Source organism: Protobothrops mucrosquamatus, unplaced genomic scaffold (genome assembly GCF_001527695.2).
Source record: "Protobothrops mucrosquamatus isolate PMUCROS unplaced genomic scaffold, P.Mucros_1.0 scaffold960, whole genome shotgun sequence".
Taxonomy (NCBI): domain Eukaryota; kingdom Metazoa; phylum Chordata; class Lepidosauria; order Squamata; family Viperidae; genus Protobothrops; species Protobothrops mucrosquamatus.
This window is the reverse complement of record NW_015387204.1, coordinates 688,419-751,251: the sequence shown is the minus strand read 5'-3', so window position 1 is coordinate 751,251 and position 62,833 is coordinate 688,419. Positions and strand designations below refer to the sequence as shown.

Below are 62,833 nucleotides of genomic sequence, written 5' to 3'. Positions count from 1 at the left end.
AACTTTACGTGATCTTGATAATAAATAATCTTGAAAATAAGGGAGCAAAATCCATTATTGTGTTATCCATTAACTTTACTCCTAAATGTAATTAAGATATGAAATATCCCATAACTCCAGCAGCCAAAGTTCTTCCTGGAAAAAAAATAATGCCTGAGAGCAGAGAGTGATCTAGTCTGATTACCCTTTGGAATGCTTACATTCCAAAGAATTGGAGCAACTGGAAACAAGATACTGTCCGGCATTTTTACCAGATACATCTACTAAAGATTTCAATACCTAGATAATAAAGATATATTGAATATATCCATGACCACCTTCACTCTATCAATCTGTATTATCATGTAAGAATGCCATGCTTTTGAAATGCAAAGAAGCATGCAAATATTGGGTACTCTGGGCTGAGTTCCTTGCCTTCGCTTAATTATATTCCCTACTCCCTCCCATTCCTACATTCGACAAAGTCAACTCACGTTCCATGAACTCTCAAAAAAGTGGAAAATTTATTTATTTATAACATAGGCAATTGCAGTCCCAAGAAGAACACGGTTCTTATCTGATGCTGCCCCTTTTTCTGATTTCCTGACTGATAGCTTTGGACGCCAGCACAACTACTTGAGAATCTCCCTAACTGAGAAATGCAACCTCAGATGTAAGTCTTTCTATTTTGAATATAAACTAAGTTATAAAATGCAAAGTTTTGTTCTCATAACACAGTGATGGCAAACCTTTTAGAGACCGAGTGCCCAAATTGCAACCCAAAAACCAATTATTTATCGCCGGGTGCCAGGTGGGTGTGGCGCACTGGGTGGGCGTGGCTGTGGTGGTCATGGCAGACTGGGTGGGTGTGGCCAAGGTGGGTGTAATCACCTCAATGTTGCTCCTGGGGAGGGACGCCTGTGGGGGGCCGGGCAGGGTTGGGGGAGATCCAGGGGGTCTCTGGCAGGTGTGGCGGTGGATAGGAGGCTCGTCCTGCTGGGTGAGGCGAGGCAAGGCGAGGCAGGCTGGGGGTGCCATTGTCACAGGGCAAGGTGAGGCAGGTGCCGGGGTGGCTGCTGCCTGACACCATCAGCCGCTGCACACAGAGGCCAGTGAGTGCATGGGTACTGGGCTGCATCTGGCCATGTGGGATCTCGGCGAGTTAGCGGGCAGCTGGTTGAAGAGGGACAGTTGCCATCTCCGTGCGTGCCCACAGAGAGGGCTCTGAGTGCCGCCTCTGGCACGCGTGCCATAGGTTCGCCACCACTGTCATAACATCTTATTAGTGGAGCTATGTTTAGCAAGCGTCTTAATGACTTAATTGCAGAATGCCACACACTGCAATCCCAAAATTGTATTTGTTTCATTGATGCTGTTTCTCGTGCTGAGGGAAGCTGTTCGGGCCAATAGCTTATAGAACGTTCTTTTCCTGCAGATTTAATTAGATTGTGAAATTAAAAGCAAAACTGTTGGATGAAGCAAAAGAGCAGATGTGTTAAAACATATTCTAGTCCAACTTGTTTGGATAACATATCTTCTTTCCCCTGGAGCAGTTGGGAACCTGAAATAGTAAACCCTTATCACTTTCATTACTAAAGCAAAATACAACAAGTTGGATTTGAATAAGTGTTGGCACTTTTTGGATTTGTCTCCTGTTCATCTGTTTTGGTTATGGAACACAGAAAAATATATAGATAACAAAAACAAGAGTATTTTTAATGACAAACATCTTGGAACTGTAGTCTAATTTGTCAGATGTATGTAATGAAGTGAATTGCTAATTCACAAAAATTACTGCAGTGTTTTCTACCTGGGAGCCCTACAAAAGTGCTAAATTTAAGGTGCCAGAATTCTCAGCAATGGCTGTGCTTCCTGTAGAATTCCCATATAGCTGAAGTTTTCACATCTCAAGATCCCCAGGAGCCAGTTTCTTCCTGGGATTATAGCATATAAGATGGCTATCTATAGGATAGTGTGATGTGTAGGTATTTTTTTTTCATTCATTCACTCTTTGTGGGTTTTTTTACAGATCATGGGAGAAAAGGGGAAAGCAAAATATTGTAACCTTATTTGGAAATAGTTTGCTTCTTATATTGGGAAACAAGCATGTCTTAAAACTCTTGACTGCATGTTTCAGGTCAGTATTGTATGCCAGAGGAAGGAGTTCAGCTAACTCCCAAATCCGAATTGTTGAGCACCCAGGAAATCATCTCTCTTGCCAAGCTCTTTGTGAAGGAAGGTGTGGACAAGATCCGTTTGACCGGAGGAGAGCCTCTTATCCGGCCTGATGTGGTGGACATCATAGGTATACTTGTTATAGATACTGTATGTCACAATGCTGGCCTGTACTTTGAAAATTCAAGCAGATCTGTAAGTTTACTCTGCTGTACAAAAATACTAGAGAGCCAATATCAATGTGTATCTTGTGATCCATATATATACCTGTGGGTAAGACAAGACTTTTAGGTGACAAAATACACCTAAAAAAATCAGATTCTGATTATCCATGGATGGGCTTATCCGTCAATAGCAGTAGCACTTAGACTTATATACCACTCCATAATGCTTTATTTGCACTCTCTGAATGTTTTACTATGTCAGCATTTTGCCCCCAACAATCTTGGTACTCATTTTATCGACCTCAGAAAGATGGAAGGCTGAGACAAGCTTGAGCTGGTCAGAATCAAACTCCTGGCTGTGGGCACATTAGCCTGCATATCGCATTCTAACCAATGCACCCTCACAACTATTATATACCATAAAGAGTTCTGGTATATACTGCAGATAGGCAGACCCTCTCATTTTTAACCAAAACACCATTAAAAATGCAAGTCATATGATGGACTACAGCAGGGGTGTCAACCTCAATTTCATTGAGGGCCGCATCAGCATTGCAATTGCCCTCGGGGGGCCTGGAGGGTGTGGCCAGGGTGGGTGTGGCCTACTGGGTGGGAGTGGATGGAGTGGGTGTGGCCTACTGGGTGGGCATGGTTTCGGCATGCAGCGGGGCGCTCTCCTCACAGCGCCAAGAGGTTGAGCCGAGCAATGCAAAGATCGCTAACTTTGCACCTTGCTGCTAGCTGAAACTGGGCAGGCTGGGGACTAGGCAGTATTGCACTTCTCATCAGATTCGCGCCACCAGCTCAGCTCTTGGCGCTGTGAGGAGAGCGCCCGGCTGCCTGCTGAAACCGGGCAGGATGGGAGCTGGGCAGCATGCACCCAGGGGGTGGGGCCGACGCGGCAGGGGCTGGTTCCTCACTGTTTCCAGATGGCCTTGTGGAGCTAAGACTGAATGCATTTCAGCATAGATGGCCACCACAAAATTATACTTCGCAGGCCGCATCCAGCCCCCGGGCTTTGTGTTTGACATGTGTGGACTACAGTGAAAAGGTAATTTCCTGGAAAGGAGGAAGCACATTCCAAATACAAGAGATAATACAGCCAGGAGCTGGATGGAAGGAAGAAGAGATTTAAGATAGACATTCCCTGGAATCTTCCATGATATTTCTGTAACTTTCTACTTCAGTATAGTGGTATAGCTGTAAACAGGCAAGATTCTGTCAATCTAGTGTAAATAAATAAATAAATCAACTGTGGCTGGATTGTTCTATGTTGTTCTTGGTCTGGGTCCGATAGGGTTGGGTGCCACATTTTTCATGGTGTTTTGATAAAAAAAATTTGAGGGTTGGCTTATCCTCAGATGGGTTTATATGTGAATATGTACAGTATATTGATATTTTTATCTTGATTAAGAGTGATGGTGCCAACTAAGGAGTTTTTTAACTAAAAATTTGCAGATCACCAAATTTAGAGAAATAGATATAGATTTCCATAAACAAATTTAGGAAGCCCCAAATGTGATGCTCAAAATCCTATATTATTATATATAAATTACAGGATGAAAGTGTCATCATGTTATTTTTTTTTCTCTTCCTGTTGTTCAGTTTAATATAGTTGCTAATCTTTTGTCACCCCTGTATTTTCTCAGCTCAGCTACGCAAATTAGAAGGGTTGAAAACCATCTCTGTCACAACCAATGGGATCAATTTAGCCAGACTGTTACCCCGGCTAAAAGAGGCTGGCCTAGATGCTATTAATATCAGCTTGGACACCCTGGTGCCAGCTAAATTCGAATTCATTGTCCGTCGAAAAGGTATTTTGAAATCTTCTACAATAATATGTTTAATATTTTTATTATTCTGCCCTGTATGGAACTTACCATATGATAGGGAATAAAGAGCTCAGAACTAATCAGAGAGCATGTATTCTCAATACTTAAGTGATCATTTGATCTCAAATTTCAAGATTTTTTTTAATTACTGCTCAGCATGTTGAGATGAATATATATCACTCTTTACTGTATGGCATCATCTGTAATTATTTAATATATTGGTATGTAAAAAAATTAATAAGCAATGCAAGACTTTTGATTTGTTTCTGAAAAGATATTTCAAGAAAAGGTATACAAGAGCATGACCACAGAATCTACCTGCAAGTATATACCAGAACCTATCTGCAGAACTTATCTGTAACAACTACATTTTTTCCCATTTTCAGCTGCTTGTGGAATATACACATTTACAGTAGTGGCCAAAATTGTGGAAACCTTTTGGGAAAAGTGTACAGTAGAAATGCCACCTTTGGTTAAGTTTTCACCAATTTTTCTTCTAATTTCTTTATAACTGTAGCCTTGTTCACTTAATAATACTATTTTACATCACTTTCTGGGCAACCAGTCAACTCTTTGCACTATTACTTTAATTTTATTACGTTTTACAAGCTCACTAAATGAAAGGAAAAAAAAACACCCAACCAACTTGATAGTGATCACATAACACACTGACAAATGTCCTCCTCTCAGCTTCAATACATGACATCAATAACTGAATCCTACTGTGATCTGATTGGCTCATTGCCAAAACAAGATGACACCTGATTGGCTCTCTAAACACTCATGCTCATTGGCTACAATCAGATGAAGGAAAGCTACCTGATATCAACCTAAGCAAGTTGTGCTTCCTTTTTTCTGGTTATTTGGCTATATCTTTTCATAGGATACAGTACAGATAATTGAACAAACTATGTTGCATTACCTTCTTGATTAAAATATCTTTCCATTGATATATAATTTTATGGTACTACTCCAAAACAAAGTGGTGTTATTAGCCATCAAACCTCAAAAAATACACTTTCCCCAAAAGGTTTCCACAGTTATGTCCCCTACTGTATTTCTGAGCAGCACTGTATAGAACACAGCTTCTCAAAGGCCCTGGTTTCCTGATCGCCTAAAAAATAAATGAATTTGCAAAATATCCTCCATGAATAATTTTGGGGGGATTAGATTGGACAAAAATGTAAGTGACATTTTTAATATGTACATTTTAATCTATATAAAAAAATAAAACAGCAATAGAACCTTAAAACATTTTAAAATAAAACAATTTCATTGGATATACACTCAAAATATAAAACATTTAATGGGAAGAAAGAGTTTACTTTTGCATAATTCCTGAAATCTGAATTTTATCTTCAAGTCAGGACTCTTGTATTTTGTTCTGTATTTATTTTTGGTCATTATTTGTTCTTTATAGCAACAACTGCAGAAAGCCATAACTTAACATGAACGGGATGTTTCAAATTGAACCACTGTTTTCAAAACCTTCTTGGTTAAGTCATAGTAATACATTTTGCACACTAATCCAAATTTCAGAAAGTCATTGTGAGGAATCTTTTTTTTTCAAAGAAGCATCAGAAGAAGTATCAGCAAATGTATTCCTAGCTATATTGGTTTAGCACTCATTAAAATAACAAGTATTAATACTGAACTGCATTAACATATATGCTTCTATAGACATCCCAAGAAGCACAGATATACCACTACAGTGCTATGTTGGTAGAGAGCCAGAAATATTTCTGAGAGAAATTTAACCCAACTATTCTGTTATATGATCAAAAAAGTGTCAAAAAAGTATCTTTATGAACAAAAGTTAATCACAAAGTTTAACTTTTGTTAAACCGCTCTCCATTACAATGGAGAGTCAGTTTGGTGTAACGGTTGAGGCATCAGGAGACCATGAATTCTAGTTCCATTTTAGGCATGAAGTCAGCTGGGTGATCTTGGGCCAGTCATTCACTCTCAACCCTAGGAAGCAGGCAATGTCAAACAAATTCTGAAAATCTTGCCCTGAAAACTACAGGAACCTTTCCAGTCAGTTGTTAGGAGCCAAAATTCACTCAGAGGGGCATACACTGAAGTAGTAGACATAATTCAGGTGAATTATTAGAAAACAAATTAATACAAATTATATCAACTATTAATGATTATGACCAATGTTGAACTGTAACCTTCTTTAAAAGGCAAATGAGTTTACTTTTTGTTGTGTAATAATAGTGCTGAAAGTTTTGGCTTAGCGTAGTAAACTATAATTAAAAATTTGGCAGTGCTGTCTAAAACAGATTAGAAATCTAGAGCTCCTCAGAAAATAGAGGATTCACACTTCCATAATTTCTGACGGTTGGTCATGCTAGATAAGATTAATAAGGAACATCAAGAACTGTTTCAAAGTTTAGGCCAGATTCAGCAATAACCCATTACTGTTACTGGCTATTCTTTTCCCGGGCTCTTGCCCTTTTTTTACAGTAGTTCTGTCTGGTCTAAACAGTGTGCTTGAATTTTCCATTTCAACCCTTACAGTCTACAGGTGTGACTCCACTGCACCAGTGAAAGTATTTAAATTTAAAACGTTATTATATGATATCTCAATAGTGCAGTGAGCTCTTGCTGAAATTGCAGTAGCTTGAGAATTGTTCTCAACTTGGAACTAAATTTTCATAATTGAGTATCAGGTAGGGTTTTATTATTACATTAAGATTAAATCATATGTCTCAGTTGGTTTTAAATTCTAATTTAGAAATAGTTATTGTAGATACTACTTAAAAATGCGTGCGGAAAAGCCATATATTTAGATATTAAGACCATTTACTTGGGCCAATGAGTTATTTAAGGCAGTTACATTATTCTTGAAAATACATTATACCATTTTGAAATCTTTCCTCAGCCACATAAATGAATTTCAGCTGGCAGTGAAATAAATTCAGGTAGATTCTGATTTTGTGGAACTTTGTGTTTCACTTCTTGTTAATGTAGGTGTACATTTTAGGAACACAAATTGCTTTGTTTTGGGGATGATGCTAGGTCAGTAAACCATAAAAAACCTCTCCTACAAATACACAGTTACAGTTTCACTTCTTTAATTTTAAGAATGAGCAAATTTGATCAACTCCATAAGATCATCAGAATTTCAATGCATTGGAATAATCTATACTGATACAGTTTTATAGAAAAAGAGTCCCAAAATAGCTTTACTATCACCACTGTTCCCAGAAAATGGGTATTTTCCTTCAGAATATCAAGGAACACTTATATTTAATTAATGTTTAAATATATTATTTGTGGCAACATCTACTCCAACAGAACCAGGTTTATAATGAAGAGTTTCAATATTTCTGTTATGCTTGTTAATCTAGCAGCCAGAGCTACAACTCATCTGAATGATGCTTGCTTGTGGCAGCTGGATCAAATCTTGACTTTGAGATCTCCTCTCTGTTGGAACTCTTCTTCCTGGAAATACTAACTACTGTTCCATGTAGATAATTTATGAGAAACTTGGCTGGCATATTTGGCATATTTCAAGGGGCCCTGGAGTATTTATTCCAAAGAAAGTATATTTTATACTTTCTTTGGAATAATATGATTGGTTGCTTCACTTTCCCTTTACGGCTAATCACATATGTTACAGCAGCCATTCTGCCAGGTGAAGAACAGAACTGACATGGGTAAGGAACAGTTCAGATTTTCAAAACAGGTATTAGTGCATCTAGTAAAATAAAGATATCCATACATAAGGCATTTAAAGATTAAACTGAACTGTTGGTGGTGGTTGTGATTACAGGGTGGGATAACTTCATAATTTGTAAATGTTTCCATTAAAAGCAACCGAGAAATTGATATGTAAAATGCAACACTATATGTAAATTGGTATCTTAAGACACAAATTGCCTTGGGAGATTGATCAGAAACTAGAGATTTCAGCAGCTTCAATGTGCCATGAGATCATGCACAGAGATTTCTCATGGTAAATAAGAAAAAAAAATGAAAAGAATTGCTACTCTTAGGAAAGAAACATGGTTTTCTCATTTATACATTCCTAATTTCTTACATCCCATATCATTATGAGACACTGATGTTACAAATATACAGGTCCCTCTCCCCTCCACGCCTTTACATTTATTTTTTAATGTAAAACTGATAAAAGTAAAAGAAAAAAGTTAAATTCTTTCAGTTCCCAATGACTTCACCCATAGCATTTTCTCAGCACCATTAAGGAACCTTTTGATATTGCCTGCTAGTTTGTTTGTTTGTACTGGTGTTGTGTTGTATGGTATTGTATGGTATGGTAAAATTTTCACTTTCCAAGTTATTTCCCATCAAATCATGGTTCAGGGCCTTGAAGAAATTTAAACAGTGGGAAAGGTCACCAGCTACTTCACTTTAGAAGTTGTGTCCAGTGAGAAAGAACCCAGAGCTGTGGACTGCAATATTTTCACAGCATGTAGTGACAGGGAAAGCTCCTCCTCCTCCTCCTCCTCCTTCTATGGAAGAAAGCATGCTGTCCCTACTAACAACAACGGCAAACCATCTGTCTCACTGAACAGTAATCAGATTCAGTTACGCTTATATAACATGCTGGAAAATGCCTCCGCTCCCACTTTTGTAAGAGTACAAATGGTGCTGCCGAAGTGTGGGAATGGAGATGAGTCTGGAATAATTAGTTGTGAATTAATATGCATAATGTGTACAGCGTATGTGAAAGATAATTAACTGAGAGTTATGTTCCGTTTCCAAGTACAAGTTTCAAATGTTTTCAAGTGTTGCGTGTTTCTCTTTGTGAAAGCATCCTCTTTGCTTTTTACTAACAAACTTAGTGGTGATGATAGGAGACAGCATAGAGACAAGATAAATATTGCTTAACAGAATCAATTAAATGGACTCCAAAATTGAAAGCACACATTTGAAACCATGTTAATTTGTTTGGAATGGCTGTAATCTGTTCATTGCAGGGGAAATGCCCATATGGAACCACTAGATGGTGATACAGTGTCAGTTAAAACTAATGGAGGCATAGTAGGGAAAAACAGCCAATAAAAGTGACTTTAATCAGCTCAAGATGTTTGCACATTTCCCTCTGTGTTACATTTAATTGTTTCTAAATATGGATTGTGCTACATAGAGGAATCTCTGAATACACAGAGAAATCTTACCCTTGTGTGCTTGCACATTTAAATATTAAAATATTTTTGATCATATATCAAATTTTAGAAAACTTTATTGCAGAGAGATAAAGTTTGAATGAATCCAGCAGGATCATCTCCAATTCCACCACAGTGCAGTCAGTTCGTAGTGATGCCTGGGGATGTGTAACTAATGTTTCAGACTATTCATTGTTGCTAGTCAAGGAATTAGATCTGCTCCTATAAAATGAGAAGGTATTAAGTAGGTTGACTCCAAACTATTAATATTGTTTTAGCAGGCCCAGTGCTCACCCAACAAAGTAATGATCATGATCTTAAAAATAGAATTAAATAAATTAATTAAAACAAAAACAAATCCATTAGCGGTGACTTCCAGAATGGTATAGCTCTAAAATTTATGTATCCCATCCTTATTTATTTACTTCTCAAATTTGTATGCCACCGAAGACCCAAAGACACAAGGAAAGTTTATTTATTGCCAAGGCTTCTGGACCACTTCGGTCATAACCAACTTGTAAGTAGCAAATACTCCACTTTTGTAACAAAGCTTAACACAACATACAAAAGCATTAATAACCAACTTCCTAATGCATGACTGAAATGTTCACCTGTATGTGCAGGTGTCATTTCCATCTGAATCCCTATAGGCTTTCTGGATAACATTCCTGAATTCCAAAAAAAATTGCAGCCACTCTGCCCTTAAGGTGAATTCTGTTCCATAGGAAAAGGGAGGACCAGAGAGGGCCTGGGTTCAAGCCTGCTGAGGGTGACTTTTTCTCAGGGTAGGCAGTTAGATCAGTGGTTCTCAACCTGTGGGTCGGGACTCCATTTGGGGTCGATCGACCATTTCACGGGGGTCACCAAGCAAGGCTGTCCGCCATTTTTTTTGTCCGCCATTTTTTTCCCCTTTTCCGGCGGGTGCCTTACCTCCCTTGGGCTGGGCCAGCTGGTGGTCGGCCTGCTCCGTCTCTGCCGCTTGCCAGCTACGCCTCGGCCAGTGCAGGGGGCGGAACCGCGCATGCGCGGCGCTCCCGGGCAGGGAAAGTCCTCGACTTACGACCGGTTTAGTCCTCGACTTACGACCGGTTGGGGTCGCGGCATTAAAATGGTTGAGAACCACTGAGTTAGATGGACAGATACCGCTTGGGGCAGGAAAACCTAAAACAGGCAGGTTTAATGTTTCCTGTGTGTTGCTGCTATAGAAACATCACATTGGGTTTCTTATCTCAGCAATTTTTTTATAGCTACTCAGTCCTTTATAGGTGCTTGATGCATTTATCCTTAAAAAAAAATATTGATGCTTCTTTTGGGCCAGTGTTTCCTTAATTGCTTGATATTCCTAAAGTTGCATGGAAGTTCTTTTCTTTTTGATTTCCTTCCATGCCTTTCTGCAAGCAGGACTGATTCCTGAATATAGTAACTCTAGTGTTTTCATTGTATGCTGTGTTCCCCGAAGTCATGTTTAGTCTGCAAGCTTATTTTATTAGAGTAAACCTTTGCAACTGAAGTCAGAGGTTTTCAGAGTAGCAGAGTAAAGAAATAACAAACACGTTTTGACATCAAACAATTATGGTAGTCCATGTTATTTAATTCTCATGACTGCCCATCCCACTCCTCTTCTTTCGTGGAATAACAATGTATTTTTCTTTTCCAAATATTTGGGATTACATAAAGTACTTTATATTCCTTTTGAATAAACATCTCTTATGTCAACACGATTGGAGAGATGGTGAAAATTTGTGAAAAGTCTTGATTTCTCTCTACATTTGAAAACACACTCAACATAATGTTACGTATGTCTAAAGCCCATTGTGACTACTCCATATAAAAATATTTAGACTTGTTACTTAAACAAATCTGTTACTATATTTCATTTGTTCTATATAGCAAGGTAAGCTCTTACTTAAATGTGTCTGATAGAGTCATGAATAAATCTTTAAAAGAATGCAAGAATAAATGTATACATTTATTATAAATTTTATAAATTTATACATTAATATTGCATTCAGTTTATGTGTTTTATAAAAAGTTTTGCTCAACTTTTTCTAAATAATTACATTTTGGTATTTTAGGATTCCACAAGGTAATGGAAGGAATACACAAAGCTCTTGATCTTGGCTATAATCCTGTTAAGGTGAGAATATTCTCTATTAATAATCTTGAACTACATAGTATTCATCCTGTTACACAAAAATATAAACTCCAGGCTGTGGATAGAGTTTGCCTGCAATACTGCATTCTAATCACTCCGCCACCACTGTGCAAATGTAGTTTTGGCATACTCATGTCACATCTCATATGTTATTTTTAAGTATTTATTATTTAAATAAATGCAGTGCTATTGCTTATTTGTTTCTTATCCCAGACTAAAAATGGTAAAGACTAGAAGCCTAAAGGTTCTGCTGATTAGGAGTTATGGGAAATGACCTGCTGCCCAAGGCAATTGGAGATCCTCAAGTTGGGAAGGCTGGTGTAGTGTCTTAATCCTAATAATTAGTTTTGGTAATAATTTCCCAATACACTTTTTTTTAAAAAAAATATCCTATAAAGGAAACATAGGGAATAATTGTTCAGTAATAGAAAGCGCATTATCTAGATTGTGCCAATTATCTATTGTGCCTATGAACTGACTTTGGATCATTTCTTGGGACCATTCACTCACTTTTTCTTTTAGGTGAACTGTGTGGTTATGAGAGGACTCAACGAAGATGAGCTGCTGGATTTTGTTTCTTTTACAGAAAAGCAGCCCCTGGATGTCCGCTTTATAGAATACATGCCTTTTGATGGTGAGTTCTTGAGATTACACTTGGCTTCAAAGTCTAAAGTAAATGGAGTGGGCAGATTCCTATTCCTGCAAAAGATGGTGATGGAATGTCAGCTTAGAAGTGCCTTCAGCCTCCATGGCCTATAGAGGAATCTCTTTGGAAAGGGACAATGCCAAAGTATTGGCATTACTGGTATTTTTTATTATTGATGTTGAATGTCTCTGACCTTACAGTTTCATGGCAGCAAAACACAACTAATGTATTCCAGATATTCCTACATTTATACCTTAGGTTTTACTAATTTACTATTATTATTACACTAGGAATTGCACTGGGATGGGTTTTTCAGAGACTTCTGCTCCACCCACTTCAGCCACTGTTTTTTTATTACCTACCAATGCATCTCAACCATTGTCTGGTCACATAGTATCCCGGATGACAACGTGCTATAGTTAAAAACATGTCTTTTGTATTATAAACTCCCACAGTCAATATCAGCCTTATTTGATCAGTAACGTTTCTTTCCTTCTTACTCTAGGCAACAAGTGGAACTTCAAGAAAATGGTGAGCTACAAGGAAATGCTGGATACAATTAAACAAAAATGGCCGGACTTGAAAAAGTTGCCCTGTGAAGCTTCTAGCACTGCCAAGGTGAATATTAGTATAATCAAAGGGTCAGTAATTAGAGTTTTTTGGTCCACTACTTCAGTGCTAGTTGATTAGCTATCAGGGAAGGAGAGAGATGATGCAGATTCTATTGTCCTGCTAGAGCTTTCTTAGGTATTTTGACAATTATGCTATTGGTGATATTGGCTCAAAACTGTGCCTATTTATTATTAATTTTTTAAACTTATATGCCACCCATCTCACCTAAATGTGACTCTAGAGTGCTTACCACAAAATAAAAACAATATAAAACATTAAAATATTAAGATAATAATAAATATTTACATTAATATTAAAAAAGATAGCTAAGGGAGGGAGCAAGTTAAAACAAGGTGGTGGCATTATCATCTGGCAGTCCATTAACCACCTCCACCAGTATGACATGCCCCCATTGGGGTCCCAGGTGAATTGGCAAAGCCAGGTTTTAAGAACCTGCAGAAAACCAAGAGGGTTGGTACAGATCTTACCTTGAGGCGAGATGGCCAGAGCCACAGCAGAAAAGGCTCTTCTCCTAGGCCCCACCAGGCAGAATTCCTTGACCAACAGGGTCCACAGCATGCACACACACACACGGGTCCTCAGCATGCACCTTGAATTGGACTCTAGGGTGGCAACCAGTGCAACTTGCCTAACAGCAGTGTTATATGGGTCACCCTAGGGGCCCCAAGAATTATCTGTGTGGCTGCATTCCTTGACAGCGCAGCTTCCAAATATTCTTCAAGAGTAGCCCCATGTAGAGAGTGTTGCAGTAGTTCAGAGATGAGATGTGTGTGTGTGTGTGTGTGTGTGTGTGTGTGTGTGTGTGTGAGAGAGAGAGAGAGAGAGAGAGAGAGAGAGAGAGAGAGAGAGAGAGAGGGAACCAAACTTATTCTGACTAGAAAAAATGCTTTGTAAGCTGTAGTTATTTAAGTATTGCCTCAGTTTTCAGAGTAAATTTATTACCATTACCTTCATAATTGTCCCATGATAAGTTTCTGGTATTACCTACTACACATAAAGTATTCTGTGTTTGCTTTTATGTAAACTATACATGAGGTATTATGTCTGGGAATTTTGGTCATTTTACAGTTATATCCATGACAACTGCTGTTGTGTTTATAATATAAATGTGCTCCATAATATATGTGATTTGTACATGATTTGCATAATGTTTCTAACAGAGAAGTATGCACCACATAAGAATTTTAAAATAGCCTTCATCTAAACACATATCATTAAAATGTTGTCATGGATTTTTCCATCTAGCATGTAAGATCTTTTTAGAAATAAGTTTAACAGGAAATTGGTAAGAAGATAACACTCCTTATAACGCTAGTGTCTGCTCTTTATCATAAAGATAATATATATCCCTACATATTGAAGGAATAATATAATCCCAGATTCAGTAATTGATTTCCAGTATAGTATTGCTACATGAATACTTCTGGTGATTTTTAACCTCATGGTAACATTTCATTCTGTAAAAGCATTTACAGAATTTCTTGTCAGTGTCCTACACTTTCCCCATAATCTATCTACTTCACAGTTATTAGGAGTGTACAAAATTAGTTGAATTTGTACTGTACTTAATTAGAAAGGTGCCGCTTTCAAGGGTAACACAGCTATTTTGAGTGTAAAATGGGTTGAGCTAAGATACTTCTATAAAACTCAGAATTAGCCCATGTCATTAATCTCTGATTGACTTAGGCATGCTGGGATTACCCTTGGATGCCACAGGTGAATACAGCAATTTGATTAGTCCACCCTATAAGGTTTCAGGGGGAGATTGAGGTCTTTCTTGAGTATCTGATGAGTGGCTTGATAGAGCCATTGGTCACTTCCTGAAACGGATAACCGTGAAAGGAGTTGGATTGGATTGCTCACGTGTGGCTTCTTACTGTGAGTCAATCCCAGGGAATTCTTTGGTTCTCTGAGAAGACGAAATGCCAGAAGAGATACTAAAAATGCCATTAGAAAGGAGACAAAGAATGAATCCAACTGAACATGAATAAAAATATATATTAGAGATTGCATCGTGGTGATAAAGTTGGCACTTGTATTTCAACTGTAGACAACTGTTCAGAGAATTTCTTTTAAGGTGACTTGTTTCTAGCTAGGTAGAGAGGAAGCTACAGGGTAATCTGGAGAGCTGCATCTGGTGGATAAAGCTGCACAGAATTGCTTGGGACTGTCCTAGAGGTGTTCAGTTCCTATTGAATTGACAAAAGCAAGGTCTTGTAGAGTTACCTGGAATGCTTTTGAGCCAGTAACTGCTGAGGATCCTCAAATCCACTAAACCAATTGCCTATTCATTGGGGGTCACTCCTGGCTGGTTAAAATCACTTGGTGGATACTGTATAGTTGGATCTACGCAATAATATTTGTTTTGCTGAAGAGGGGGTGGTACAGCTTGCCTTGAAGGAAGTGATGCTTCACCCCCTCCTTAAGAAGCCTTTGCTGAAGTGGATAGGCTTGGACAATTTTCATCTACTCTCTAACTTTCACTTCTTGGGGAAGATTATTGAAAAAGTGGTCATGTTGTAGCTTTCGAGAGCAAGCTGGAAATGGATAATCTGGAAAATAGAAGTTATCTAGAACCTTTTATGCTTGGTTTTATAATATTGAGATAGTATGATTCATACTTCTCTCTAATTTCTGACAGAGCTGGGACATGAATAGTGCAGCTATCATGATTCTCTTTGATATCTCAGCATTTTCAAAAGTACTGTCAACCATGATATTCTTTAGGGCCATCTATAGGGATTTGGAGTGGTAGATACAGTGTTCTAGTAGGTTATCCTTCTTTTTTGTGTGTAGTTGAATCCAGTCTGCCTATCCTATATATTCCAGCATATTTGGTGTGTTCTGGGTCCCACTGACTAAATAGTGTCATCTGATGGGATTTGAAAGTGGGCCTTTTTAAATCTAGCACCGCCTTCTAGAATTATATCCCCTGAGAAATTTGCTTATTTGACCTTATTCAGGTGAACCCTTAAAATCTGACTCTTTCCCCAGGATTTGAGCTAGAGTGGAGGGCAGATGTCTTATAGTGATAATTAGTTTTATCAGAATTGGGGTTATTTTTCTGGACATCTGCTTTTTGTATTGTTTGCAGTTTATTGTTTTAAATGGATACTATATGTTTTCCAGAGTCATGGTGGAGTCAGGCAGCCTATAAATCTAATTAATGCATTTAATAAATACATTTCACATTGGAGACAGCTGCTTTGTGCTTGAAGCAGGGTGTTTTGAATTTGAAAAAGTTTGAATTCAAAACATTTTGCACATCCCTAACTTCTTTCACAAACTAGAAGAAATTTTAGGAATGAAGTAGAAATGTTTTGATTATTATTTTTTCTTTTTTCCCCCCAATTTTTCTCTCACATTTTGCTTTTAACAGGCATATAAGGTACCACATTTTCAGGGGCAAGTCAGCTTCATCACTTCCATGTCTGAGCATTTCTGTGGATCCTGCAATCGTCTAAGGATCACAGCTGATGGGAATTTGAAGGTAGTCTTATTGCTTTGTCTGTTGGACCATGGAACCAATTATTTAGGGAAATGGTATCATTTACTGGATGTTTTCAAGCAAAGGCTAACACCAATCTGTCTGGAATGCTTTAATTTGGACTCCTATGTTAAGGGGGTACAACTTGGTGAATGATTACGATCAAGATAAATATGATTATTTATTTGATGTAGACAGAGCTCATAAAATGGGCACTGCATTCAGAACAGGTTTAAACACTCTTAGATAAATATTCTCTAAACAGAAGTAATAAATTATATAACAATTCCTGTTCAGTTTATTACATGAAGCAAAAAGTATTTTTGCTATTCCTGAATTTTCTTTTCTTTTCTAATACAGTATATTCAAATATGAAAACTAATGGGAAGTAAATATATTATATAAATATAATCTTTTATTTGAAATTGTCTTGTAAGTGGCAATTGGCAACCACTATTAAATCCGACATGTGGGGTACAGACCAAGTAGTGAGATGGGAAGAGACGCAAGGAGAGAATGATCAATTTTCCTGTCACGTTGAAAGTTGTTATTTGTAATTAGTTCAGACTTGGTACTTAAAAGTTCCAATTCCCACAATTGGTGACAGCAAGCATTGCATTAATATCTGTTGACACTAAGTTAGAGCAAGTTCATTAGCTGAAATGACAGAGCTGGATTTTAATGTCCTTGAAATATTCAAGTCAGTACTTTGAGTCATGCTAGGAGAAGCTTAAATTAAAGCACCAGCAGGTGGCAACACTTAGCTGATCTTTGCTGATCTCAAAAGGACTAAGGCAACATGGGATATAGTAGTTGGACTGAAGACCACTAGGAAACCTTGGTGCTGTAGGTTGTACTAAGACATTTACAACAACAAAACAACAATAACAACAACAAAAACAGGTAACAGCAGCAAACCATTTCTGTTTTATTGCCAAGAAAACCACAATAATGTGTTGATATAGTTGTAAGGAGTCAAGAACATTCAGAAGCTACAGCTGCTACAGAGTGCAGCAGTGCAGACAGTTCTTGGGGCCCCAAGAATGGCCTTTGTAACACCATTCCTCCACAAGCTGCATTGGCAGTGGGTCTGCTTCTGGATGCAATTTAAGTTGTTGGTAATCACCTTTTAAGCCCTTCATGGCATGGGGTCCAGGCTACTTGAGGGACCATCTCATCTCACTGGGATTGGCCTGCCCTACCCATGCCAGCAGAGAAGGCAGGCTATAGGCCTCATCAGTTTGATTATTCCAGCTGGCAGGATCTAGGGGAAGGGCCTTCTCTGACATTGCACTTGCCCTCTCTCAGCCCTTGGAAGGAGGCAATGACAAACCGCTTCTGAAAACCTTTCCAAGAAAACTGCAAGGATGTGTCCAGGTAGTCTTTGAAAATGGGACACAATTGAACAGAGGGGAAAAAAATAACATTAAATTAGCTTCAGATCGCAGCATTTAAACATGTTGCCTTCCCAAACCCTGCTCACCGTTTAAATTGTTGTACTGTAATATTCAACATGCTGGTGGAACATGATGAAGATTGGGAAAGATTTACAATTACCCAAGCCAGATTATGTGGAATGATATTCTTACATTTAAAGAAGGTATGGGATGGAGAGAGGTTTCCTCCACAGCAGATGCAATTATCAGGTGCATCTCAGTTGCAAAGAACTGGAAAATATAACCTGATTGGAATTTGGGAAATCATTCTGTAGCCTATATACATACAACCTCTGTCCTAGAGGCTGCAAAGCCTGAGTCCTTCCAAAGGAAGGGGCACTTTTTAATTCAACAGTAAATATTAAATGCCTACTTAAGTGCATTTAATTTATGTTAAAATAAATCTAGCTCTTGTCCTGGCTCCATCCACTTAATTGTCCAGATCACACTCCATTTTTTAGATGGCAACTGCTGGGATATCAACCAAAATCCAAGTGCACTCCTCAACCCAGAGAAAATCAGTACCTTTGATAGAATGTTAGGTGCAAGTCAAACATTTTAAATTCAAAATGTCCTGACTCCTGAATGTCATTCTGACACTAAACCTTCTAACTGCAATTGGAGGTTGGAATGGTCTGTTTCAAAGTTTGACCTCAAAATGTTTGCATTGCAGTAGAACATGCTATCACTTCCAAAGCAAATATTGCATAGGAGATATGCCCAACTTGAGAATGTTGCATGTTAGCATCCAGCCTGTACTGACTTCTAAGTCCTCATACTTGGAAGAACTTCATAAAATTGAATAAGCAAGCCTACATTAGTGCACACCTTTGTTGGGTTCCTGCAGTTCTCAGAGATGATCTTGGGACTGCTGTCCTACTATAATGGTGTATGAGAATGAACATGGGAGACGGGAAGAGACACAGCCAGGGAATGGTTAGAGAAGAGCAGCTTGACCCATAAAAGAAATGTGGGTAGCTAAACATCTCAGAAGGGATTCTCCCTAGATTTTGGGGCGCTAAAGATGATGGGGGAGAAATGTACTTTCAGACTTATAAAATTCTGTCAATGTAATCTTGCCATAAAGTAGACCTAGTTCATCTGGATGTACTTCTTCTCTTGACTACCTTGCAAACTGACACTTGTTATTATTGCTGATAGTCTGGAATGGAAGACTTACCTAAAATTGGCTTCTTGGCTCTAGTGAGAAGTACTGTTTTATGGCTGCTTTCCATCTTCAGATAGTGTAGGGCAGGGGTCTTCAAACTCGGCCCTTTTATGACTCATGGACTTCAAGTCCCAGAATTCCTCAGCCAGCATGGCCTGGCTGTGGAATTCTGGGAGTTGAAGTCCATGAGTCATAAAAGGGCCGAGTTTGAAGACCCCTGGTGTAGGGATTGCCTGCTTGCCTTTTCAAGATAAGGATGTTGCCAGCTGGCGTTTTGAACAGTCATTGCCATTGCAAAACTGATCTATTGTGGGAGCAAGCAACGTTTTCTTTTGAAAGATAATCTGGAACTAAAATGTTTTGAAGATTTAATGAACTTTTCTCTATTGCTACGCCCACATAACCTGATGCAGAATGGGTCTATGTCATCCTCTCAGCTCACCTTCTATTCTTGTTTCAGGTCTGCCTTTTTGGAAATTCAGAAGTGTCCTTACGGGATCACTTACGAGGTAATGCCTCTGAAGAAAAGTTGATCCAGATCATTGGGGCAGCTGTTGACAGAAAAAAGAAACAACATGCAGGTATGCCATTTCGTGGAGGGTTTTTTTTTCTCTCCAAGATGCTTAGCCAGAGCTGGACTATTAAGAGTAAGCACAATACGGCGCAAAAGTCTTAAAGTGAAATCAAAAGTTATGATTTAAGGATTTATAAAATGCTTCCAAATCAAAATTGATCAAGACTACAACATATCAGCTCTTGAATTTAAAACAGATTATTCTAATCTTGCTGGCAAGAGTTCCAGGACTGTTCCATTTCATCCAAAAAAAGAGTTCCAGGCTCAAAATAGCATTATTTTGATCTCAAAATAGAGATCAAAAACTGAGACACTCGTTAGTAACAGAAAATCTGTTTTGTTCTTGAAACATTTTAAATTAAAAAGAATTTGCACACTACAATAGTTCTGCTGTACTTTATGCTGACAGGAATTAGGAAGTATTGATTTCCATTTCTTGCAGTCTTCTCATGTTGTCCAAATATATTACCCTGTTTGTTCAGAGTTCACTTTAGGCGTGTGTATGGGACAGAAGGGAGGAAAGGAATGGCAAACACTCCTGCCAACTGTGACATGATGTTACTGCATTCCTAGGCTGTCTAAAAAAATCTAAATAAAGTTTTGCCCCTATCCACTGAAACATTTCCTGACATTGTTTCATAGCGTATAAGTCCTTTGATTAAGGATCATAATTGGTATTTTATTTTGGGGGTAAGTCCTTCAAATTATGTCGTACGCTGCTGTTTTTCATTTCTCATGTGAATTGTTTTCATAGTCTGGTTTTGCTTTCTCTGTTTCCCCATTCAAGAGATGATTGCTTAATTCTTAGAATGCCAACATCCATACCATCACCAACATTTTTACTTTGTATTTTTTGCATTATTTACATTGATATAAAATCTGGGAGTATTAATAATTTTTGCATGTTCATTATTTTCTTCTCAGGTATGTTCAACATTTCCCAAATGAAGAACAGGCCAATGATCCTCATTGGTGGGTGACCAATCAGTACGTAAGAAGTACTTAAATTATGCAAAATGGTCCAGAAACTGTAAACAGAGGCTAAACATTTTCTAAAGAAGAAATAGAAATATGCACACATTTTCTTTTTTAAAAGCATTATTTGGGGCATCACTTTTGGGGCATGCACATCAAACTAATGCTGGGTGTGCATTTTGCTAATGCAGCAGTGTGGAAGTTTCTGAGCCTCCATTCTCCAGGCTGTAAGTGAGAATTTATTATGTAGCTGTTCCTCGGGGCTCCATACTTAAACCCACTTTAAGATCTGGTATATTGCTAGAATTAGAAGGATGGGATATAGATAATTTGGGAAATGGGAACAATTAACTACTAGCGTTTCCACAGCATGGGAGAACCATGTGGTAAACCATACATTTGGAGGTTTGCCTGTAATTGAATAAGACATATGTGGGGGAGAGCAAAGGAAGCTGGATGTAAAGACAGGCTCCTTCCAGCTGGTTTTGGAATGGGAAGTTGGCTGCCTAACACAGCTTTGTATCTGGGACTTAAATTATATCTGGTAAGGCCATGCATTCTGCACCTCGGGAAAAGCGACCACTGACTTTCTTTCTGCAAATAGCATAGTTTTTGCGACTGGGGTAGAACCAACTTTGTTATGATTTACAGACTAGTGCAGGAATATACAGAGCAACTCAGGCAGCTTCCCAATTTAATTTGAAATGGATTACAAAGTTCCATGAAGGCAGCTCCTGTGTGAATCAATAGGAAATGAATAGAAGGTCCCAAGTCCAAAAGAGGACTGTAGTGAACGCTATGGAAAGAATAAATTGTCCTATTCTCCCTCTCTTATTTTTCTTGAATGCTTCAGCAGGTTTCTTTTTCTTAAAATACACTTTAATCTAGTGTGGAAGGCTTGATGAATTGTACAAAAGGACTTCTGTAAAACAAGATACCAGTGCAAAATTATTGTAAAAGCTAACTGAAAACTGAACATAGTCTGAAACTCTGTATTGACTTACTCTAGTTGCCATGTGCTGTCTTCCTTTGCTTTCATGAAGTCATAAGCACGTAGTCTGTTTATGGGAACAGTCTCTCCTACCAATCTTGGTGTGGATCTTCTCTGCTTCTCATACACCATACAATACCCTTAGATTTATATACTGCTTCACTGCTTTACAGCCCTCTCTAATCAGCATATTGTCTCCAACAATCTGGGTCCTCATTTTACTGACCTCAGAAGGATGGAAGGCTGAGTTAACCCATGCTATGAATGTTTTTTCAGTACAGTTTTCTCTCTAGTTATATAATAGTTGAAAAGCAAAGCATAGGGACCCATTTAACAATGGTGTGCTGTTGGGATTACAACATTGCAATTTTCACTTAAAGGCCGTGTTGGCCAGGAATTTGGGGAAAAGGAATCCCAACATTTTGGAAGAATGCCCAGTTTTCTGTAACCTAAAGTTTACTCCCAGATTTGCAAAGATAGACAGACTTTTACGTAATGTGTTACAAAATGTCTGTGGCAGGTATCAAATGTCTCTGTGGTCTCTAATGGAAGAGGTGGGGAACCTTGTGTGTGCAAAAAGAAGCGGATAGAAAGGGAATGTTTCATAAATTGACTTCAGCAGTCAGAAATGCTATGCAGGAATTCTGTGTTGCTCTTCAAATTACCCCTCTATGAATGCAACTGAAAACTACACAGGATCTTAGAGATCAGTAGAGTCAATTAAAAACATATTCTGATATAAAGTAATAGGGATGAATAACCTCAGAACAACCTGACATCTATAAAACTTCAAAATTAAATATATTTTTGAATTAAATTAAAATGATTAAAATCTGACAAGCTTTCCAAATCTCATGATAACTCATGTTCTCATTTGAAAACATGGGAGATGAGATTACTCAAACATGAAAATCAGCGAGAGAGAGAGGAAGAGATCAAGACCCAGTCTTACCCCCACACACACACACACACTGCACAGCAATAATGTGATTTTATACAACAACTGTCATAATGATTGTTAACTCCCTATTGTATAAGGATCAGAAAATTCGGTTCTAAGCAGATACTGAAATATAAGAACTTTTTCCTATTATACATCTCTTCTTCTCTCCACCCATTAATATCACTTGTATGAATTTTTCTTAGAAGATTTGAACGTGTACATGGATGATTTGTATGTACTGGTGCACTCTCACTTCTAACATTAACGTTGCCTAATTAAGAACTAAAATAGGAATTAAAGTTGTAGCTTTCAAGATTAATTTAGGGTTTGTTCATTTCAATTGATGTTAGGACTGTGAGAGGAAGAAGTCCCCAAAGTTTGCATGGGACTTGTTGCCCAGTCCCTCTGGAACAGCTAGCTACATACATTCGCAGTGTAGAGATAATGATGAGAAAGTAGACTTGCTGAATTCTAATCTAAGAATATAATATTCTCAGATGGGCACCACATTGTTGAGCTAGGCAGGGAGAAAAAGTGACATGCATGGCACATACTTGATAGGCTGCAATAATTTCAGTGATGATCTTAGCTATCTTTGATCAGGGTAGGCCAGTGATGGCGAACCTTTTAGAGACTGAGTGCCCAAACTGCAATCCAAAACCCACTTATGCATCGTCGAGTGCCGGGTGGGTGTGGCCCATTGGCTGACTGTGGCCAATTGGGTGGGCGTGGCCAATTGGGTGGGCGTGGCTGCAGTGGTAATGGCAGACTGGGTGGGACTAAAAAGTTCAATCAATCAATTCCAACTTTGCAAGATCTTTTTTTCCCCGCGAGAAGTTGAAATTGACTAATTGAACCTTTTTTTTTTTTTTGCACATGGCAGCAGAGGCCTAAAGCGAAAAGGTTTTATAAAACCCAGCTGAAGGCCTAGGACTGGGGCGACAGCGTGCATGCCCACAGAGAGGGCTCTGAGTGCCGCCTCTGGCACCCGTGCCATAGGTTCACCACCACTCCCTTAGGCTAATATGTCCCCGCTTAGTTCCAGCAATTGAAAGTTGTAAGAAAGACTCTTGCATCCCAAAAAGGAAACTAGAGCCATGAACAGATGAGAGATAGACAGACCATGCTTATGCTTCTGGGGGAGAAAGGCATTCTGCTGCATCACAAACAAGCCTTGACACCCTTAAGAAATCCTCTGAAAAATACGGTGGATGGGTGCATTGAGCAGCATTATTTCTTTCTTAGTGTCTTAGCTATTGGAAATAAAATAGAATTGCTATCCTCCCCACCCCAGAAAAATTCTCATTGGAAAACAAAAGAGAGAGATACATATTATTAAAGAGAGATTTGGCTACTTCATCACATCTACTTTCCTTTTTCCTCTCTTGTATCTAAAAAGCGTGCTTTCCATTATGTTTAATAGTCGCCTTTTAACTTGGTCCTTGGCACTAGGCTCTAGCGTGGCCATAGCCAAGGGATTAATGAATGAGGGCTGATTCCCAGTAGACTTGGAATTGAAACTGACCCAGATAAAGATAACACAGATCAAGGAAGGAATACGAGCTCTTGGCAGCACCATGCCAAGCGTGACATCGTTTTGTTAATATGGCCAACTTGGCCTTTCATTTTCCTTGGGTTATTCCCATGTTGTGTATACAAATTGCATTTGAAGTACCCAACATTTTTCAAATACAGATTGTCATGTAACATGGGGAGTTGTCATTCAAAAATCAGTGCCAAGTCCTTTGAGTTGTGGGCAGCTACTTTCGGACAACCGATAAGAATCCTGGAAAATTTAAGAAAAGATTCCTTGTTCAGAAGGGTATTTTTTAGAAGGTTTATTTTTCTCTCTGTGTTTTATAGGAGTTTGTAGAACTCTGTGTAAAATCAACAGTGGTTTTTCTCTTCTAGCAAGCTAAACATCTGAACTTTTGTTATTTTTTTCCCCCAGAGGCTACATCAAGGTCATTTCCACTGCTCCAAGATGCCCTGCAGGACCAAGCAAATTTCAATGAGTGGGGCCTTATCCAAGGCCACTGCCTGACTCTGAAAGAAAGTTTATCCAAACATATGGGGAAAAAGTTTAAAACAAATATGTTTACAGGACACCATGCCTTGCCAGGATCTTTCTCGGCACGACAGCTTGCATCAAGGATTCCACAGGCTCAGCTCAGTAGCAATTGCTTTCTTCAGAAGACTTTGAGTTGCAGCTTGAATGAAAAGTGCCTTTGGACAGGGACTCCTCTCTCCAAACAGACTTCCCATGTGACTAGAGACATTAGTTCCAGGATGGTAAGCCAAAAAGAGAAGGGTTGGAGATCTCTTTCAAGTGCCAAATGTCTGGGTGCCTCTGATTGTTTAACCCACGTTAACCGAGAAGGTCGGGTATCAATGGTAGATGTTGGAGGAAAGCCAGACTCAGAAAGAATTGCAGTGGCTCATGCTGTGGTCCATCTGGGTGCAAAAGTATTTAACTTGGTGCAGCAGAACCAAATTAAAAAAGGCGATGTGCTGACAGTGGCCCAGATAGCTGGAATCCAGGGAGCCAAGCTAACAAGCCAGCTCATTCCACTGTGCCATAATGTCCCACTGAGTCTGGTTGAGGTTACTCTGAGTCTGGATGCAGAAAAACATACCGTAGCCATTCAGGCTCTGTGCCGCACCCACGGAAAAACTGGGGTGGAGATGGAAGCTTTGATGGCTGCCAGTCTTGCTGCTTTGACCGTGTATGATATGTGCAAAGCAGTGAGTCATGACATAGTCATTGAAGAAGTAAAACTCCTCAGCAAGCAAGGAGGCCAGAGGGGTGACTTTAAGCGAGACTGATTAAAGGTTTATTATTCAAGAGATCAACATACCTTATCCTCGGAGTACACTTTTAGCAGCAGCATCTCCAATATTAGTAACCAAAATTCTGATCATTAAGCTTACTAAATCATAACCTGTGGTTTCTCTTGTTTTGGCTAATAACATAGGCTTTGGTCTACTCATTTGCCTGTCGTCTTCCATGTATCGACTGACCTTTTTGCCTGTAAGATCTAAGCTCTCCCACTGCTTTGGTTTGCAGTAGTTCTAAAAGTACACATTTTTAGCCCTTTATTCTGATTTTGTGCAAGGTTTCAGTCTTCCATCTCCTTTTAATTGTCCTAAAATATTCAGTATGCATCTTCTGTTTGAGAATATTCAGATCCAGAATTCTCAGATGAATTATGATTTTAATATCATAACATATCCAAACACTGGAAAATATAAACCGATTCACCTGGATCACTCCCAACTAGACCAAAGATGATTGTGAACAGGAATTTAATTTCAATTTGTCTTTAAAAATGGAAGGTAAATATTTGTTGGTTAGGAATAGTTGCAAACTAATCTGTATACACTCAAAAAAAAATACAGGTTCCCAATAGTACTAAGCACAATTCCTTGCAAATTAACCTTGTTTTCCAGCACCAAATTTACAGAATTTTTTTTTTGTCTTAAAGTTAGACATGATGATCACATGGGACTATTGCATACTGTTTTCTAGGCAACATTTTGGAAGAGGCTTATCATTGCTTTCTTTCTAGGGATAACTATTATTTAATTTTCTTCTAATATTCTAGTCTCCCCGATGATTAAAAATCATCTTCTTTCATCAATCTTAGATATCTTTCTCTTCTCTAAGGTGAGAAATGACATATTTTCTGTAAGGACAATAACTCACCATAATAACTTTCTACAAAAAAAATAATATCTATCCTATCCGTAGTAGCTAAGTGGGCTCCATTGGATGGAGGGATGGTGATCTCCTATGTGTCTTTGTACCCTGACTTGCCTCTTGGAACAGAAGCTTATTATTGTTGCTACCATCTTCAGTATCTTTTAGGAAAAAACTGGCATCTCCCTGCCTAAACCCAATGTGTAGGAGAGTTAAGGTTTTTATATATTGTTATTTTCTGGCAATTATTATGCAAAAGTGAGGAAAAAATTACAGGTAATCCTCAAATTACAACCATAACCTTTCTTGCCCCCAGTTAAATAAATTGCTGCAGTTAAGTTCGTAATACAATTGTTAAGTGAATCTGGCTTCCCCATTGACTTTGCTTGTCAGAAGGTTGCAAAAGGTGATCACGTGATCCCAGGATACTGCAACCGTCATAAGCCAGCTGCCCAATGTCTGAATTTTGATCACGTGATCATGGGAATACTGCAATGGTCTTTAGCGTGAAAAAAGGTCATGAGTCACTTTTTTCAGCACTGTTGTAACTTTGAAGGGTCACTAAACAAATAGTTGTAAGTCAAGGACTACCTGCACTTTACTGCCCACTCCTGATGATATGCCATAGAAATACGTAATTAAGAGTACTGGCTCTCCTTTGGAGATAAACCGATTTTACAAGGTATAAACAAAATTAAACATTTTTTAAAAAAACAAATATTGAATTCAGGTAATTTGTGTTAAAAAAGATAAATTTCAGCGTTCTAATACAAAGATCCAGCAACTGCAAAAGAATGGGGTAAAGAAAAGATCCAATGGGACATACCATAGTAAATGTATAGATTCCAGTAGATCATAGGTGTCAAACTCATCACGTAACGTGTCGTGATGTATTGCAACGTTTTTTGCATTGCCAGAGCTGGGGTGGGCATGGTCTCCGTATGATGCAACCGGCCCACAGGCCAGCAGTTTGACATCCCTGCAGTAGATAGTAAGATGGCCTGATGAAATAAGCTTATACTGGTTTTAAATGGTCAATAACACAGGTTTCTTGAATGATTGGTTTGAAGTGAGAGAAAAATACAATATCCTAAAATTATGCAGAGACATAAAAAGGATTACGACACACATGAAATAGGTTAATCTTCGCATAGTTCTAACTAAACATTTATTAATTTTTTCTAGAGAATAGACCATGCTTGAATCAGGTTTTGTTTCTGGAAATGCCTTTCTTCCTGGAAATTTCTCTTTAATTAGGGGCTGGATGAAAAAGTTGGTAGTTCTATCACTTCCATCTGAGCACAACACTGTCTTCCTTTTTTCTGCTGAAGTTCTTTCCACAGTTTCCTCAAAATACAAAGCTGCCACCATCTCTTGGAGAGAGACATGGTCTATACTCTAGGGCAGAGGTAGGCAACCTTGGCTCTTTTATGACTCGTGGACTTCAACTCCCAGAATTCCTGAGCTATGCTGGCTCAGGAATTCTGGGAGTTGAAGTCCACGAGTCATAAAAGAGCCAAGGTTGCCTACCCCCTGCTCTAGGGTAAATCTCTCTTCTGCATATATGTAGAAGCCCATGCCCAAGAGAAGAAAAATGTGCCCCAGGTATGTCTAAGCCTGACTGGCATGAGGGGCTGGAAAACTGAATGTTAGACTTAATGCCTTCTTTTAATAACACAGTCAGTCAGTCAGTCAGTAAATAACCAAACAAACAACTCTAAATCCCTAGGTGCTCAAGCCCATTATAGTCTTCATATTAACATTGAAGTGGATGTAATTCTTTGTAAGTAAGGCACTGGGATTGAAACAAATCGGACAAAATATCCTAAGTTTCTGGCCACAAATGCATTTTTATTATTTATTTATTAAATTTCCTAGCCTATTTTTTCCTCCCTAGGAAACTTTCGGATGCAAGAGTCTTTAGATACAAATCAGAGTATTTTAGTTCTGAACATTATTGCTTTAAAACTCATTAATAGCATTTTACATTTTACATGAAAGTAGTATCTTTTTCTGCTCTCCTACAGGATTTGGAGGCTGCAGCTTGAAGCTCATTTTGCTAACACTCCTCCCGCTATTTGTGCTTCGCATACATTTGCATAGCAAATACTCCTTCAAGTACACAGAAAAAGGTTTTATTCAAGTTAATTAGATTTTATGCAGAAGATAATCAGAGTATTATCCTTTCCCATTATAATACACGGAAGTCGGTTTCAAGGAGAGATCATTTTGATTCTCTGAGTGAAAGACCAAAGGCCATTGATAAAATAGTGAAATAACAGTGGCACCAAGACACAGTTCTGCATAATGTTGGAATTTGTGAGATTTAATGACCCTTAGTTTTACATCTGATTTTCAAACAGTTGTTTTCATGTAACTTACAAGGGAGCAGATTGTGATCAATTATTGTTGGTGCTATACAGTAATTTATTATAAAGTATTAAATCAAAAACAGTTTTGAAACAAATCAAATGCTGCACTTGAGGTGATATTTGGAACCCAACCATTTTCAGTCAGATGTGATAAAACCTGGTCCATGCATGAGGAGCAGACTGGGTAAAAAAATTGCTTGTTCTATAATTGTTCGTACTTTAATCAAGTCCCAAAAATGGTCATAAATAAGTGCCTACATTTTGCTTATTGTGCTTAAAGGATAATTGAAAAGTGACTCTTTTCCACATTTATTTTTAGTTAATCAGAATAATTATCACAATTTCCTGGAATTGAGGGAAATTATTTATGAACATAAATAGGCCTGGAGTGGCACTTCCCACTCTAGCCTGTTCTGCATTGCTTCGGCTGGGATAAAAACAGAGGTGCTTGATCTAGGATGGAAAGTTTATGGGAGAATTCTCCCACTGAGAATGCGGCTGTCATATAAACCGAAGGGCAGACTGATTTGTTTGCTTTTAAAGAGATAGGGTTCTTCCCAATACACCAAAGGTACATAGGAGGAAAACCAGAATATAACAACTTTTGAATTGCCTTTAAATAGTTCCACATAGAAGCATAGTTGCTTTTTTCCATTTTTTTTCTTAATACATCTAATCCAAGGTGAAGGAATTTTACCTTTACTGTTCATTGCCAATGCTGATTACCACTAGAGAGATCGGACAGGACAGATAACCCTTGAGTTACCGCCATCTTTCATTGCAAGAGCATTACATGCTCTTCAGAGAATGGATTAAGCCGTCTCAGGAAGAAGCTTGAAATGGATAAGATTGTAGAATGCAATTTACTTTTTCCTGCAGTAGACTTTTCACACTATGTCCAAATAAAAGTATTCTCTCCCCCCCAATTGTTTATGTAATTCATAAACTACTGTTCGCACCAAATACTATTCTTGGATTAAATTTTCCTTATGTACGTTTACCTGTTGTAATGTGTGTAAGCATAACGTCAGTTGTATTACTTAGTAAGAGCAATAGTTCAGGTTTATACTTGACACAAGGACCTTAATCACAGGCTGATTGCTGTGGTCACTCCTTGTTTCTTCAATTGCATGGGCTAGTTACATGACGCCATTTAATGGAGCCTACTGACCAACTGACTCTTTTTTTAAAAAAAAAAATATGAGCATAATTTGAGAGATGCATATGCTTGTGTGGTATCTCACAATATTTTGGCTAGTTGAAATATATTGTTTTAAAAATTGATTTAAAATTGTTTTAAAAATTGATATTCTGGCTCCTAGATCAAATTGGGATGTGTTACTGCAGCCTGAAAAGATTGTTGGCGCCATCTCTCGGTGTCTCTTTACAGTTGTTCCATTTAATGTATGTTTTTGTGCATCTGGGTAATTTTAGCTATAAGATTTTAGTTTTAGCCTGAATGTGATTGATTTTTTAAAAAAATTGTTTGCCAAATTTCAGTTCTGTGTGAGAACAGAAAACATAAAATAGCTATAAATACAGAAAGATATGGTGTATGCTCCTTGTTATTCTATTTTTAAGTCTTTATGAATTGAATGAAGTATGTCACATTTGTCCTTATCACAGAACGGAAATGAATAGTTGCTGCTTCACATTGCTATGTATATGGTGAAAAGTAATACATTTTTTATAAGTGCACTCTATAACAAGCATAGGAAATGTGTATGAAACATATCATTAGATTTTGCGGTGGTGTCAGAGAACATCAAGTGTCTCAAGATCACTGAATCTTATAGAAGTCTCTGATGACATGAGAAATTGTTCTGCACACATTCCTGTGATATGAGTGAGATAAACAAGAATGCAACTGTGGGAAACTGTTTCCTCTGCAGCAGTAACATCTAACATTACAAGATGATGGTTTGTCTTAAGGGTGTCTGAGCACTGTTAAAATCTTAATACATTTTACCTTGAGTTGCTTGGCTATTATACTTTCAGCCATTAAGTCTGTAATTTAATATAAAGAGTACAGGACAGCAAATACTTAAATTTAAAATGTATCTTTTCTGAAGTTTGGTTTTTCATGCATAAATGTAGTGACATAATGTATACTAAAAGGGCTTCAAAATTCATTTTATTGAAAGAAAGCTCAGAATTTACAATGATTCAGTATGCATTGTGTTGATTTCTGAAAAAAATCTATGCACTGGTAACAGAGTATTTAGATAGGCTTGTTTTAAAAAATTATAACCTGCCTATTAGTGAATAAATTAGATTTAGGGTTTTGGGAACTTTTTTCTTGCTTATCTTCAAACAGAATAACTAATGATGTTTTTTTAATGTTTTCATTATACGTCTATATAATAATTCTTGGATATACGCACAAATGGGAATGGTTTACAGGTAATGAAAAGTTTATATGGATTTGCTGAGGTTGTACTAAGAATGTTTTGTTTTGTTTTTTAAATAAATAATACTTACGCACAATGGAAAGGCGTCTGAATTTATTTATTACAATATGCACTCTTTGTAGACAAGGTAGTCCATTCAGGGATGGTTTCAGCAGGAGAAAATTCTCAGGATTCACAATATTACAGCTTGCTGTATAAAACCGGGCAAAATATTAAATTGAATAATGATGTAGTGCATGAAAAATGAATTAAGGTTTGGTGGGTTAAAATACTTGAGGTTAAAGGAGATAGTCAAAGGAAGTTTGACAAGTAAAAAGTGCGGTTTTATTGGTATACAAAATTAAAAATGCCTATGGACACTTGTTTTAAAAAACATTGAAACAGGAAGCATGTTAGTATATTTTAGGAAATGGGAAAATCATTGATAAACCTGTATTTTGTTATTTCTTTAAGAGGAATGGCCTAACAATCTTTTCAGTGAAATCAAAATTGTAATATCACAAAATCTATAAATACTTTGGCTTTGTTCTATGACTATGTGAATTACCTGGGAATGTATTTTGATTCTGGGAATTATCTATGTGAATTACCTGGGAATGAATTTATATATTTAGAAGACCTCCACAGTCCCTTCCAACTCTGTTATTCTATGTTCTATGTTCCTGTTCTACAGCTGTTACTAATAAATCATAAAAGGAGGAACAACAGAAGGAAGGCTACCTTCTTATGTCCCAGAACAAATGATCAGGGTTAAAATTCCAAGGTTTTCTAAAAAAAAAAACAGGAGATGGAAACTAGTTTAGACTGATGTTAGTGTTGTTATTGATCATTAGGACAGCTAGTGGAAGATTTTTAAAGAAGTTATAGATAGTTCGTTCTTCTAGTATTGATTCAAAGCTAGTAGGAGCCATGGTGGTGCAATGATTAGAATGCAGTATTGCAGACTAACTCACTGCTCATTGCCAGGAGTTCGATTCTGACTGGCTAAACGTTGACTCTGCCTTCAATCCTTCCGAGGTCAGTAAAATGAGGATCCAGGTTGTCGGGGGCAACATGCTGACTCTGTAAACCGCTTAGAGAAAGCTGTGAAGCACTATAAAGCGGTATATAAGTCTAAGTGCTAATGCTATTGCTACTGCTTCCTTATGCCTTTTGAGAAAAGTTATCTTAGTAAACTCAGAGATGGGGGGAGCAGGGAGGTTTCTGCTTCTTCTGTTCTCAGTAGCTAGAGCTTTTTCATCCTCTTTACAGAACTCTGGGCCGATGTCATTTGCTTTAGGAACACAAATGCCTTTCCCTCAAGAGTTAAGCTTTAATAATCTCTGCTTCTGCAGCCAAGTCATGGTGATATTATAAGCTATATCTGTGTGTGACGTTGACTGCTGGTGGAAATCGGCATTGGAAAGAAAATTGGAGGGTATCCTTCGCAGACGCTAAGTAATAAACAGTTGAGTAGAGGTGATAACTCTATCTACCCACAAAGTCTCATGTCTCCTATTGTGGCTGGCAATTCAGGAGACACTCCATATTTTGTCCAAATTTAATTCCACTTGTGGTTGGTGGAAAAGACAAAATGTTGCCAAAGGCTCCATGCTTTTGGGTTCACAGAGAATTCATGCAAAGCTCAGTTATTCTTATTGGCAGAAAAGGCCAGAGCCGGGGAAAGCGTGCAAACATTCTAGTTTGGTGTGGTGGGTGAAGTCAACAGAAGAACGATGGAATTTTTAAAAAATGGTTGAATGAGATGTGGAGCTGTGAAGATAAAAATTCGAGGAGGAAAAATAACCTCGCATGTTTAATTCCAGCAAGACAGAATGACTCTGGATTTAGAAGATAGCTGACGTTCCTTTGTTCTGGATGGGATCATACACCTCTGTGCAGAAAAGTCCTGTATAATCTGAGAGTCCCACAAGGTGCCAGCTGCTGAGAGGAGCAGGTGACATTGTGTTCAGGAGGGCCAATATACAACTCCATCTTGTGTGCCAGTTACATCTCATTCTGGGTTGAGAAGCACTTCTTACAGTCACATATGTCCTAATCACTTTTTGGTCAAACTGTTGCCACTGTATATAGTAATATGTATTACTAAAACACTGTTGTCTATTTAATACTTTGTAACATTCATTTGGGTGAAATACTGCATGATACAGCAAAACATTGTCAACAAACAGGCTACCTCAAACAGGCTAAGTTGCAGAATGCTGGGACCCGTTATTCTCAAAGGAATGAAATTTGGGGAAATTTATACCTCTTCAGCACTGATGTGCTGCTGCTGCTGTTCAGCATTGCTGTCACAATGAGCCACAGTTATGTGATCCTCATTGTCAGTGTTCCCTGACAGCTTCCCACAAGTCAATGGAGAAGCTGGATAGGGAAACCCTTTGCCACTTTCCCACTAGCAAAGTCTCACCCAACTGTATACTCTCTGCAAGTCCCTCCTTCCCCTACACAATAGCAGCCAGATACCTGCTTGCTTGGAGGGGAAGGAAGGAAGGGAAGGAAGGAAGGCTAAATAAGAACTTGAATAAGTAGATGCATGGTTGGCTTAGAATACTGGCAACTCCTCCATTCTAAGTTTCCCTTCTCTACATGGTCACATGATCCAAACCACAGCATATGCAAGCTGCCCTCGGAATGAGACAATTTGTCTCAGCCAACTTGATGAAGCCATCTCACCACCGCCAAGTCGCGTCTGCCAATTCACCACTGCCAAGTCGTTGCAGGATACCTCAACATGGCCAATTTGCCATGGGGAATACCCACCTGCCCTGTCCTTCCTAATTCCTACACAGACAAACAACAGGAACAAATGTAGAATCTCTCTCTCACCTGCACACAAATACACAAATATGCACCTCTGTGGTTAATCTTTAGGGAGAAAGTGTTTGTGAGTGCACACAAACAGATGCAACACATTACTTCCTTACACAGATGAAAACAGAGCTGCCTTCTTTTTTCATGGCTGGTAACAAGGTTGGAAACAATCCAAGAAGTCAGGCTCTGCTTTCTTGTTTAAACTCTGGAATTTTGTTTTTGTCACTCTCCTAACCCTCTTTCATATCCAAATGTTAGCCCAATGAACATTTTCCAAGTTGGATACATTGTCAAAATGTCCCAAACAGATTAGAATTCCAACCTAAGGGAACTCAGAACTTCCTTAATTGGTTCAAGGGATATAAAATTGAATAATTTTGCTTCGTTTGTTCATTTAGTTTTGATTACAGTATCATATATTGATAGTGAATGCTGGGGTTTTTTTTATCTTTAAGAGAATAACAATGATTGTGTGCCTAGCATGTTGCACTCTGTCCATATCCAATTCAAGTATGAAACACACTGGGTGGCTGGCCCAAGGTTGCTGTTTCTCAATCTAATCTTATTTCTCTGAGTTGTGAAGATAAATGGAGCTTGGAGTTATTCATTCTCCCTCAAGTTCTTTAGAGAGAAGGTAATGTTATATTGTAATTAATACACAAAGAAGTTGGTGACATGTCAATCAAGTCAATCTTTTAGAACTGGGATCCTAGAACCCCCGGTCCATGGACCGGCACCGGGCCACAGCATGCCAGAAACTGGGCCACGCAAACAAGTGAAGCCCCATCTGTGGGATGCAGACAGCATGCGAAACCATGCCCCCTCTGGTCCACAGAAAAACCTTTCTCCATGGAACCGGTTCCTGGTGCCCCAAAGGTTGGGGGCCTCTGTTTTAGAGTTATTTGATAATGATATTGCATTTCTCTTCCTCTAAATATAATCTAGTTTAAATGGGTTCTTGGAAATGGATGGATTGTGTGAGGACTGCCAGGCTGATGCTCAACCCAAATATGGCAAATAACTAGTACAAGGCATTCAACCTGGTCAAGTGAACATCACAGTCCTCCTAAAGAAATAGTGTTTCCAAAATGAGTCTGGGGGTAGATTCTGGATCCCATTCTGATGGTGAATGTGATCAGGAGCTCTAAGTTTCCACAGTTAATTCTGCAAAGTTTCATGGGAGCAAACACAATACCACAGGAATATGCAATGCATTATGGTATGTTGCCATGTCTATCACTGTACTATTACATTCTCCAAATGGCAAAGATTTTTACAAAATGTTCCTCTAGCCTTGCAGTGTCAGTTCTCCTTTTTTACTGCTCCAAGCAACCCCTCCACACCCCTTGGTGTTGCAACTTGAAATTGATTCAGTCTAACAATATTAGATACTCCGTGGCTAATTCTCTATCAAAGGAGGCATCCAAACTAGTCTGAATATGAAAGATGTTATCCGCTAGGTTTTATAGTACATATGAAATGTGTACTATGAGCTGATTTTTATTAGAGCTTGAGATGGGTGTTTTGAACACCATCATTTGCAGAGGATTTATAAATAGAAACACAACATTTGAGGTTTAATTGGTCACAACATTCCAATGTAAATTAGAAATTAAATTAAAAATATTACAAATATTTGTATATTTCGCAAAGGCTTGGAAGACTCAGCAAATGAAGGGACCTACTTATCATCAAATTTAGGGAATGTAACAAATGATAAACAGACATTCCTGTTAGATGGGACAACAGTCACATGATTCCTATGTGGGTTGGAAATGTAGAGATGGCACAGCAACCTTTTGGGGGTTGAGTGGGCAAACAGGCTTTTGTTTTCACTACACTTTGGAGAGCATGGCCAGTTTTAAAATGTTGGTACCACATTCTCCAATATGTATCCCCATTTTCTATGCCCACTTTTCTTCTCTTCCCAAACTGCTTTTTCCAGCTCCTCTTTACCCTTCCCTTACAATAGAAGTTCTTTCTTTCTTTCTTTCTTTCTTTCTTTCTTTCTTTCTTTCTTTCTTTCTTTCATTTATTTATTTATTTATTTATTTATTTTCTTTCTCTTTCTTTTCTTTTTTTCTTTCTTTTTCTTTTTTCTTTCTTTTTCTTTCTCTTTCGTTCTTTTTTTTTCTTCTTTTATCACTAAGCTTGCTTCCTAGCAAAAGACCACATTATAGCTAGTGACACCTTTCAAATAAAAAAAAAGTTTCATGAAAGTCTAAGGCTCTGACTACAAAAAACTAGATCTTCTCTTGAAGTGATTCTTCTTATGGAAGAACAAATGATCTCTAATTATTTTCTTCCACTAAATATAATCTAGTGTGTGTTGATTGGGAGGGTTCAAGTGTTTTCTTTTGGAACACTTGTGCTCCCATGCTGATTGAATTTTTTATTTCCATTGTGAGATGACTGTCTTTATAACTACCCTATGCCTGAAATATTATTTATAGACAAGATCTTTTGATTTTTCAAGAATTGCATAGATGCAGTATCAGAGAGAAACCAGACATTCCATTAGTTGACTATTTTAAGGTGAGAGTGTGTTCTGGATGAAGTGAGTCACCTGCCTTTATTCAGAAATGTTGGCTGGCATTTATCCTTCATTTGTTCCCCATTAAAATGTGCTTTATGCTCCTATAATATTTACAAAAAGCACCGCAGTGTAATAGTATATTGTGACTGAGTATAATAAACTACTTGAGTTGCAAGAACTGGAAAAAAAAATCTTATTAGCAACTTACTCTAATCTTACTTCACGAGACTGGAGAATTCCCTTATCTGAGAGTTGCTCTTTCAAAACACAGTCCTGATTGGACGTACTTATTCCTTAAGCTTTTCTAGTCCCCACCCTCTCAATACATTTTGAAGATTACTGCATTAACAGAAAGTGTTAATCCACCCTGGATGGGATGACACTGCTATGAAATGAAAAACCAAACAATAAACAAGTTTAGTGAATATTATTAGAGTTTATTGCTTAAATATATTTGGCTCCACTAACAAAATAACTCATTGAAATAAACAGGGGCAACATCTTTTTTTTCTTTTTAGTGTTACATTATATTCTTATAAAAGGTGCAGATAAAAAGGATGCTACAGGGTTTGTACATTTAATTCAGGTACAGAATTAAGTTGACCAACAAATGAGGAGACACCACAGCATTAGAAGAGTGTGACTTGATATCCATACAAAGAATAAGAAGCCCTTTACTGGTTGTGGATGGGAGCACTCCAGAGACAGATGTTTAAGATCGCTTAAGGCAGATTAGTTAATATATAAAAGGCTGGGATTCTTTCACTTATTTCTGTGCTTATAGAAGAGAGAAGAATGGTACCTTCTAACCATTTTGGAGCATGAACTATCAGATAAGCCAAAATCATTCACTAGAAAAATCCATCTCAGGTCTTCGATCTAGTTTACATTCTTGCCTAGAACATGGCTGAGAGGATGGAGACAAAAATTGCACATTTTGTAGATGTTTCCACAAAAGATAGAAAAATGATAGGGGAAAGGGTTGCGACTTGCTTATTCCTCCCCAATTTGGCTTTGAGGTTAAACATCACCCAGGCACTGGCTAGTTTTATGTGTCATTTATGCAGGACTGACATTACTTCACACTTTGGATTTGATTGGCAATCCATTTGATCGCTGCAAGTCTCATACACTACAGAACTAGAACATAAGCCATTCTAAGCAAAGAAATTTCCCTTTCTGGAGATGCAGACTCCATCTGTGGTACTGGGATAAAAGGGAATACGCCCAGCCCTTGTCTGCCCTGTCCATGGAGTACCAAGACATCACTCAGTTTGCTCATAATGCCCTGGTGCAGTCTCAATAGTCATGGCTGCAACATGGTGCACAGACAAACACACACATACACACACACACACAAAAGCAAACTAAAACATGGCAAAATAAATAGAAGTGTAGCATTTACAGGTTTCCCTTAAAAATGTTCCTAAAACTGTATGTTTTTAATTAAAACTTAAAAAAAAATATTAAACAAAACTGCATACATCATGTACATAACAGAACTGTACAAATGCTCTCCTCTGAGTTTCAACCTGAAAAAGCAAAAGCAAAGCTACCAAAAAAGCAGTAATCTAGCATCCCCTGTGATGAAACTATTCCACCCTTTTTCTCCCTGCCTCAAACGCATCACTAGTGACCATAATATTTCCAAAGAACATGGAAATTTCTTACTAATGAGAAGTACCTCTGTAAGTCACATTGCCACAGCATTTTGGATTGAGGGAGACTTAAACTGCTTTATTATTCCTTAAAGAACTTGGAATGCTTTGCATGAACTGGTATGTTGCATATAAAGACAATGCTGCATTGGATTGAAATAGGTGAACAGGGTTGAATCTAACAAGCAGAGTAGGTTTACTAGCCAGAACTGGTAACTTACTTCTATCACTGCTATTCAGCAATGCATCAAAAAGACCCACCTTTGCTAGAAGTGCATCTTCCAGTAATTATTTCCCTATATTGCATCTTACATGGTTTGCATTTTGAAAAAAAACCCTAACTCCCTTTCTTATTTAAGTATTTAACTCTTGGACTGCAGTAGATATAGCCCTGTTAGAAACAGCTGGATGACATGAATAGTCAGGAGAATGGGGAGGAGAAAGGACTAACCTATCACCCCAAAGCCTGAAAAAGAGCATTAGGCTTTGGTAATATAAATGCATCATTGTGTGAAAATTGTCTAATTTATATGAAACAGTTCCAAAGGTGCTTTTCAAAAGGAATTGCAAGGAATAGAAATCCTTCCATTCCCTGCCATTCAGGCAGAACTGAAGAAGCTTCTTGGATGAGAAGCAAAATGTCTTCAAGGAAAAAACAAAAAAAAGTCCAGTTGCCTTTTGAAAAGCATCTTTGGGATACCCATTAATAACTGAGATAACTGAGAATCTCCATAGATATTTATATGAAACAGGATCTCCACAAAAGGCTTAATCTTGTTTTGGGGTTGCCCCAATTAAATCGGGCAACATAATGGTTAAAAAGTGACTCTTTGTTCTTTTCCCCTGTTCTGTAGCAACTCACAGCTTGGGTTATTGCTGTCATATCTTACAGTCAGATAAACTGCCATGAGATGTTATTGCTTGAGAACTTTAGCAAGATGTGGAAAAGCACAAAAAAAAACTTTTGCTGAGGATACCACAAGAGCTGTCACATTTAAACTTTCTCTGGATGTTGTTCCCTCTTAGCCCTATGTGAATATTTTTTCAGAGTGAATATTCTCAGGTTCCCTTCTTGAGAGAGAATAAACTGAGCATAACATGTTACAGCTGTTAACTACATTAATACAGAGGTCAAAGTTCAGGCCTCTCTCTGACTTCTGGGGGAGGGGTAGAAAACTGGCTGGAGAAATGGGTTTTCTACTTCAAGTTGCATGCACAAATTCAAGGCATGCATCTGTGCATTTCGAGCTGACTCCTACAGACCCCAGCTGCTGACCTTGCAGCACAAAAAATGCAGTACTACTGGGGGTAACTTTTGATAAATTGCCAAATATCAGAAAGATGGGAAAGCATAGAGTATGGTTGAAGAACCTCCAACAACCTACAGTAAAACAAAAATGGATTTAAGTGGCTTCTGGTCTTCTATTGCTATTTTTATTTTATTTATTTAATTCCAATATATCATGCTGTTCCTGGCCTCAAGCACCTACGAGATTGCATCTTTCTGTGATTTTCAAATGTCAGCAATAGCTTCATTTAGCTAAAAAAAAAAATCCATGGGCATTCGGCCAACAGTCCAGCCAATTATTTTCACAACAGAGAGATGCTGTACTTTGGGCGGTGGGGGTAAATAAATTCCAATGCCACCTTTGAGAAAACCTGGTTTGAACTTGGATTTTAAAAAAAAAACCAAAAAAACCTTCTACTTTGGATCATGGAATTCAGCTCCAACTATTTTTTTTTTTTATCTATGACAATCAGAAACAGAGGTCATGGGAAGTTGCTACTAAATTCCACCAACTGTTCATGGGAGTTGACATTTCCCAAGTGAAGGAATGATTCAAAATATAGCAAGCCCTGGTTACAAACGAAATGAATCTTATTGTAAGTGTAATTCTATATCATATTATTTTTAGACACGCACCACCACAAAACCTATTACTAAATTGAACTGCTAGATATTGCTCTGAATTTTTTTTTGTTGCAAGGAATAGAACTGAAACTACTGAGAACCTACAAATCTCTGATTCAGGTTGCTGTAGATTTTACAGGATAGGTGAAAAGATACTCCAGTACTTTATCTTGTGGAACCAATGACAGAAATACTGGTAATATTTTTTAAAAAACAAAAACAAAAACAAGGCATTACATAGCAGAGCTAGGGGCAAAAATAAAATGTCTGATTCTCTCCAAGTATCACATGAACTTCCTTGACTGCCTTATCTCCTAGGGCAGTGTTTCTCAACCTTGACAATTTTAAGGCATGTGGACTTCAACTCCCAGAATTCCACAGCCAGCATTGCTGGCTGTGGAATTCTGGGAGTTGAAGTCCACATGCCTTAAAATTGTCAAGGTTGAGAAACACTGTCCTAGGGGAAAAAAAGTTTATTTGAACATGGAATCTCCTGCTTCCTGCTCTAAGTACCTCATTCTTGCAGGGTTTACTGGTGCTGATAGGAGGAGAATTCTAATGTTACTCTGCTTTTTTAAGTATCTTCCAGACATCAGGGTTACCTGCCCACCATCTAAATTAAGAGATCCTGTGTCAGGAATGGCCACCTGAGAACACCATGCTCATCAGATCTATAGTTAGGCCTACCTTCTCTTTATACTGGTTCTTCACTGCAGTAACAATGTTACTTATTTACTTACCTTACTACAATAATAATTAGATGGCTCAGATTATACTTTACGGTAAAGAAAGGAGTATAGTCACAGATGAAGAACTTGAATTGGAGGGCATCTTATTTGTGGTACATAATCTCTATAAGGAATTTGGGAATACTGAGTGATAAAACTCAATAATTATTATTTTGAAGAAGGTGTAAACTTGAGATTTGGTGGTTACAGCAAGGAAAACGGGCTTGCCTTGCACTTGCGTTTTAGTCTATCTTGGACAATACGAGATACATAATGTAATACTACATCTCTGCTAAAGAAGCTCAACGCAACATTCACTTTTTTCTTTAAAATACCTTGCTGTTCATCTTGAAGAATCCCAAAAGTACAACCCTGTTTATCTTCAAGAATATTTAGGGTGGAATCATTCAGTTCCAAAAGAGGGAGAGGAAGAGAGAGGTTTCCCATTCGATGAAGGATCATCTTCTAACTCAGTGTTTCTTAAACTTTTTTTCTGTAAGGACCCCTTCCCACTTTTTAAAATTATGGAGGACCCCCAAATGAGCTTTCATTTGTATGGATTATATTTATCAGCATTTACTATACTAAAAATTTGCATTCATTGCCACTTCTCACAATTCGATGGGATTTTAATATTTTTCAAGATAGGTTGGCAAAGAATTTTGGTTTTGTGGACTTCTGAGAGGATGGCCAGAACATTTTTAGGAAACACTGCTCTAAATGATATTTTAAAAAATATCAGATTTTTTTTTTTGTAAATGCAAATTATCTTGCCTATGCATGTAATGAAAAAAAAAAAGCTGTATTCTGAAATGCCATGAACAGGAAAATTCAGAACCAGAGCACTGAAAACTAGGGCATACAAAAATAAGACTATTATTTTTGCATATTTGAGCACTTCTACTTAGGGTTCCCAACGTTCAGCCCAATATTGATGGGGGAACCATGCTATATGGCTTATTAATCTGTGCTTGAGGGAGAAAGAAATTTTCTACTTCACAGAAACAAACTTGAATCTATACAACTTTTTCATACCAACAAAAGCAAGTAATCAACATGACAATTGGAGTGTCTTTTATAATCCCTGGAATTCTATGGACTTTGCCCTTGCAGAAAAGCTCTTTCAGTCATCATCTTAAACTTTGCCTCCATGTTGCTCACACTCAAGCTTGCACCATCTTTTTTTTCCTGAGATCCAGTTGAGAATTGATGAATAACTACTCAATTCATAAGATTAGAAAAAAAATCCTATACTGCATAGTTCTATTAATGTACAACCATGTAAGAACAATGAAACAGGGAAGTATTATTTGGCTTCCTCTACAGATGCATGTTTCTGTTTTGGCTATCCTGTTAGACAATTTTTATGACATGATAAATTGCTTGTTTATTGCCACAGCAAGTGTTGTTTTCATACATACTGGGTAATCCCTTTTGGGTCTGCTATATATTTGAATTCTTTCTTTGTCACTTTCTTCATGATGGAAAAATCCTTGAATGTTCCAGTCATCCTACAATTACATAATACTGTGAAAATGTTGTTGAAAGAGTTGCAGTTTCTGAGAAGGCTAGTCTGTTAGAATGAAAAATACCCATCCCGGTTGAGTCACGGCTTCCAATAAATGACCAGATTCTCCTTTTCAACTATCAGACAAACCATTTGTGTATTTTTTTTAAAAATTTCTATATGTTATTAGTTCAAATAATGTGTGTTACTGTGCTATGAAAATAATGCAGTTTTACAAATGGAAATACTGCTATACCCCAAACCCTTTCCTACCACATTGCTTAGCAATGATAACTGATCAGGTTCAGGTTAATGATGATCATTCTTAGAGTCTGGGTCCTCCTATTTTCTCACAACTTGGTATAAAGACTTAGCACACTTCCAAATACTCAAGTGATTAGTGGGGGGGAAAGTGAGTTTCCCAAACATTTTGTGCATCTCAAAAACAGAGCTACTTCCTCTGACGCAACATCACTTGCTTGGCACGCACCAGTAAATACCAGTCCTTGAGACCAGTGTCATGTTTCTCAAAGTCAATGGCCTTGTGGAAATCCAGTGGAAGAAGAGAATCACAACATTATAATACCACTAATTCACTCTTGAAGGCAGGCCAAACCAAGAATGGCAGGAAAATTCAGAACCATCCTGAGACTGTCTTGCATTTTCTCAGCATTGGAGGTGTCTTTTTTTAAATGTGTAGACTTTGGCACATGAACCTCCCCTACCCACCCCAAGTAACTGGTCCAAAAAGTCTCCAAGGTTTCTGTTCCATCAAAAGGGTCCAAAAGCGAAGTTGTGGTGGAACCAAGAAGCAATTCGATCAATCAATCACAAATCCTTTGGGCACTAGAGAGGCACTTTTACCACCAGTCCAGATTGTGTAAATATGGACAAGAGCAAGACGGGAGAATAGGTTCGTCCTGGAAAAAAAAGCCATTGGCACTAGATGCGCTTCCTGCAGAAAGGATTTAGACAGTCTCGCCATCTTGTCTTGACTCTTGGTTGCAGCAGTCATTCATTTACGGTTTTGCACTTTGTGTAATATGCACATCATCCATATTTAATAATTGAGCTTTGTTATTGCTCGTTCCCGGCTTGTCTCCAGAGCTTGGTTCCCTGAACGCTTACGGTTGCGCTTGAGCTTGGATAAGTCTTTGTCAAAAACTTCACCTGATCTCAGTGCTGACACAAGATCATCAAACTCTCCTCCTCCTTCCTCTGAGATACTACCAGCCTTTGCTTTCTTCTGACGCCGCTCTTTCTCTCTCTGTTCTTTAAGCTGTTAAGAAATACACACAGATTTAACAGGTTTAATATGGTGGCTGGCTGGAAAATGTGCTAATAAAGACAATGAAAGGCAGGACAAGAAGCAACGGATGGAAACTGACCAAAGAGAGAAGCGACCTAGAACTAAGGAGAAACTTCCTGACAGTTAGAACAATTAATCAGTGGAACAACCTGCCTCCAGAAGTGGTGAATGCTCCAACACTGGAAGTTTTTAAGAAGAGACTGGACAGCCATTTGTCTGAAATGGTATAGGGTTTCCTGCCTGAGCAGGGGGTTGGACTAGATGACCTCGAAGGTCACTTCCAACTTTATTGTTATTATTATTAACAAAACTAATTAGAAATAATTTAAAAAGACATTCATAAGTTGTTTGTTGCGAACTCATTCTAGACTCAGCTATTCATTGGGATAATTCTAAACTTCAACATTACAGGTGGTCCTTGACTTATGACTGCAATTGAGCCCAAAATTTTTCTTGCTAAATGAGACAGTTAAGTGAGTTTTGCTGCATTTTATGACCTTTCTTGCCACAGTTGTTAAGTGAATCATTGACGTTGTTAAATCAGTAACACAGTGGTTCAGTGAATTTGCTTGTCAGATGATCCCAGGACACTGCAACCATCATAAATATGAGCCAATTGTCAAGCATCCAAATTTTGATCTCATGAGTACAGGGATGCTCAACACTGGAAGTTTTTAAGAAGAGATTGGACAACCATTTGTCTGAAATAGTATAGAGTTTCCTGCCTGAGCAGGTGTTGGATTAGAAGACCTGCAAGGTCCCTTCCAACTATTATTATTATTATTATTAGGCATAAGTGGGAAAAATAGTCATAAGTCACCTTTTTCAGTGCTGTTGTGATTTCAAACAGTCACTAAACAAATGGTTGTAAATCAAGAACTACCTGTATAAGAAGCTAAATATAACTTTTTGGTATCAGTCTAAAAAGCTGCCTAGTCCAGCATCCAGTAGTTGGCCATATACATCTAAAAACCATAGCTATCTTATGTTATTTGTTTCCTTGGTTTGCATTTTATGGAGTTTGCTTTCTTTCCTTTCCTTTGCTGTTTTTAACATTCTGCTATTTATTTATGTAAAGCATTTTTAACCTGTTCTTCCACTGAAAAAACTCCTAGAGTGACTTACAAAGATCAGGAATAGGACAGACTTGCTCCCTGGGGTTTACAGTCCTAAACTGAACTTTTAGCTGCTTTTTCTCTGTTGTTAGCCACCCTGTGGGTTTTGCAAATAAGCGTAAGTAACACTGGATTCTTAACATTACATTTAGAACATGGGACATCTGTAAGTGATGGGCCTGGAATGAAAGTATGCAAAACATGGAACTGGAAAAAGACCTTGGATAAAAGTGACTTAGCCTGCAAACCACATCTGTATCAACAATTGCTTCATTAAAGCCAGAAAGACAACTCTAGATTGAACATAAACAATTTGTGAAACTACTTCTAAGATCCCGTGAGGAAGTGATTAGGCTGCCAACTAAACCCAGGAGTATCTAGATTTTTATCTCCTTTCATACTGAACTAGACCATTTTTTTTTCTAACTTGTTTTCTAACTAACTTACTCATGGGTAAGATGCTGGGAAGATAAAGGAATGGTGGGGATGAAGAGAGAAATTGGTGATTCCCTGAAGAAAGACTAAGATAAAAATCTAATTAGATCATAACGATGGCTTTCAGTGAAGGAAAAAGAGAGAGAGAAATGCAGGCCAGTTGCCTCCATTCTAGGCTATTTTCCATAGGATTCAACATTTAGGAGGAATGGGAAGAAAAAGAATTGTTCCTCCTACTAATGTAAGTTCCCACTGATTCAAATGCCATCAATGATATTATTGATGTATTGATATTATAATAATTAAGTAAGCCTGCTCTCTCCCTCGCCCCTCTTCGTCTCTTAGCAGAGGAAGGTCAGGATTCCTCACTGGGTTGCTGTTCCAATGTCCCATCACCATTTTGTGTAGACCGTTTAATCCAGAGGTGGGCAATTACAGATAGTCCTCAACTTACAACAGTTAATTCAGTGACCTTATCTCAAACTGGCTGCAGAAGTTGTGGGTCCTCCAACACTGGAGGTTTTTAAGAAGAGATTGGACAACTATTTGTCTGAAATGGTATAGGGCTGGGGTAGGCAACCTTGGCTCTTTTATGACTCATGGACTTCAACTCCATGGCTGGCTCAGGAATTCTGGGAATTGAAGTCCATGGGTCATAAAAGAGCCAAGGTTGCCTACCCCTGGTATAGGGTCTCCTGCTTGAGCAGGGAATTGAACTAGAAGACCTCCAAGGTCCCTTCTAACTTGGTTATTCTGTTATTATAGAAGATCATAATCATCACACCCTAGTCACCCACAGTTTCTCCTCTGCCCCATATCTATAACTTCCCCATCATTTATTCCAGCACAGAACTGGGAATAAACTCCTCTCCTTTCTGAGTAGAAGGCTTTGCTATCTGTTCCCGTACTGGCTGGCAAGGAATTCTTTAGCTCTTTCAGCCTTGCAAAACAATTACGTTATTCTCCATTTAAGAAGTTGAAGTTCTGACATTTTAAACTAGGCACAACTGTAAGTAAAATTGACTAGGAATCTCCCTCTCTCTCTACACTTCAGAAATCTAACTGAAAGTTGAGGCAAATGGGAGCATTCGGGGGAATAGGATAGAAGCTTCCATCTTAGTATGGCTGGAGTGAGCAGTGCAATTCAGGTTGTGGTGCTGATATCTTGAAAGGAGCAAAGGAATCCTTTCTAAAATCAAGACATCATAATATTAGAAAGGGTAATTGGTTCACATGAACCTCGAGGAATCCAGGAACTAAAGTTCCAATAGCATAATTAGCTTGGGGAATATATTGATCCCACTATAGTGAAAGGAATCAGCTCTGTAAAGCCAGAAAGGCAGCATACTGCAAGTTATAACATTAGAGAAAGCAATTAAGAAAAGACATTGAATAAACACAAGAGAGGTTTTATTGCATAAGAGGTTACAGTTAAACAACAAAGATTTATAATTGGATTTTCTGTATCTTTACATTTTGACCAGTAGAAATCCAGAGGGATAGAAGGAGGAATTGATAAAGGAGAGTTAACTTCTATGCATCATATCCTCCAATAAAGGCTTCTATCTCCTTATGGCTTCTACTGGCTAAAATTCAGACACAAATGTTCTAAACATGTATTTTAATTTTCTCGTGTAGTTTGGCTCAATCCAACACCAACTCCTAGTAACTTCAAGAATGGAAACAAGAGGTTTATGAGAACATAAATATTGTTTCAAAGGAAGAGGATGGAAAATAGGATAGCTATGCTTAAAAGAAAGCAAAGTTTTGTGTTTTAAGGCTCAATACACAGGTTAAGGACAGGAAAGGATCCAGGCAGTTTTGGTATTTAAATGAATTGTAATCTGATGTCAGGACTTTTGCATGATTTTAGGAACAATTTATTTCAAATGAGTTAAACCTTCACAGTAAAGTTTAAAACAGGGGATCAGTCATAAAAATGGTTGCTTGGATCAACTGCCCTTTGACCACAAACCTTGTATGACCAAAGTGAAGAAGCTTTGCATTTTCTCTGTTTGGTTTCATTTGGTCATTTTCATCCCATTTTACTAACTTGCCAAACCTTTTCTTAATATTCTTCCTGGTTCTAGGACATTGGCTATTACACTGAATTTTTTTTTTTTGACATTTGCCAATCTGATAAGAGCTTTAGTATAAAATATTTATACCTGAAAATTTTTAGGTTGGACATGGATCATGAACAAAAAATGACTGCTATAACAATCAGTAATCAGAAATGCAACTCTAGAATAACAATTATTAGGCATTCTGATGTCAGAAATAATGCATAGTACATAAAAGTTTAAAAATGTATAAAGACATAGCTCAAGGAGAAATCAATAGGATGTTATGGCCCACAAAACTAGAATGTGGTATATTTTGGCAAAGAACAATATTAATAATAATATAACAAAATAATAATATAATATTTATGGAAGCGTTTTCCATATTCCATATTCCATAATCCAAAATAATGCAGATTTAACTTTTTCTCTGCTGATTTCTAAGTTCTTAAGAAAGAAACTTTGTATTTTCCCTACTGTCTGGACTCTGGAGGATAACCTTAGGTGGGAAAACATTCCCCTAAATGAAATGAAAAAGATGAAATGAAAGGATAAATGAAAAAGATGCATTGACCCAGAGCACTCAGGACAAAAGTGAGGCTGGAGAAATATGCAGGGCTTAAAGAAGAACCTAGAATGCAACAAAGAGGAACCCAAGAGAAGCAATGATGCAAGCCAGCTGGTGAACTGGTGTGTAGAAAATATATCCTTTATTCACACTGCATTTAATTTCCCAAGACATTCAGGAAAGTATTTTTCAGGCAAAAAAAATTTAAAAAATTCTAACTTTTGAGTCCTCACCATGACTTCCATGCGTGCCCTGCGCTCCTCTTCTTCTTTCTTCTTCCTCATATTCTCCAGATCTTGCTTAGCTTCTGTAAATGATTGCAGGAAGGTGTCAAAGATGCCAAAAAATTCATCTGGCTGCATCCTTCCCTCACTCTCTCCAAAATGCTTCAGTGCTTTGGCATACTGTTAAAGAAAGGAAAAAAGAAAAAAACAAAACAAAACCTCCTGGCATTTAGAAGGGAAAGAATACAGCAAATGTTTATTAAGAAAAAAAATACTACGATCTGTTAACGGAAGTGTTCAATTTCATAGGGACTGTACATTTTGTATTTTGTTTCTATCTTAGGGACACGTTCAAAATTTAAAAACCAGAAATGCTTCGTAATCAACAAGGATAAATGAGAAATTTGTTCCATCCAAATTGTTACAGGTATGTGGATTTATTATATCCTCAGTATTGGAACTGACCAAAAAGGCTGGAATGTACCTGTTCAGCAAACCTTGCTAAATTTTATGATGTACTAGCAACTTAAACATAATCCCTAGATGTCTGCACATTGGGTAAAACCCTATACAAAATCCTGAATTTATAATGTGCATTTCCCTTATGCAGAAAAAAGTGCATAGGAAAATACAAATATTAAGAAACGCTTCCAGGAAAAAAAGTTTATACTTCACAAAGTTGAATGCTAAGCATAAACAAATGGGCAAATTTGCATTCACACAGACTGATGTGGAACAGCTCCAGGACTTACATAGCAGAACATATTTTATGCACTGGACAAAAAGTGAAGAGACTTCTATTTGACTGGAAGAAATCTTGACAATCATAAGGATTTAACAGTTTTGTTAATTTCTACCAAAACCACACAAAATGATGAAACAGAATGTAATAGAATCCTGACTTATCACACAGACTTTCCAATGATTCCTGTTTGTTCTTCTAATGAGTGAGCAGCTGGACAAACCAGGAACTCTCTGGCAAGGAAAGCCTCGAAACTAATTCCTAGTTTATTGTTCCATATAAACAAGAGATTGATGGAAAACTGGCTTGATGGAAAACTGACAACCCAGAACTGTCCTTTCAGACATAATACTAAGCTGATAAGCTTGGTTGATCTTACTGGGAAGAAGTGATAGGGCAGACAGGGGAACAATAATGCAGACTGGTGAACATGACTGTTTCTCCTTTCTGACATGCATAGAACCTACAAAAATACAACTATATCAACAACATCAGTGGAACTTGGTGAGGAATTCAGCAGCTTGGCTAGCACCCAACTCTGGAACTGCTTTTAAAATGAAGCATTTTCATCCGAATGAGGAAAGTGTAGAAGTGGTGACCAACATGGTGAGGGAGTGTCTGAATTTTCTTTAAGATCTTTCCTTTCCAGATACAAACCTTCAAAGCCATTATGGAATCTTTAGAATTCATCTATAGCCCATACCTAAATCTCAGATCCAAAATCTAACTTCCATGCCTCACACCAACAATCATCAACAGCCATATTGTTTTGTCTCTTTGATAGGAAGAGCAAACCTATGACAGAATAAAGGCTGTCCGAGTTTGAATGGGGAATAACAGGCTTCAGTTTTCAGAAATTCTAATATTAAAGAAAAAATAGGTCTCGTTATTATAAATCAGTGGTTATTCAAACAAAACTTAAAAATGAAACCTCAATTAAGGCACAGTTTACATGACTACTTGCCCAGTGAGTAATTTAGCAGCACTGTTTTTTGAAGAAATGCTATTAAATGGGTGATTACTCATGGATAATATATACCTTTAAATCTTTAACAGTTTGAATGCTGACCTCTGCCTGGCACTGAGTCTATACAAATTATGTGTTTAGTGATCTTCCAATGTAAGTTAAGAAAGAAAGCCCATCTTACATTAGATCTTCAATGGCTTTTATGATGAAATCACCCACTGGCAGGTTCTGTCAACACTGGGATTTTAGGGAATCCTTTTTTTTCTACTCCAATGCAGTTTTGTAGTTTGAAAGGCCTACTACATTCTTTTTTTTTTTGTTAATTCAGTTCTATTAACCCTACCGATCCCAAAATAATTTCCCTGTTACTGTTCACTTCTGGATACAGCAATACAGTCTTTCTGTATCCATGGCTCCTGGTTGATCTCCATACTGTTCCCTACCTCTTTGCCTGATTTTTCTCTACAATGATTTCATTTCCCCGGTACCCAATAAAAATCCTTTAGGAATGATTAAGATGGCATCAAGCCCTGATCATCACTGTATAGCCTGGTAACGTGAATGACATACCCTTTTACTTTGTAACCCAAGAGATACAAATGTATTTTTGTTAAAATAAATAATTTTTTCTCCAAGTTATCACTCCTTCATCTTATGACATAATAGGCCTGCAGACTTCAGTGCCAGCAATCCTCCTACTACCAAACTTTTCAGTCAATTTCTCTTTTTGCCAAAGCAAATAGTTTAGGCAGTTGTTCATTTTGTAAAGTTGTTTCAACAGAGGTAGAAAGAGGAACAGCAGCACTCGCTCACTGCTGCTCCTGCCAATGAAATTAAGCAGCTTCAGAAAGGAAGTTTTGAGAAAAAAAAATGGGGGAAGAGGTCTTCTCAGACCAGAAGAAAAACACAATTATGGAAAGTGTGCCAGATGGCAGAACTGTTATTTGAAGTGGTAAAGAAAAAGAATGACAAAATTTTAAAAATCTTTCAGTTGAAAAATATACATTTTGCAATAATTTATTTTTTTAAGTTCATGCATTCCCATCTTTCTTCTAGCTTTTTGTGTGTTTGTGTGTGTGCGTGCGTGTGTGCGTGCATACACGTGCATGTATGTGTGTTGCAGAGGATTTTCTGTTTAATGGTTCTCACAATTTAATGGCTATAGCAAGCACAATACTTCCCAGAATGCCTGAATTCAGCTGTTTGGATTGTGCATTGGCAAATCCAAAAGGAAGACAATAGTTTCATGTAGCAGTTGTGCACTGATTGGGTTCTTGTGTCAAAGCTATTTTAACATATGCACAGATGATAAGTCAGTGCTCATTGACTATATCACAATAAAAATGTTTTATACCACAGATGAACTGAAATTTGTGCATTAGATAAATAATGTAGATTGGATTCTTCAATCAATCACACCAAAACTGTCCAATGATCTGCAATCTTATGGATCTAACCTATGTTGTAATCATGCTGCTTTGGCCATGTAGCTTAGCTTTCAACTGAAGAAAAGTAAAGTGATTTGTCACATAGGTACTCAGAAAGGGAGTGCACACACAAGCAGGATTAATAGCGGTACAATTTCCAAATGTATCCAACTGACCATGCTCAGAATGCCTTTTCAGACCTTCATACTCAACCAATAGAAGATATTGGGAGGAGAGGAGCCAATGTGTAAGAGAATAAGATGGCCTGAGTTTTATGTGCAAATAATGTTTGGCTCCTCCAGTTTTAGTCATTGAATGCACTAGCAAAATTCATAGGGGGAATCTAATCTGTCTTTCATCTACGATGATTTAAAGTTTTCAATATGCCCTAGGAGCAAGACCATTTTTCCTGTTTTAAAGAATATATTTTCAAAAATATACTACCCCATCCTTTAGGCGTTGGCATTTATATTGCCAGATTCACATACAGAAAGAGAAGTGCTTCCACTGTAATGCTTCTTTATTAGCCTAATAACCAATCTTTGTGTTATGTGCCATTCATAAAAATCACACTTGTTGTTCATGTTCTGTTGCAAAACTGAAATGGAACAGTATTGTGTATTCTACAGTATATAGTATTGCCTCCATCTTTACAGGCTAGTTGCAAATGTTTCTCTGGCATAGATAATACAACTTCACCAATACAGACTCTACTGAGTTTGCAGGAGTTTGAGCCCATAGAAATACATCTGATTTGGTGTAACACCCACCTAATATTTTGAAAAATCTAAGAACTAGCTTAGATTCTGTTGGAGATAGAAGATTTTACATCCTAGGTCCACATGCAGCTCAGTATTTGAGGAGGAGTAATAGCTGTGCACTCTTCCAAAACTCAAACTAAGCTCCTTCAAGAACAGTAGATGTGTGCATACTATGAAAAGACATTAGGGAGTGATAAATTATTGGACATGTTATAGCAATTAGTATTAAACTTCTCTTATTGAGAGCATTATGCTGGCAAATGTATGCTCAGCCACTTCCAGAAAAGATTGGCTTTGCTGTGCAAATACTTTTTAATTAGCTTAGCAGAAACAGGAACTCGATTTTCCTTTCCTAGTATGATTAAATCCTGTTTTGGATTAAAATAACTCTCTACTATCTTAATCCATACAACTCCAGAAAACAAATTGCACAATGTGTTGGAAAGACTAATAGCAATGGGAAAGACCGTCTTTATGTTGAATCGGCATAGATAAATAGATAACTTCTATTTCTATTTCTATGTTTTGTTATAAGAAATGGGTCCTGACATTCATAAAGCTACTGTCCTACATGGGACAGTCCTTAGTATGTCAAATAAATGTATTTTCCCCTTCTTCTGTGAATATTATTAAAGATCACTATAAAGTTACACACAGAGGTTCCTGTTTCATAGGTATGTACCTATCAGGTAGATTTAAAAAAGTGTTCATTAAAAGGACTCTGTGAAACATGGAAAGCTCAATGTCCACACTGTCCATTCAGATGTAGATTTCAGGTTGCAGTTAGAAGTAAAAAAAAAAAAGACTGTACTTCCATCTGTAATGTGCTAAAAGGAAACACATACAAGTCATGGCTCAAAAGTGGATCCCAAGGCAGTTGAAATCTGGCGAGGGAAAATTTTAGCTTAAGAATGATCTCTCTCTTCCCAGTTACTTTGGAAACCCAATTCAGTCAACAGGTAACATTGCCACTAAAGCCAGGGCTTTTTGTTGAGAGTCTGTACATTTTGGCTCCTGTCCTTCACTGTTCCTTTCAGCTTGCCAGTTATATATTTTAGTCCTATGGGCTACGCAGTCCAGAAATAAATATTTTTTTAAAAAAAAAGATCAAGAAGAAAGGTCCTTTTAATGAAGAAAAACCAAACAAAAAGTGAAGGGTCTGGGAAGCAAAGCCCTGTGTACTCTAGGGTTCAAGTTAATACTATATTAGCCCAGAACTAAAAGACAGATGTTTGACAGCTTGAAATAACGTATTTGTTTCTTTAAGATAAAAAAACATGACTTCTGAGTAAAACCATATAAAATACAATGCTTATTTTATTTTTATAACATTTTCGTTTCTTCATTTTCAAATGAAGAGTCTCTTTCATGTTTGCACTGACCTTGTGATGGCTACACTGCAAGACAAACTTCTTCCCCACTGGAGAAGAGAGAGCTATGGCATAATTTTCTAAAACAACAGGGAGAGCAAAACATTCTGTCCTGTCCCAGGATACAAAATATAACAGGACTGGATTTAGCAGCTGACTATTTCTGCTGCTTTGGCAAAGTTCAAATTGGGACCCATGTAGTGGCATCATCAACCGAGACCACAATTGGGTGGACTACTGGTTTTCCTGAAATTACTCAGAGTCTGAAGACTTCATTTCATGGTGGCAGGATGTAGTCATCTTTCAGTGGATATAAACCTATCACTTAATTGAACCACCCAACTTGTGAGAACAGAAGCAAAGAAACAGTAGCTGGTGAAGAAATGTCAGCTGTGCATGCTACTGCCATGCTACAGTCTTCTTATCCTCCTTCTTTATTTTCTTTTCAGAAATTGTTTATCTTATTTGTCTATTTCTTCTTTGTTCTCTTTTCCACCTGAGATGTATCTTCTTAGACTTATCATAACTAACTAAATCTTTGCTACACACAGACAAATTTGGTCTGCACAATGATATTTTGTATTGGCTTTCATTCTTCTCTTATGTATTTTGTGGCTGACAAAATTTTTGCCCATATGAGTGAGTAGGACTTTTTGAAGGGAAAAGTGAATAACTCCATCTCCTTTTTCCTTCCAAGATAAAGATATTCCTACCAAGAACTTCATGTAGGTACAGGAATATATGAACAATTAAAACTGACTGATCATACTACCACATAATACTGTACTTCCTTTATAAGGAGTGGAAAATGCTAACAATTTTAGCCACCACTAAACTGTGGTGGGATTACAATGGCTCAGGAAGAACTTTCAAGTAAGAAAGAAAGGATGAGATGGCTTAAGGTGATCAAAGGCCAGACCCATAGAAACTGAGGCCAATTAGGGTTGCCAGGCTGTCACATTAATAGTACAACTTATATAGAAAGACCTCTGAACTGTAAGCTGGAAGGTAAGAATTATCTTGTTTTTACTTTTCTGTATTCTGCGTACTTCTCAGACTGAAAAAAAGAATGTAAATGATGTACATGATGATGTAAATCAATCTGTAATAAGTCAAATCTAGATTAGAGCCACACATCAAACGACACATAGCAAGAATAGCAGGTCAGAAAACAGACAGCTAATTCTGCTTATGTGTACTTGTTATGAGATGTGATGGTGCAGTTCAAAGGAATCATGCTACACTGAGAAACAATTAGGGAGTCTTCAAAATGGGGCTGAAATTAAGTTCCAAGAACAGAACATTCACAAGTTACAAACAAACTCCTCCTCTCTGTTCTAAAAAAAAAAAGCAATTAAAATCATAACTGGCCATCATAAAATCTAATAACCAAATAATAATAGGATTTCTGTCTTTTTTTAACACCACATTTTCTCTTTTATGCTAGCATAAAGGAGAAAAAAGGAACAGTATACTTACGTTGTTTAACAGTCTTTATTACTTTAGCAAAGAAGGAAAAAATGCCATTCTCACACCTTATTTGCATTATGACATATTCTTCAAACATTTTCATGCTATTGTAACTTTTCTTTATCGGTTTCTTCCTCACCCTCGGGACTTATGGGCATAGTGCCAACTTCTAGTCAGGAGCAAATAATAGTCTATTCTCTAGTTAAGTTAAAAGCTGCCTTTGGGGACATGAAATACAGCAGTTCAGAAGGAAGTGTCCTGTTTGGATTGGGGTAATATGCTAGGAAGTTGGCATATGTTCCTGCTTTTCTTGGAACAAGAACAATACAGATAACACCAATAATTTATATATCTTTTTCTTTGCTTTTAATCCTTTATTTACTCATCAGAACCAGCCTACAACAGGTTCACCTGGATAGTTTGATTACACTAGCCAGTAGGATCATCACCACCAGATAAGGAAATGAAAGCATAACATATTCAATCATAAAAGTAGAATTCCTTAGGTTGTTGAAATATGACAGCAGACCCCTTTTTAAAAACCCAGTGTATTAACTGAACTGTATCACACTTGTGTGCTTGATGAAATCAATGTTTCAGATCAATAATCTATGGCAGGAATTCTGAAACTCTGCAATATTGTGATTCCCCTCAAAATGAATAAAACTAGATTTCACTGGAGTTAGGGTTGGGCAAGAAATAAATGTACAACTTATTTTTAACAATTACATACTGATCTGTATATCAGGTAAAACAATGACAGAACCATACACTTTTTAAAACAAAAATGTTTCATTGGAAATAAGTATCTTACTTCCTAAAAGTGCCATAGCAAGTGGACGCTTTGCTGGCTTTGTGGGAGCAATTACCACTGAATGCTGGATAAGAGTTGGCCTAATCTCTCCAGAACAAAGGAGAGATCATTGAGATCATCCATGTGACTCCAGACAGCCACTCCTTATGAGCAGACCACGAAAACTGTTTTAATAGTCAGCTTATAATTGAAGTGGTTGTGAGTTGGGATTTATATCAAGCTCAAACTTGCAAAACTACCTTTATGGAGATTATGCTTGAGTAAGTCTTATATCTTAATCACTTTTTATTTATTTTTTTAAAACGTATATTGGAGAGATTAAGACCCTTCAGACTGGGAAGGTGTTACTATATTTATCAGGTGAGTTCACTTCTCCTTAAAAGATAATGATGTAAATTTGATATTGAAAGTTTTAAGAATATATTATTATTATTATTATTATTATTATTATTATTATTATTATTATTATTATTATTATTATTATTATTATTATTATTATTATTATTATTATTATTATTATTAAATATGTAGCAAAAATTAATAGTGGATTAAAGGGCCAGAGGGATTTGGAATTACAGCTTTGAAATATTTAGGAGACACCTTTTCATGGGAAATTTTGGAGGTCCCCCAATTCCAATTTGGAAGTCCCCCAATTCAGTTCAAGGCTGAGTCCAAAGCATGACCAGATCACTCTCAGCGACTAAGAATGAACAAGATTTAGAAACAGACAAGGATAACAAGAAAATGTCTTGAAAGGGGTTGTTTGTAGAACTGAAAGTCCATTTTTATTCATTCTACTGCCTGGTGAAAACAACTATTCCCATGAAATACTGATTGAAAAAAATAAATAAAAGTATTTCTTACCTTATCCCTTGCATCATTCAGAAGGTCTTCCAGCTCAGAAAAACTAAAACTGGCTACTGTGATAAAGTCGCTCATGACCGGGACGAACTTATCATCTGGTTCTCGCATACGCCTCTTCTGATAATCTAGCTCCTAAGGAAAGAAAAAAATTGGAACAGGGAATGGGTAGCTAGCAAGATAGATAACAATATAAAAAGATAACACTTAAACTTTGGAAGAAACACTGAAAAATGACAACTGAACCCATTTAAAAATAATTCCCATATCCAAATCACCAGCTTGGTTTAACTAGAATTATTGAAAACCACAATTGGTTAAGTTCACACATCACACCAAACCAGAAGTGGATGACCACTTTCTTTTGCTTCAAAAGCTGCAGGAGGCATGTCCTGAGACACAGTGATGTTATCTTGCCTTCTGGTGCTTTTGAAAATAAGCTGACCCCCCTCCTCTTTGTGGCAGCCCTTCAAATACTGGGATATTGCTATCATGTCACCCCTAACTTTCTCTTCTCTAGACTAGCCATACCAAATTCCTGCAACTGTTCTTCATATGTTTTTTGTCTCCAGGTCTTTAATCATCTTAGCTTGCTGACACGCAATATCGTTTTACTTTTCTTTCCAGTTTTAACAACATGAAAGACCCCATCCTACTATGATTCAGGTTGTCTGAACATTTCTTAAAAAAAAAAAAAAAACACTTGCAAATATTCTGAATGACCTCAGGAGGTCAGTCAAGGACAATTTCAAACATAGTTGTTATCCCCTTCTTTGCAAGACTGTTGCTTCCTAGCAAAGTTTACCACTTAAATTTACTCACTTAAATTCTAATTTCTGCATAGCCTAGAACAGAACATTAATTTCTACCACCATCATCCCAACAAATCAGAATAATAAACTCATTAGATTTTGAGATTACGTTTGCTGCTTTTGTCACATTTTTCCCCCTCAAAATGAAGGTTTTGAGAAAATCTTTTTGCCAGAGGACTCCACTAGAAGTCTGGAAATTGATCTCATGATTCAAATTTGACACAATAGTAGTTTAGGAGTGCAGATTAAGGAGAACTGGATTGAATCTCCCTTGATCTCATCCATCCCACACAATTTTATTTACCCCACAAGTTTTTAAGATGATCTCTTTGTGTATTGATCCTGGAGAAAAATGGATTTATAAGCAAGCATTAAGAATTTGATTTCATGAAAAAGAAGGTGAAGAATCTGATTATATTTAAGGCAGGAAATCCAGAAAATTGTAGAATTAGAGTAAGCTGCCTATACCTTTAACAACTTGGTTTATCTAACTCATTATTGCCTACTTTGACTAACAATGAGTTTCTGGGTATTAAGATACATGCCTATGCTACTTCTAACAAATCCCTGAGGCTTGACTTTGGATCCATTAGCACATCTTTATCCAAGCAACAGGACTTCGTTCCCCAATGCTACAACAGTATTTTGTTTGGCAATTATTAGGCATTGCTTCTTTTTATCTACTCCTCTGTTCTTTTCCTCTAAGCTGAGGTAGCAAATATTGATGGCTTTCTTACAATCATGGCTTATTTATTGCTTTCAGTTTTGACTGGAATAAGCACCTTTGGAGAGCATTGTTTAGAACACTGTTTATTTTATCCTTTGCCTTGAGGAAAAGCTTAGAAACCAACACTGCATTGTTATAGACAGCACCCAACTTAAGACATGTGTTTAAAAATCCTGCTTTCTACTGTTTGTCGAACGGTTTTACAGTGAAGTCAATCCCATAAAAGTTACAAATGCCATTGGCAGGAGAGCTGATGCCTTGGCAGCAATCCTCATAAAGAGAAGCGAGGGTTTACAGCTTTCCATTTTGATTTACTTTGCTTTGCTGGCTGTAGTCTGTGAAGTTTCTCAAAGCTAGGCTCACATCTCATTTTTAAATGGTGCTGCCAGCCCTGGGAAGCGAGGGATTACAAAGTGCCTCTGTGAGCAGCTGACTGTAAACCTATTTTTAGTCTGATGTTTGTAAGAAGGGGCCTTGAAAAACCCTCTCCACTGTCAGTGCTAGGACTGTGGTGAGAACATGTTGGAATGCAGTCAACAGTTGCGCCTTTTTTTTCTCTTCGCTTTCCCTGTCGTCTCCTCCCAACAAGGGCCTTCTATTGTTGTTACAGTGCTACTTTTTACATACCCCCAAAAGAGTGAAATGAATGAGCTACACAGGGAGATGTTGGCTGCCAAGTTTTATAATAATCATAAAGTGATATGGGAGGGAAAGGAACTGGTGCATGAATGGGATAAAATGCTTGGCCAAGAAGAAGGGGAAGGTACCGCAAGGACACTGGCTAAGTTGAGAGTAAGTGGCATGCCATTCAAGAATTGCATCTTGCAATCTCACGCTTTTATTTAAAAGAGTTGCTTGGACACAAAGTTCTTTCTGCCTGTTCTGGAAGATGGGCCTAGAAAAGAGAATTTGTCAAGCAGTACACTTAGTGTTTGAGAACTACCTTCTCAGGATTAGCAAACAAACTGACCACCTGTTTGCCACTGCTTGACTTCCTATAATATTTGGCTTTAAAATGCATATTAAAACACACACGTTGAGAAGCACTTAATGAATTGGAGGTACTTTTTAATATCTTCTAGAATGATATTTTTCCCCCTTATTGAAAGGAAAGATGCCTGCATCTCCCATTCAAATACTTTTTCTGAGGGCTTATGAGTCAAGGGTGTGCAGCTTGAAGAGCAACAAGGTATTATTTAAACTTGACAGTGGAATTTGGAATGAATCTCAAAATTTACTCTGAATGTAAGTTAAAAGGAAGTTTGAATGGGTCTAACAGGGACTAAAGATGCTTGGAAATAAATCCCTGATCTGTAATACTGTAAGGTTTATTATCCTTCAAGAGAAGCAAGGAATTGATGCCACTTCCGTGTACTTGCAGCTAATCATTTTAAACTTTATTATTAGACAAGGAGGTCTTTACCCATTTTTTTTTACAAGTGAGGACTAATCTAAGTGAGAGATGAGTCCTCTAATCTAGCCGAGTCCTCACTTATATAGTAAAAAAACCCTGCTAAATATCTCTTTGTCTAACAGTAAGGATTAAAATGCCATTTGTAGATAAACAGAATAGCAGCAAATAAAAATGATTTAATTCAATCAGTTGAAATCTCACAGAGGAAGAAAGGAGTGAAAACAAGGAATTGTTATAACTTTCCCATATAAAAAATTCTTCCTAAGTAACCTCACAGGGGAGCATGGTATTTATAGCTCTAAGAAAAAAGTGCTATTCTGTACTTTGAATATATCCTGTCTACTAATACAGAGCACCACCAAAGGCTACTTCACCCATTATATGGTGACTGGGTATATGTTACAGTCCTGTGTTAGAATCATTCCTTACAAATGAAACATGAAGTAAACATAAAGTAAAGCTTGGCATTAACATTTCATTGTTCTATCTCCAGAGGACTGCACCAACTCTCTTAAGGAAATTACTGAAAAAAAGTGTTTGCAGTCAAGTAATTCAGCAAGAGAAAATAAATAAAATGATAAGTCTCTAAAATGCTCTCAACTTGCTGCAAATATTTAATCTTAAAAGGATGTTTGGTATTGCAAACTAATCTAGCAGTCTCAAGTCACAGGCAAGAACCATGACTAAAGGAAGGCCACACAGAAGGCCCAAGACAGATAAAATGAGAAAGAAGATGTTACTGGCTGTAGCTCCTACCCTCAGTTCATGCATTTGCAATACCCTAAAGAATCCTGTATGACTAAGTCTTTCTGTTTGCAAAAGCTGGCTGGCTCCATTCCTTATGAGTTCAGTGTGATCCCACAGAAATTATCCCAGAGCCTGTGCAATTCAGAAAATAGAAAGACTATTCAAAGACTGAGATACTCCCTAAAAGACAAGGTTGCAATATCCCAAACCTTTATTTTAAAAACAAATTACAATGGATTTTTCCCCCTACACAATTGGTATGTAAGAACTATAGAAAATCCAGAAATGGCATGAAATGCCATGGTTCATTCATAAGGTAGCATTTGCCTGCAGAAAGGGAGACAAAAGAGTCCTGCCTGACAATCTGTATAAATGCTAGCCATATTTGGACTGATCTTAGAGAGCTCCCTACAATCTATGCAACTATATCACATACAAGATTCTGTTAAGACATTAAAAGGGCAAAATGCATTCTACTGGGAAAAAAAGAATCATGTTTAAAGGCTTTGAGTCGGAAGCAGTTGTGTTTACTTCTTAATGTAACAACTGGTTTAAAACTATATGATAGCCTTCCCCCATTGGGGGCCCCTCTAGGTGTGTTGGACTTCAGTCCTTCAAGTAACTCAATAATTCTGTGGAATAAAAGATTGATACATATGAAGAGCACTGGGTTGGGTAAGGCTGTACAGCAAGGTGGCTATCTCCTTTCAGACTTGCTCTGCCTACTCTCTCCCTACTTGGCAATCATTCTGGCAGGTAATAAATGCCTTAATGCTTAGGCTACACCCTGCCTGTGTAAACCTGTCCAAAGAGACCACATCTAACACCTGCTCAGAGACTAAAAGTCTCTGAAAGAAGAAAAAAGTTTTCAACATTTGAATTAGCACAGTTTATCAAATTGCCGTTCCCTTGCTCACAGCCCAGATCAAACAAACTTCCCTGCACATCTGTTAATATCATCACATCAGCTTTCGCAAGAGATATAGGGGTGAGGGGTAGGGAATGGTCTCAGAGAAACAGGCTTTAGCTTGACAAGAAAGAAAAGCTCCTTCTTCTCCCAACAAAACACCCTGGTGGGCATTTTTAAAGTAGTGTGTTTAGAAACTATGACATACTTACAGCTTCAACAGCTTTCAACCCAGTCTTTATATTATTAACTTCTTTCTCCAATTCCACTAGGCTGCAAGGAGACAGAGAGTGGTTTAAAACAAAAGTGCAATGTTATAAGGATGGTAGAGGAATTGCTGAAGTAAAGACAACCATCTGTCCTTCCAGTGTCTTATTTTCCCCCCAACACCAGCCCCCCAGCAGATACTAGCAGAACAGAGAGACATGTCCATTCTGCTGTTCACTGGCTTTTAAGAGAACACTTAGATTCTTCAAAAATATGAGATTTGGCCTCAGATAGCTGCACATAGGAGGCAGGCTACCAGAGCTATGACAACTAAGCCTTTTCATCTAACCAGCTTAAATGAAGCACAGCAGTCCTTGTTTGCTGTTATTTGGTGTTCTTGTATTTATTTAGTTGATTCCATGTTGATTAATTTCTAAAAATAAAAATAACCATATTGCCAGTCCCTCTAAGCCCCTATTGTGGAAAGGCGTAATAGAAATGTTATTAATTGTTAATTGCTTAAAAGACAAAAGAAGGTAGCTCCAGGAGATCCATCTGACTCAGATCATGAATACTCCTTATACCAACAATTAACTATTTTTTAGGGCTGTGTGTGCTCTCAAATTGATTTGGAAATGATGTTTCCAAATGCAAAGGATAGGAACAGCATTTATTCAAAACAGCTGTAACCCTTTTAGCCTTCTGTGCAAGTATAAAAAAATACAGTTGTTTTAATAGACATCTCATTAAAGTTGCTGCCTGCTTATTTAGTTTTTTTTAAAGCATGCTGTCAGAGATAGTAACATTCAACCATGTCTGGATTGAGACCAGAAAGCATGGACATACTGCAAATGCTTTCATCAGCTTTGCAGTTTCTCCACTGTTCCTAGATGCTGCTTCAAGTATTTTTTTTTAATCTTTAATTTCTTCCAATTATGTTAAAATCAACATAATTATGTGTCCCATTTAAGATACATAACTGATCAAAATAGGCTAAATTGGTTAAACTTTGGGGGCAGATTTCAGTGTGGCAAACGTTTGTTCTGGGGAATGAACTGAAGTTAGACTGAATCTTAGAATGGAAGCCTTGGAGAGAAATTTCCTGACAGAATGATTGATCACTCAAAAGACATGTCTTCAGAAGTTGTGGGTGCTCCAACACTGGATGTTTTTAAGAAGAGATTGGACAACCACTTGTCTGAAATGAAATTGTATTGGATCTCCTGCTTGAGCAAGGGATTGGACTGGAAGACATACATAGTCCCTTCCAACTCTGTTATTCTATTAAACAGTCCAGCACTGTTATTAGTATATGTTAGAATTTTGAATGGAAAAAATATCAATAGAAGATACTGTTCGCCATCTTATAAACTTCAGAAAATTAATACAATAACCTCCAGTACTTATTATAGATATTTTTCCCTAGATAAATGCTCCTTGGACTTAATACTGGCTATTCTTTGGTATCCCCCCACCCCAGATTTACTATAGGAATTGTGGCAGAAATGTTTGGATCTTAATGTATTGGATCTTAATGTATTTTTGTGAAAGGCGAAAAACTTTTGATATTTTTCCTGATTTAATTATACTTTATCTAGGTTAGGTTAGGTTGCTTCTTTGTGCTTGTTAACTTAATACATTTTGTTCATTAATTTTTTTCTAGAAGTAGAAGGGTTACACATTAGCATATAAAATGAAATTAATGCTTGGAATACCAACACTATATATCAGATTCATGCATGAGCTAAAACCAGAACTGTGTATGAAATAAGCACAGTTCAAAACATCAACATGCTCCAAAGTAAGGCAATAAAGAACTGGTACAGTTATCTTGATGTCCTTTAGTCCTTCTGAAATCACTAGGATTTATTGACCTTCATATATCTAACATTTACTTTCAGATACAATAGCAGAAAATCACACTATGAATCAAACAACATCTTTAAATTAGTGAAAAGG

At 37.5% G+C, this 62,833-nt stretch overlaps 2 protein-coding genes across 2 annotated transcripts in view; one reads left to right on the top strand and one right to left on the bottom strand.

The window, feature by feature from the left end:
- The first annotated feature begins 2,116 nt into the window (after positions 1-2,116).
- MOCS1 (molybdenum cofactor synthesis 1) lies at positions 2,117-25,396 on the top strand. The gene is made up of 9 exons (XM_015819633.2): positions 2,117-2,284; positions 3,968-4,132; positions 11,364-11,425; positions 11,966-12,077; positions 12,595-12,707; positions 16,102-16,212; positions 19,274-19,394; positions 20,312-20,359; positions 24,248-25,396. Exons 1-9 carry the CDS (start codon positions 2,128-2,130, stop codon positions 25,120-25,122), a joined length of 1,764 nt encoding a protein of 587 aa, XP_015675119.2. The 5' UTR covers positions 2,117-2,127; the 3' UTR covers positions 25,123-25,396.
- Positions 25,397-42,120: 16,724 nt separating this feature from the next.
- The window catches only part of DAAM2 (dishevelled associated activator of morphogenesis 2), a 124,509-nt gene continuing 103,796 nt past the window's right edge, over positions 42,121-62,833 (bottom strand). Inside the window, exons 21-24 of the mRNA XM_015819626.1 lie at positions 60,880-60,940; positions 56,064-56,195; positions 47,658-47,828; positions 42,121-43,213 (exon numbers count right to left, since the gene is read on the bottom strand). Coding sequence (XP_015675112.1) covers positions 42,995-43,213; positions 47,658-47,828; positions 56,064-56,195; positions 60,880-60,940 — 583 coding nt within the window. The 3' untranslated portion in view covers positions 42,121-42,994. The remainder of the gene's footprint in view (positions 43,214-47,657; positions 47,829-56,063; positions 56,196-60,879; positions 60,941-62,833) is intronic.

Coding starts and splice junctions, on each gene's coding strand:
- MOCS1 (XM_015819633.2), top strand. CDS start 2,128: ATGCCAGAGGAAGGAGTTCAGCTAACTCCCAAATCCGAATTGTTGAGC. Junction 4,133..11,363: donor ATTCATTGTCCGTCGAAAAG/GTATTTTGAAAT, acceptor TTGGTATTTTAG/GATTCCACAAGGTAATGGAA. Junction 11,426..11,965: donor TTGGCTATAATCCTGTTAAG/GTGAGAATATTC, acceptor TTTTTCTTTTAG/GTGAACTGTGTGGTTATGAG.